The 60948-nt window shown below is 33.6% G+C and overlaps 4 protein-coding genes and 1 long non-coding RNA gene across 12 annotated transcripts; 2 read left to right on the plus strand and 3 right to left on the minus strand.

Annotated features, from left to right (window-relative positions):
* Positions 1 to 1224: 1224 nt before the first annotated feature.
* Positions 1225 to 6976, minus strand: LOC108993930. 2 transcript variants are annotated; one of them, XM_018968985.2, is made up of 6 exons: positions 6886 to 6976; positions 6127 to 6637; positions 3993 to 4043; positions 2337 to 2470; positions 1899 to 1999; positions 1225 to 1773 (listed from the first exon to the last, which is right to left on the minus strand). In XM_018968985.2, exons 2-6 carry the CDS (start codon positions 6496 to 6498, stop codon positions 1592 to 1594), a joined length of 840 nt encoding a protein of 279 aa, XP_018824530.1. In that variant the 5' UTR covers positions 6499 to 6637; positions 6886 to 6976; the 3' UTR covers positions 1225 to 1591. The 2 variants fall into 2 exon arrangements, with proteins under 2 accessions (XP_018824530.1, XP_018824529.1); XM_018968984.2 differs by having other exon boundaries at positions 6840 to 6971.
* An 11770-nt stretch (positions 6977 to 18746) lies between these two features.
* LOC108993912 (transcription factor MYB46-like) lies at positions 18747 to 19949 on the plus strand. Its single transcript, XM_018968965.2, has 2 exons — positions 18747 to 18902; positions 19002 to 19949. The coding sequence occupies exons 1-2, from the start codon at positions 18773 to 18775 to the stop codon at positions 19895 to 19897; spliced, it is 1026 nt and encodes a 341-aa protein (XP_018824510.2). The 5' UTR covers positions 18747 to 18772; the 3' UTR covers positions 19898 to 19949.
* Positions 19950 to 24980: 5031 nt separating this feature from the next.
* LOC118347914 lies at positions 24981 to 29308 on the plus strand. Of its 3 annotated transcripts, XR_004801100.1 has the most exons (6): positions 24981 to 25065; positions 25193 to 25233; positions 25759 to 25941; positions 28731 to 28812; positions 28912 to 29003; positions 29091 to 29308. It is a non-coding gene; the product is annotated as an uncharacterized LOC118347914 (long non-coding RNA). The 3 variants fall into 3 exon arrangements; XR_004801099.1 differs by lacking the exon at positions 25759 to 25941; XR_004801101.1 differs by lacking the exons at positions 25193 to 25233; positions 25759 to 25941.
* A 531-nt stretch (positions 29309 to 29839) lies between these two features.
* LOC108993924 (signal recognition particle subunit SRP68) lies at positions 29840 to 41181 on the minus strand. Its single transcript, XM_018968977.1, has 14 exons — positions 41081 to 41181; positions 40885 to 40980; positions 40644 to 40710; positions 40398 to 40508; positions 39768 to 39963; positions 39366 to 39451; positions 38893 to 39088; positions 34308 to 34419; positions 32760 to 32887; positions 32368 to 32574; positions 32128 to 32237; positions 31105 to 31234; positions 30753 to 30899; positions 29840 to 30241 (listed from the first exon to the last, which is right to left on the minus strand). Exons 2-14 carry the CDS (start codon positions 40955 to 40957, stop codon positions 30020 to 30022), a joined length of 1785 nt encoding a protein of 594 aa, XP_018824522.1. The 5' UTR covers positions 40958 to 40980; positions 41081 to 41181; the 3' UTR covers positions 29840 to 30019.
* An 11247-nt stretch (positions 41182 to 52428) lies between these two features.
* Positions 52429 to 59968, minus strand: LOC108993934 (protein FAR1-RELATED SEQUENCE 5-like). 5 transcript variants are annotated; one of them, XM_035688135.1, is made up of 7 exons: positions 59364 to 59442; positions 56541 to 56625; positions 55615 to 55678; positions 52987 to 55311; positions 52808 to 52897; positions 52685 to 52735; positions 52429 to 52607 (listed from the first exon to the last, which is right to left on the minus strand). In XM_035688135.1, exons 3-4 carry the CDS (start codon positions 55675 to 55677, stop codon positions 53083 to 53085), a joined length of 2292 nt encoding a protein of 763 aa, XP_035544028.1. In that variant the 5' UTR covers position 55678; positions 56541 to 56625; positions 59364 to 59442; the 3' UTR covers positions 52429 to 52607; positions 52685 to 52735; positions 52808 to 52897; positions 52987 to 53082. The 5 variants fall into 5 exon arrangements, with proteins under 5 accessions (XP_035544028.1, XP_018824538.2, XP_018824540.2 ...); XM_018968993.2 differs by lacking the exon at positions 56541 to 56625 and having other exon boundaries at positions 59364 to 59968; XM_018968995.2 differs by lacking the exon at positions 56541 to 56625 and having other exon boundaries at positions 52987 to 55308; positions 59364 to 59967.
* Between the last annotated feature and the right edge of the window lie 980 nt (positions 59969 to 60948).

A 60948-nucleotide genomic window follows, 5' to 3' on the forward strand; every position in this document is an offset into this window, starting at 1 on the left:
TCCTAAACCGGTACTTCTGGTTTTACCGGTTTCCGGTCCGGTCCTGTCCGATTTTCTTTTTTCTTTTTTAAATGTAAATTTCACAATTTGTTATTAAAAATTTGTTTATAAAAAAAAAAATATATTGATTTAAAAAAAACTGTTTTATACTTTTATTAATATATTAGACTATATAATAGTATTAATATTAGACTATTGGTATAGTTATAAGTTATATATTAGTATTACTTATAAAATTTTAATAATTTAGTATTAACATTTTATGTAATAATTTATAAATTATAATAAGAAATTATTTCATATATGAATATATATATATTATATGTAAAATTTCACATAAAAATTTATAATTATACATTATATATAAAACTCATATATATTACTATTTAATATATATAAAATATTTTGTATAAAACTTATATATAAAAATATTATTTTTTATTTTTTTTAATCAACCGGTTCGGTCTGGGCCAAAAAATCCCGGAACCAGAACCGGCTGGTTTTTATATTTTAAAAACCGGTTCCGGACCGGACCGGTTCAAAACCGGTAAAACCGGTCCGGACCGGTTTTCCGGTTTGAGTTTACACCCTTAAGTATTACTACCAAACATAATCAAATATAGAGATAAGTTAGACACTAGTATTGAAATAAGTCTAGTATAATAAGTTAATAACTCATAATACTAATTTACTAAAGTATAATAATATATAATTAGATACTAGAAGGTCTAGTATATAATTAAGTAGAAATAAGTTATACACTAATATAATGACATGTAATATTAATGTATAATAATATGTAATCGGACACTATAGTATAAGTCTAGCATATAAATAAATTAGACACTAGTATATAAATAACTAATAAGTTTAGGATAATAAGTTAATAACAAATAATACTAATTTATTAATTAATTATAATTTATAAATAAATTAGAAATAAGTTATAAATAAGTATAGAAAATTGAAAATCCACAAAAATACCTTATTTGAAAATGGGCTAAATATAAAGTTAAAACAAATCCTAATCCGACTCAACAAATAGGAAAATCGAGTCAAAGCCGACACAAGTCAAAATTCGAGTTTGGATTTGAACTCCGACAAAGTCGGAGTCAGATTTAGGGAATTCCAACTTCAACAAAGTCAATGCTCACCCCTAATTTACAAGTTCTAACAAACAAATTTTGATTTTTTGTTATTATCTTTATAAATTTTACATATGCATATATCAATTATTATATTTATACGGCTTCAAATAAAATGTTTAATTTTAGGAATATGACATCCTCTAATCTCTTTAAATATTAAAAATATTCTCAATATAAATATAGAGGTAATACTGGTATAAAATAATACATGTGCCATGCTCTTCGCTACTGAGTTATGCTTTCTATATGGTTTCAAAGAAAATAATAATTGAGACACTTTTCTATTGATGGGCATTTTAAATATGTTCCCAATGTTTTGTATTTTTTTTTTTTTTTTTTTGGGGTGGTGTTCATCTTCCTCAATAAACAATCATTGTGGGCTGTGTCTATGTTCACTGCAATATATACACAAGGTATTACTCAATTGGGAAGCAGCAAACCTCTTAAATTTCCACTCTATCAATTGCACTGTCATCTTCGTTTTCTGAAATGTGCTCCCCTCGAGAGAGGATATTCATAAAGGTCTTTGTGGCTTGGCCAACAGCACGAGAAGTCTTCTTTGCAGCTCCTGCAACGACAGGTTGCAAAGAGATGATGGGCAGGCTTGCTCTCTCTTGAATCATTGCTGTATCGTACAAACAAGCGCCAATATAAAATTAATAACCAGAAACAAAATTAGAAAAAAAAAAAAAAAAAGTCTCTCTTCCACTTCTTTCTTTTGAGTTAGTACAGTATAAGCTTTTAACATACAGATAGTTTGCTGTCGAGCAAGTGTTCCAATCTGTCGAATTCCAGCTTCTGCAGCTTGAACCGCTTGAGCTGATTTGCTGACCCCATCAGCTATCTCTTGGCTGAGTACCAATTCCAATAAACAAATACCATAATTGAAGCATACTAGATACTAGACAACATCAATGAAACAGCAGGAGGTGGTGTAGGTGGTGGTGGTCATAACATTCAACAAAATGACTTTTGTTTTCCTCTTTATATACGTAATCTCAATACAAAGCGCAGAGGGGCGAAACCTTAGTACACGAAGTATACAAGAGGACCCCTATTTAGAACAAAGAAAAAAACACAGCATTGAACAACATAACAAAAAATTTAATTTATGGTATCTTTTATAAGTAAAAGAAAACTGAATAATGTTTTTGTTCTCAAGGAGGAGCAAAAGCATCTTATGGTCACCTCAAATCACTTAGTTCCAGCGTAAGGTCGCTGATTTCCATGCCAGAGAGCCGAATAGCAGCCATTGTACTGGGGAGCTCCTCACGGGCTGTATCTGCTAGCTTTGAGAGAGATTTTGCAGCTCTCCCCATTGCCTTAAGAACATAGAGGAAAAATAGAAACATATAAATCAGTGTCTAGAAAACTATTTATCCCTATCACATCAAGCTTTTAGAAAATATGTATAAACCTGCAATCAGAACCATCCACAAATAAGAATAACAACTTACAACTTGCAAGAGAGGACTCTAAACATTAGAATGCACCAGCAAAAAAGGCATAAATCATGACTTGCCGCCCGATAAACCTCATTATAAGGTCCAATTTAGAACAAAGAATGAATAGCATGAGGAATCATCTATATGAAAACCTCTTTAAATCATGAATGCAAGATACTTTGCACATTTTTTAATCTAAAAAAACTAGTGAGCTTCAAAGTTATTGGAACATCATCAACAGATTATCATACGATAATCCAGGCACTTCAAATGGTCACTGCAATTGTAACTGCATGGCCCAAAAATATAAGATTAAACAGAAAGTGTAAAATGAGGATCTTATCAAATTATTAATTTTTTGAAACAATATGCTTACAAACTTAAGGTATTGGCTGTGGAGAAAATTTTGAGACAAGCTAGGGTTCACATATCTGATATATGAAAGAAAACCCTCATTCTTATACCAGACCAGAAAAAATTATATGAGAGCACAAGTCAAGCACGCATAGCAGCAGATACTCTAAAATCTAGGCTTTAAATGACACCACCCAAACCAACTTCTCCATTACCATCCTCGGGCAGTAATGCTCTCTGGTGTTCCCGTACAATTGATGGAATCACACAGTAACATCACTGACTAATATAAATAATCAGATCATTAGTCTAAAGAGAGGAAAATTTCAAAGCATAAACTCTGTGCCGAAAAAATTACTCTAATATCACCCAAAAGAGCATTAAACTACATTAACCTCAGGAATATAACCAATTCCTCATCAAGTACACCAATCTAGCAACTGAAAAGCAGTTTTCACAAGATGGCTTGTCCCTAGCATTGCTCTTTATGTAAAGTCTCATCCATCAGTTCAACAAAACCAACAAGCAGAATGTTAATCATACTTCCATAAACAATTAAAAATAACCATTCCAAGGTATGCCCCAGGAAGCTTTGCCTACTTTTTAATTTTGGATTTAGGCACTACCAAGATAGAAGAATGTGCATAACTACACATATCAGGGAATCATTGGGAAATTACATCTGATAGTTCAGATTTGACCTTTAGCGATTAGCTGAAGAGCAAGAGAATGGAAACAATTGTTTGTGAAAGAAGTAAAGCACTTTGTCACCTATTTTAGGTCCAACAAGGCAAAAAAACAAAACACTTTGTCCCATTACAGGCCCATAAAGGAAACATTAAGAAAAAAAAAGGCTGGAAGATTGAAGCATAAATGGGTAGTGACCATAATGTCCAAGTCACTTAATTCTCATGCTAAAATTTTAAGCACAAAAGAAAGGGCAGTCACAATAGTCATAAGTGAGATGAATAATGTTATCATATATAATGTTGGGGCATGCAATACAAAGATATTATGAGCTTAAACAAAACACCAGTCAACTTACAAATAGTGTTGGGACGGCTGCAATAACAAGGCTAGTAAATGCCACAGAAGTCTGCACATGTCAAAATTAACTTACGATCACAAATAATAACAAAATCAACATAAATCATGGACAATTGCAATCAAACTTAACCTTCCAGGCATGTCAGGAAAATATAGCACACTTAATGACTATCATAAGTTTGATTACAGCATATTCAAATGAATCAAACCATAACCGATTCTTCTAGTGCATCCCAAAGAATAAACTAATTTATCACCAATTTCTAATACAACTTCCTGTAAAGTACCACGGAACAAATAACACCCTTTTGACAAATCACATATTCTTCTAATTTCCACAACAAGAATTCTTTAATAGTACTGAAGAAGTTTCAAAGAACTATTAACCCCTAGGGGTTGGCTCAAGTGGTAAAGGCCTTAATATTGGTGGTATGCTCCTTCTAGGTCTAAGGTTTGAATCCTCTTAGGTACAAACAATTCCTATGGGTCATCGGACTGAGAGACTTTTCCCTTGAATTATCCGAGGTGCACTTGCGGGAAACTCTTTATCGATGATTTGTACACCCCCGGGATTAGTTGGGATGCTATTTTAGGGCACCAGGTGCCAATAAAAAAAAAAAGATTCAATGAACTATTTCAATGTCTCCTTTTTAATAGAAAATAAATGAGATGAGATGAAAAGTTTGTGAATAGTAGTGAAATGATTTGTGAATAGTAGTGAAATTGTTTGAGTTAAGATGTTTTATTGAATTTTAGAAAATGAAAGAGAAAAAGTTGAATAAAAATATTATAAAATTAAAATATTATTATAATATAATTTTTGTCTTGGAATTTGAAAAAGTTGAAATGTTTTTTGTGTTTTGTTTGGAAGTTTGGAAAAGTTGTAATAATTAGGTAATAGTTAGATGAAAAAGTTGAAAGTTGAAAATTTAAAATTGAAAAATGTTTATATTTGAATGATGTTTGGATGTCGAGATGAGACATCTCAAACAGCCCTAAGACAGAACAGTGGGATTTTTCTTATTGCAAAAATCATGAATTGAAAACAATTTCCACTCCCTTCAAAACGACCGATGCCATCAGCTGCAGCCTTTTCATTTTTAGGGAATATGCGACCTTACACCTAAAAAGGCTACTTTAAAACTTATTTGGATTGATGCATCACATCAAATTGTAAAGCCCTTTTAATTGCAAAATGGATTCAATATATCAAACCAGTAGGTTTTTAAGCTCTCCCTTTTTGTCATTTTTTTTGTAGGCCTGGAATTTCCCAAAACAAATTTGATCTATAAGAAGTACTGAAAACCTTTTGGATGTTTCACATGAATAGGAATTTGTATCTGCTTATGTGACACGTTTTTTCAAAGGAACTTCTGTTAATTGGAAAAGTCATTAGAATTTGCAACAATTGCGGCAATAGACATAAAAAAGTTAAAATGCAGTCATTTAGGGGATCTCTAAATGCAACTCCTTGGCTTCTTATTTTTAATAGCTCTATTCAAATAATGGATTTGTTGTGATACCTCATATGATAACAATAATGGTAGATGGTGTATGGGATCCCATATTGTTTGGGAAGAAAAAGTTTTTGCTCTTAATAATATTCCAATGGGATTCCAATTGTATCATTGACGGGTCTTTTTGGAGTATAGGTCATGTGGTTTGGGTCTTCCATTGGGGCGTTACAAATGGTATCAGAGCCTATCACAACCAGAAATGCGAGACTTGAGCCGTGTCACCTATGAGGGACTGGCCTGACAAGGACGCAAGAATTTAAAGGGGGTAGATTATGATACCCCATATAATAAGGATAAGTGTAGGTGGTGTATAAGATCTCACATTACTTGAGAATGAGAAGTTCTTGCTTTTATAAGGTTCCAATGGAGTTCCAATTATATCATTGACTAGTCATTTTGGAGTATAGGTCATGTGGTTTGGGTCTTCCATTGGGATGTTACATTTGCATTTCCAGTCTAATGGATAACATGCACTGAAAAACTTAAGTGTGCCACTAAATCCTAGTGGCACATCAGGCATGCCCAATATAAACAAAGAAATCCAATCAAAGGTATTCAAAGCTAGAAGCTCAAACAACAACGCCATTATATTCAAAAGCCTAAATTTCCTCATACCGTGCAAGCAATGAAAGCCAAGAGGAAGAACGCTTGGTCACTCAAGCTCAGTTTGGCCGCAGGTACAACGTTTGCCGGAACACTGGGGCTCCCCACTTCCACATTCCATCGAGTCTGTGAGTTTTCATCTTCAACCAGGTCTTCTCTCGAAACCTCCTCATTCTTTAATTGGTCGTTAGATGGTCCTGCGGTATGGGAACTGCAAAGAGAAACCAATCTAGACGGCTTGTACCGGGAATTTAAGGAGACTATGGAGGGGAAAGTAAAGCGTTTTACGCAGTACACATTTGGATTCTTTGGCTGATAGGATGTATAGGCACAAAACGGAGCAAATGGGTGTGAGCAATTAGTACTTATAAGAGCAGATTTCATTGTGAACTCTAGGGAATCGGGGAGATTACCAATAATAACAATACCAATTATGGAAATCTGAGATATTACACGTATTTCAAGGGATCTGAGATATTACAAGAAAATCAAGGAAGACTTGAGGTTACCCAAAATCCACCACCTGAAAACAGATTCAAGAAACGAAAATATTTTATATATATATATATATATATATATATATATATATATAAATACAGGATTTACAAGAGTAAAACATAGAAGATGCGGATAAAGAGTAGGGTTTCAAGATACGAGTTTAGTCTGTCGAACAAACAGGCAATTTAAGGGAAAAGAAAACGGATTCAAGAGCAATGGTATCCTACCTTGTATGTCACTATAACTCGATTAGTGGAAGGTTGTAACTTGTACCTGTGCCTTCACTGCAACTCTATACTTCATGTTCGGTGACCTGGCAGTCGTCTCTCTGTATATATCTATAGAGTAAAACCAGCCACGACCTTTTTCTCCGTCTCTATTTTTTTTTTCCTAAAATAAATGTGAACCCTAATTTTTGTATTTAATTTTTATTTTTAGTTTGATCAATTCGTTCCTTATTCATATTGACTTTTTAATATCGATATGTTTATGTTCTTTGTATAATTGTGTTATGATGCCGTGAAGGGAGAAGAAGCCTTAGGGTTACGTGGAAGACAACATCGGCAGAAGTAAAGTGAACTAAGTGGAAGCTACGAAGTAAGTGAAGTGAAGGGGATCCAATGGTACGACGTCGTGCAGCGGAATTCAAAGGCATGCGCAACGACTTCCTACTCAGACGCAGTGTTTTGGCTTACACATGCCAAAACGATGCGTTCAAATTATCAGAATAACACTTTCAGTTTTATGTCGTTTTATGTCATTTCAAATGTAAGTTTTACTTTCAGTTGTTAAACACACCGTTTTGGCATTCACAATCCAAAACGGTGCGTGGTCTGTCATACCCGGTAGGTTACTGTAGCCTTACCTGGGTGAGTTTGTTAGGGATTCGGCATAAAGGCAAGGGACGGACCTGAGAGGGTTACGAAAAATTCCTAAGTCTTGATAGCAGTACGTTGTAAGGGAGGAAGGAACTACCTCGAATAGTTCCCACGTGATTTCGTGAATGAAATTCGTCTTGGGCCACTGAGAATTCTCATTGCCATTTTATCAAACAGCTGCAGTCCCATTTATTCTTAGTGTATTCAACTTCATCCCTGTCCTACAGATTCCATAGATTCACAGTAATTAGCAAGAAGACTGCAAGGGTCTTAACAAATTGCCTGTGTAAGTTGCAACTGTGATGATGGTCAGATTATCTGTTGAATGATAAATAATAAAAATATATATATTATTTCTTCTTTCAAGTCTTTAATCTTAATTAGAGCTTGCATAAAATAATTTTCCAGGAGGAATCCTCTCTATTTGCTTTGGAAATTTGAGAAAATTCAAACAAACACACTTTAGAGTAGGTTTGGTAACTAAAATAAAACACAAAATTCTCATCTCATCATTACACATTTTTCAAATTTTCATACAAAATATAATAAATAATTCAACTTTTTCAAATTCCAATACACCTTTTTCAAATCCTAAAATAATAATAATATTAAAACATAATATTTTAAACTTCAAAACAAAATATAAAATTCTCATCTCATCTCCCAAACCTACCTAGATGTTTTTATCTAAATAAAGCAAACTAAAAATTACTTGAAACAAAGTGAAGGGAATAAGAATAAATTGACCTTATAAAAAGTTACATTGTCAAAAACATTCTCTCTTTTTCTTTTTTCTTTTTTTACTTGGCACCAGGTGTTTGAAATAACATCCCAACTAAATTTAGCATATACATATACTCGATAAGAAATTTTTTGCAAGTACATATCGAGTAATTTAAAAAAAAAATTTAATTCGATAAATCTTAAAAATTATTGTTATTCCCAAGGGCTAAACCTTAAATGTGGAAAGAGCATATCACCAAAATCAAGGTTGTTATCACTTGAGCCAATCCCAAGAATTATTGTCAACAAACCAAGTTAGGCCTCCTTTCTTTGTATTAGATGGAATCATCCTCATCTTGTTGTTTATAAGAGCACTTTCATTATATTAGCTAAAAATTAAATTTATTAAATATTTAGTTATTAGAGAGTAAAATATACTCACAATGAATTAGTTAAATTCTAAATATTTAAAATTTAGCTACAACGACTTTCAAAATTTTTTTTAAATTTGAAAGTTTTGTATATATATTAAATACATATTTTATTAATTATTTATCTCTCTCTTTCTTTCTATCACATATTTTATCACAATTGATATATTAATTTGAGTTAGTGATATATTAATTTAATAAAAATATGATTATTAATTAATATATAATAGGTATAATAGTAAAATATGATAAAATAAAATAAATTAATAATTAAAAAAATTAAATATTTTTAAAATTATTAGTTATTCATTATTATATGATGAATAAATGTATAATCTAATGTAGAGATTTGATGTGAATAATCAAAACTAAATTCATCTTATATCATTTTATTGTTATATAATAAAAAATAGTTATTCCAATATTGAGATTTATATGAATGGAATAGTCAAAAATTAAAATTTTTTTATATTCATAAAAAAATATCCTTTAATTTTGATCAATTCAACGAGATTGCTCTAATACCATATTTTTATAAGAGCCAAAATCAAGAAAAAGTCATTTGTAATTTGGGGGCCTTTATAAAATATGGAGCCTTAGGATATTTCCAAGTAACCTATCCCTTGGGCTGGCCCTGTCCACAACGCTGACCACGCGCAATGAGCAGAGCAGATATTTGGGCCCATATTAATTTAAAGACAAAATGTTAGTCGACCTGTGATTGGGAAATGGAATGCCAGTACTATGCATTGAGATCAAACCCAACACTACTAATCTTCCGGTCTTTCGTAGAGTTAGCGACCGATTGTTATAGGGTAATTCTATTATCAAGTTAGTTAGTGCGGATATTTTGTCCACATTATTAATATTACACGATTTAATTTATAAGACTAAATAATATAAAAAATTACACAACAAGTTAAAATAAGAGAAAAAGTCATTCACGACTCATTGAGATAGTCCAAGACTATATGAGACGGTCCAAAACAGTGGTACGGTGCCCGTTCATTTATTCATAACAATGAATAGAAAGTAAATATAATAAATGTAAATAAAGATGGAGACACAGATTTATGTGGTTCAGTGTCCACAGGTCATTTGGAGAGCAAATTTACTATAATATGAATATTTTATAATCTCTCATGATCTATCATTTTTCTTTATACAATAAAAATTGAAGACCTCTTTTCTAGAAAATATAATATCTTAAAACTCTTGTTATAAGGTTGGAGATGATACTCTATGTTCTCATATTCCTTTTATTATGGCTCTTGGAAGTGATGATGAAGTGCTACTTTTAAGGTTGTGTTTGGATGTTGAAGTGAGTTGGGTTGAGATGATAAAATATTGTTAGAATATTATTTTTTAATATTATTATTATTTTGAGATTTAAAAAAGTTGAATTGTTTATTATATTTTGTATTGAGATTTGAAAAAGTTGTAATGATAAGTTGAGATGAGTTGAGATTAGTTTAGGATCCAAACGAAGCCTAAGTCTCCTCTCATGTATTTGACTTGCTTTTCCCTCCTTTTTTTTTTTCTTTTACTTCATTTTTCTCTAACACCTTGCCTTCCCTTTTTTGTTTGTCCCCCATGGGTATCCGTCCTTCTACTCTATTTCTACTCTTTTTTTCTAACCTTATCCTTTTTCTCTTCTTCCCTTTAGCTTCCTGAGGGTGATTTGGGTTTAGTAGGTCTTGGCTGGGCCTAATGTATTTACCCCCAAACAAGACTCAAATCAGTAATTTTTCTTTATAAATTAAATTTTTTTCACATTAAAGATAAGCACACATCGGCTTATGAATAGAAATTTTAAGTATTAAAACATATATTGGTGAGAAAAATCTACTAATTATTTTTTTCCTTTTACTTTGATTCATTCCATTTCTTCATCAGTGACGATGCAAGTTTCCAATCTTGATATGACAAATTCCTGATCAGCTCAATCTGAGGATATATAGCATAATGAACTTTATGTTAATGGCATCTTGATGAAACTGGAGACCCTAACCTTCCTCACACTTTCTTGTTTTGGCCATTAACTATTTCCTCAGCCTTCCATTGAGGATATATTACATACTGAACTTTATGTTAATAGCTAAAGGAACCGTACAGTCATTTTGAAAAAAAGTAAAATTTATTATTAAAAAATTAATTTTTTTTTATAAATTTCATATTTATTTATTTTTTTAAAATAATTACACGACACTTACATATTCACAATTATAAATATTATTTATCTTAATTTTCAGCGCTAGCTGGCCTTCCTCCCTAGTTTAGTTGTATCCTTGGTCAACTTATAGCCATTTCTTACATTTAAAACCTTCATGATGTTGTTCCATCAACCCATCACCACTTTTCAGTTCATTTATTTATTATTAGTATTTGTCGTAGTACTGGGACTGATTCTTCCGATTTAATTCCCAACAAATGGTATAAAAGTTGTGATCAGGAGCCCTATTTTGTCCGTGATTTTTTAATTTTGCGCATATATATATATATATATATATATATATATATATCTAGTTAGCATGGTTCTTATTCTATTCGCACACGAAAAAAAAATATTTACAATAATTATTATGTAATTATTTTTAAAAAAATAAATACAATATAAAATTCATATAAAAAATTAATTTTTTAATAATAAATCTCACTCTTTCTCAAAACGATTAGATGGTGTTTACGTACTTTACAATTACATAGAGAATTACTTGTTTTTGCATTTTCAAAAGTACTCGATAGCCCAATTTGGATTGAGATATTATTTCAATTCATCTCATCATTATAACTTTTCTAAATTCCTATACAAAATATAGTTATTGTTAAAATATTATTTTTTAATATTATTATTTTTTTAAGATTTGAAAAGTTAAATTGTTTATTATATTTTGTATGAAAATTTAGAAAAGTTATAATGATGAGATGAGATGAGAAGAGTTGAGATGATTTTGTATCCAAATAAGACAGACTTCATTGAATCATTTTAGATATTGAGATGAGATAAAAAAAATTTGTAAATAGTAATGAAATAGTTTGAGTTAAGACGTTTTATAGAGTTTTGGAAAAGTAGAGAGAAATAATTGAATAAAAAAATTATAAAGTTAAAATATTACTAGAATATAATTATTTTTTAATTTGAAAAAGCTGAAAATTATTTTTTGTGTTTTATTTAAAAGTTTAAAAAAGTTATAATAATTAAGTAATGATTAGATAAAAAAATTAAAAATTATTTGTATTTAAATAATATTTAAATGTTAAGATGAAATCATATTGTAAGATCTCAACATTCAAACTAGTCCTAAATTACTGCATGGGTTGGACAAACTAAACATGAAGGAGATCATAGATCACTCCTTATCTAATTGGACCGTCATAAATTTAATTTACACACCACCAATATTCATATCCTCAAGTTTATTAGGTAAATTCTATCTTCATTTCACTGATTGAATTCTCAATTTTTCTACGCAGAGTCTTAACTAAAAAACTAATCGGCTCTAATAGCTATTAATATTATATATATATATATATATATATATATATATATATTGACTACACATCAGTCTATACTCTCCACACACTTTACGTAGTATCACTTTTTTCTTTTTTTTTTTTCTTTTTTTTTAACCTACAATATTAAGTGTGCTACGGCTGCAGTGCACAATAAGTCGCTGTGAATATTTTTTGATATATATATATATATATATATATGTGCATGTGCCAGTTTTGGTCTAATCTTTACTGATCTTTTACCTTAAAAAAAAAGAAAAAAGGAAAAAACAAAAGAAGTAATCATGGAAAGTGGAACATTAACGCGTTTTTGAACTTTGGTAAAGAAACCGACTAAAAACCCCAACGCCTCCTTCTAATTAGAGGGCCCAAGGGTACGAATATTTGGATATTGTAGTCAGCGTCGTCTGATCTTTGGAACATATATAAAAGGAAAAAAAATTGACATATCCTTTTATATCAAAATAGCTAGATGTAATATAATAGTACTAGCTACCTAGTGTGTGTGTGTGTGTTAATTAAATTGATGCGAGTCTTGATCTAAAATTCATGCAGACTTGAGTGTGTGTCGATCGTATATAGCATTAATTGATATAATTAAGTGAATTAATTATGAAAAATATTCCCATATTTATTATAGCTAAAGGCATAATTAATTCAAGTTGCCAGAACTTCATCGTATAAATGAAAAGAGAATTATTATAAATATAAAGAGATTACACAAAATAAATTTATAAATTGATGTGACTCTATAAAATCCGTTAAATTCATTTTATAATAAAAATAACTTTACAATTTGATGTATGATATCAAGACATATCAATTCATAAGTTTATTTTCGTGTAATTTTTTTATGATTAAAGTATTTTTCAAATTAAAGGTATTGATGGGATATTCCGACAATCCTAATCACTGCGATCACTCTAAAAAGAATTATATATATATAAAATATTACAAAGCTAAAAGATCAAACAAAGGCAACAGAAACAAAAGTAATATATTAACATCCTCGATCAGTGACTTTAGTGATTGAAGTAAGGACGTTATTTGGACCATCCATGGAAAGAATAATTACTACAAAGAAATTAAAAGGAGGCGATATTATATATATATATTTATATATATATAAGCCTAATTACAACCCACCCTAAAAAAGAAGACATTAGCAGGTCTAATCAAGCTACTAATTAATCGCCTAGAGACCGAGAGGGTGCCAAGAAAATGAATATCTATATACATATGATATTAATATATTATAGATTGTTGGATTATGAAAATAAAAATGAATATTATTGGTAGAGATTATTGAAGATTATGAAAATAAAATATAAATTAATTAAAAAAATATAAATAAAAAATAATAACATTTTATTATTATAGATAATGTGATGACTAATCTAATATAGACTTCAAGTTTTGAATGATTAGTTAAAAGTAAAAAAATTATATATTAATCAAAATTTTAAAAATAAGATAGTCAATCTAATGCTAATGCTAGTCATATATATCGAAAATGTTGGCGCAACCTCTCAAACTGATCACTCAATTTTACTATTTATATATTTTAATTTTTACTTAATAGATAAAGAAGTGTTTATTAATAAAATTATATATATTTTTTATTTTTTAATGATTAAAAATATTAAAAAATATGTAAAAAAATTAAAAAAAACAACAACAAATTAATAATTAGAGAGACGCCAACGTGATGGCCCACTAGCACCATCCTCTATGTGTGTGTATATATATATATATATGGGGAAATGCTATGCATCTGCCCTACACCGGCACACACTTCACATCATTTTTTTTTTTTTTACACTCAATAGGTTGAGTGTGTGCCGGTGTGGGGCAGATGTAAATATTTTTCGATATATATGTGTATATAATTTAATTAGTCATTGAGAAGCATGCATGCAGCATGCAATCTTCCACCACTAGCTAGGTTCTCCATCATTTTAATTCAGCTTCGTTCATTCGTACGACTTTCTTTTCCTTTTGACTTTGTAGTTCCATCAGTAAAATTGCTTTTCTTTTTTGAGCGCTGTTAGGGAGCAGCTCAGTAGTGATTGTTGGGCGAAGTATTAGGTAAAATTTATTTTTTAGTTTTTTTATTTATATTTTTTAAAAATATAAAAAAAATCAATACACTAATATTTATTTTTTAATTAACAAATAAAAAAATATATGAAAAAATTAAATATATAAACGATCAAAATAAAAAATAAAATAAAACGATATAGTAATATTTTTTTTTCTAAGGTGAATATATGCCACTAGCAAGCTGTCTCAACTGCTGATTTCATTATTTTCTTTAATTTTCAAGTCCTGGAAGCTATGTTTGCCGAAAAATGCTGCTCTCACCGATAGGTGGTTCCCGATTGAATCTCGATATATATATATTTTTTTTTGTTTAGAGATTAAAGAAATTTTTTTTAATGATATTGTAATTTTTTTTAAATGTTTAAGGGTATTAAAAAAAAAATTTCCCTTATCGAAACCTGTTTCGTGTTACACCCTCGGTGGGTGGGCTTGTACGTAGCACTGCTCATGTTTGTGAGGGAGCTGTACTGAAGTACCATATATTCCGATAGAGAAATAATATTTACAGTCGTAAGTGTGCAAGCGCCGTACAGTCGTTTTAAAAAAAGTAAATAAATATGAGACTCACATAAAAATAAATTAATTTTTTAATAGTGAATTCTACTCTTTTTTAAAATAATTGTACGTCATTTACACATTCCACGACTGTATGTAACCTTACTAATTCCGATAACTTTTGGATCGGCTGGCAATATCAGAAAGCGACACAAGGAATTCAAGAGCGCGCAGGTCACCTAGATCATGCGACTAATGCTGGAACAGATTTTCATTGACAGAGACATGATATATTATAAATGAAGACGTTAAAACTTAAATAAAAATAATGTAATAACGTTATTATATATTATAATAACCAAACAATAATATTAATTATAAGTCAAGCAAGTAATATATAGTTCTTATGATGATCGATCAAATATATGTTTAATCATAAATATAAGCTGCATTTGCGTATAAATTTAACTTCCATTTGATTACGTGTAAGCCATGATTACTTGAATACTTCATGCATGTACATATATATCCTATTATTTTCAGAGTTAATCTACATACATCTCTTACTTGAAAATTGTTCATTCAAACTTATACAATTATATATGTTTAAAAAAAAATTTAAAATTACAATTATATCTTTTTTAATATGATTTTTTTTCCGTATATCCTGATCATTCATCAATAGGACTGTACATGCAATCCTCTACTCAGGACTACAAATAAAATTTCTCTTATTTTCAACTACATGTTTTCTATATTTTGTTATTTCTTTTACTTCTTATATCTACTAGTACTAGTCTTAGACTTGCAAGCCAAAAGCAAATCGGCGTGTCTTAATTATTATCCATACATGATATTAAATGATATTATATATATGCATGGGTGTATTAATTATTGAAGCTGCTTAATTAATCAGAGATGATCTCTTCGATCTGTGCATCATGCATTGTTAAGTACTAGTACTTAATTAAATCTTTCATATATGTGCTTTATTTATTTGCTAGCTAGTGATTATATATATATATATAGTCAAGACATGATGATTGGGAATTAGCTTAAGATCAAATCCATTGTGCGTGTGGAAGAGCATGCATGATAAAACGTACGTATAATTAGCTGGTAGTCATGCATGCTCATGATGTATAAACATGAAAATTACCCAGCTGACCAAAAGCATGTTTAAAAATTCAAACCTACCTAGCTAATCACTTGGAAAATGATCTCTTTGTTAGAATACTTTTTTAAACAATCCAAATCCAAAGTTTTAGAATTTCAAGATCACCCAAATTACGCACTAATAATTAATGGTTTTGAGATTATAATGGGTAATCGATCGAAACAATTTCGTCATAGTCGTGATATTCTTGGATATTTGAACATGACGACTTTCAAGGCGCAGCTAGCCTGCATGGCGCATGTTCATGAACATATATTAAGATACAAGGCCGGCTGAACCACACGAATACTTTAACCCAATTACATGAAGCAAAATAAACCCTTAATTTGGTTATGATTGAATAATAGATTTATAATCTAATTATATATATATATATATATATAAAAGATTAGATTAGGTACGTTGAGTGGTGCAATGAGTTAAGGAACAAGCTGAAAGCAAATTAATGTCTTAGACTCTTATAGACAAAAAGAAACCCTATGAGAAGAAAATGAGTAGTGAAGGTAAAAAAGAGTCAATTGACACATTGATAACTTGACAATTAGTGGTTATAATCAAACTTGTTCAGCTTTTGCACATAGAAAAACTTTAAAAGATCATCATGGAGTTGTCGGTATGAGTACTATATTTCAAATATATATATAATTTATAACGGAAATCATGTGGTCCATATATATATAATATATATATATATATAATAGTCTTTAATAAGAGTAGATAGTTACCCCATCTAACACTCATAAGGCCCACCCCTAAAACATGGGGGGAAAAGCCTAATTTTGCTAAGCTCCCCACAAAAAAAATAAGATCTTTCTGTCAACTCTTGAATATCTTCAGCCCCAAAAAGTTAGACAGGATAGAGCACTTGGCTCACAATAACGAAGTGCTGCTTCCATTAATGTTGATTTACGTAAAATTAATTTAAATTGATCATTATATGAACATAGATTGATATTTTACGGCCTGGACCCTCTGATGATCAACTAATCTGGCCATTCGATCAGCTAGCTGCTAGCTAGCAGCTAGCCAAGGTAGCTAGAATATTGATCTCCATTAATATTGTTTACAAAAAAAAAAAATCACCAAGCTGAATGCTCGATCATAAGCATGTTTATGCTGGTTTGTGATATATATGAGCTAAGATTTGCATGTCTCTTAAAGAAAGAACAGTAGCTAGCTAGGTACAAATTTAGAAACGTCCACAGATCTGGTTTCGATATATCATGATAATGCATATTCTTTCTCTAGTAGATGTGACAGGTCGCAATCATGTTCATCATGGAAAAGGAATAACTTACAACAAAGAGAATTTCACCTATTCTGGTAATTAATGATCGTGTGAGAGGGGAATTAGACGAATTTGATATATATATTTGTAGAAGCACGTTGAAGGACGGGTTTTTTTTTTTATTCAAGTGTCTGTGCTTTTTCACCCCTTTTCCTGCTTTGCTTTTCCTCGTGATTTTCTCCTATACATACAAAAAATAAATAAATAAACCTATGAAAGGTATGCAACAGGAAATTGACGGACGAAAATCATGAAAGCAGACATCCATTCATCATGATCATCTTCGTTGACACCAAGGAATTTGACAACCTTAAGCAACGGTTGAGTGGAGGGAATTAGGATATTAGGCCGCCTATATATTCTCGACTCAGATACAAATGTTTAATTATAATAAGATATATTAATTTTGCACACATGTTTGTTAGAGAGAGAGAGATCATGAGATCAGGGCTATTTGGTGAAGGGTGTTTACATATTAAATTTGGATGGAAGAAATGATGTGTGTTTTCTTTACATCATTAGGTCTTGCCTTAACTTGCCATATTATTATTAACCCTCTACCCCTAATCATCTCTCTTTTTCTTGCTATGGTTTCGTTGTTAATTAATTTATTATATCTTTGCCAGAATTATGCCACCATCAAGTACGTACTGATCTATATATGTGCAAATTGCTTTCCTTGTACATTTTTCTTAGAAAAATTATTTACATCAACCTATTATTGACTGCATCCTCAACACACTGAGGTGTGTTGAGTTAAAAAAAAAAAAAAGAAGAACAACCACGTACGGTGTGTGGAGAGTGCCAGCTGATGTATAGTCGGGCTTTTTTTTTTAACCTAATATTTGATCTAGCTATTTATATTGTTAGATATTGATCTTAGGTGATCCTTTAATTTCATGCTGTTTATATGATCAACTAGTCGACTGGGTGTATTATTACGAATACCATACAATTAATGCATGGGACAGTCCAAAAGCATGCATGCATACACCCAATGAAGAGAAAAATTGTTGTTGTGATTGCTTATACGTACTAATAAAGAGTTTTATAATTATTATATGCTTAATGGTTATCGATTTCTTCAGGGTCAGTATTGTATCTGAATACTTAATCAGTAAGATTTTATTATAATCTAAAGAAAAGTGATTGAGCTGAGAGTAGTGGTTTAATAAAGGTTTTGGAAGCTACCAAAGCATACTCATGAGATCAGTGGTCCTCTTTATATAAGTAAACCCCACGTTTTGTTTCCAGCACATGTACCCTCTCAAAAGAAATCTTTTTCACTATAAAAAAATTATTTATTTGTGACTAAATATTTCTTGTGAACATAATTATTTCTTGTTAAAATTAATTTATTTTCATTACAAATAATCATTATCATCTCAAATAATCTATCACAATCTCTCTCTACATTGCCGCATCATACACGTATATTAGCCAAATGGAGCGAAATAAGTCTACTTTTCTAAATGGAGAAGCAATATAAGGAAGCTAGCACTCAAACTCAATGCTGAGGTCCGCATTTGAGGGGGCTGAGGAGCCGTACAAGATGGGCCATCACTGCTGCAGCAAACAGAAAGTCAAGAGAGGGTTATGGTCTCCTGAAGAAGATGAGAAGCTCATCAAACACATAACCACCTTTGGCCATGGTTCATGGAGTTCAGTTCCAAAGCTTGCCGGTATATATGCATCGTTTCTTCCAATTTATTTTCTAATTTGAAGCTCATAATTCTTTTTTTATGAATCCTTTTCAAATGGGTTTGCTTCTTGAACTTCAGGCTTGGAGAGGTGTGGAAAGAGTTGCAGGTTAAGATGGATAAACTATCTGAGACCAGATCTGAAAAGGGGTTCATTTTCTGCACAAGAGGAGAGGGTCATCGTTGATATTCATAGGATTCTTGGCAACAGATGGGCTCAGATAGCAAAGCATTTGCCCGGAAGAACAGACAATGAGGTCAAGAACTTTTGGAACTCTTGCGTTAAGAAGAAGCTCATTGCCCAAGGGTTAGATCCCAACACTCACAATCTCCTTCCTTCTCATAAAGCTAACAACAATGGATGCAACTTGTCTCATCCCAAACCCACTTCAGTTTTCTTTGTAAATTCACCTGTGAAGGATGCAGCTTCCTGCATGGACATGAACATACCGTTCTCGACATTACTTTCTCTTCTTCCAAATGATCCTAATATCTCCAGCTCTCATTTCTCCCATGATGGTCCAAACATACCAATATATGAACAGAAAAACCCTAATATCTTCTGGACGACCGAAGAACAAAATCCAAACACCAGCTTCATGGATTTCTCAATGGTCAGGTTCCCAATTTCCTCTCCTCCCTCACATCCATCTGGGTTCGGAATTGTTGAAGAGGACTGCCTCTGGAGTAGTAGCCAGCTTCAACCTATTGAGCTCGACAGACAGGATGATCATCATGATGAAATGTTGCAGCCAGAGCAGCAAGTCAAGAAGCCACAGCAAGAGATCATCAAGGCTATTGAAGTGGAAATTGATCGAAAGGCTGATATAATATTGACTAGGGAGCAGAACAATATGGATTCTTCATTTGAGAGCTCTAACTTTGGTTTTGATTTTGTGGAGTCCGCAGTAACGCCCAGTGATATGTATTGTAACTCATATGATCATGGGGATGAATTTGCATGGGAATATTGCTAGGTGACTTAGCAGCTCCTAGCTCTAATTCCCTCCTATTACCTATATATGTATATGTATATATATATATGGAGCTCTAACTTTGGTTTTGATCATCATGAAATCAATTTGCATGGGATTGTTCCTCCCTTCCCTATCTCCATGTCTCCCCACACGATCTCCTTCCATTTAGAGGATTGTATTTTTTCTCTTTTTTTGTGGAGTTTATTAATTTGTTTTGTTTGATCCGACAGCTCAAAAAAGCATTTTTTTTTTCTTTTTTCTTTTGTTTCAAAAAGGTACACTTCTTGGTAATCATGAGTGGCTTGCTCCCTAAGCTCTGATCTCTCTTCCTGATATAGATTCGACCGAGCTAGACAATTTAAATTATTGAATGAAAAATTAAAAACGAGAGCAGCTTGGCATGGGGAAAAGTGAAAACTATATGGAAAATAATTTATCCTGTTCTTTTGTCTTATAAGAATATATATAATATAAATATATGTATGATAAAATCCCAATATATCTTGCTAAAGGAAGCTTGTGAAAAAAGGGTAACATTTTCAAATCAAATCACAGTACAAAGCTTATCACACCCTAATATCGATTTGGGATCTTGGAATTCACTTGAAGTCCATCATTAAAAATTAATTTATTTCCCGTGAATTTTAATTTTTTTTAAACATGATCTTAAGATTATAAATAATATTATCTCTCATATAATATTAGGCCAGCCTGATGGATGTAAAATCATGAACCAATAAGCAGCTCATGTCTTGTACGTACGTACAAACTTTGGAATTCTCGATCCAAGGGGTATATATAAATTACATATCATCATTAATTGATTGACAATATAATATATAGTAGTATTACTAGTATCTTCATCCTAGGGTCAACTTAATTAAATCTCCTCACTCTGATCTGTGTTTTTTGTTTTTGGGAAGGCTGGAGTTGAGGGAATTCAAGTTGTTAACCTTTCACCTCAATATAATTGATTGATACTTTTTATCTAAGTGACACTCATTTTTTTTTAAAAAAAAAAAAATGATCCAGCTATATATATATATTAGTTAGTGCCTCACTTTCCTTGTCTCTTCTGTTTATAGTATATATTACGCAATTGACTTATAATGTAACATCACTCTTCAGATCAATTCATACTAAGTACGTACGGCTTTCCTCTTGTTTCACGTGGAAAGGGGAGAAATGCTTGGAGTCCCCATTTTGGCTCTAGCGCGCATTTCTCTCGATATCGTTTATTTATTTATTTTTAATAATTAAAAAAATATTTTTTAATAAAATTATAAATTTTTTTATTTTTTTAAATATTTAAAAACATTAAAAAAATATTAAAAAAATTCTTGTTATATACAAACAGTTTAGTGCCTCAAATCCTGTATCGACGTTGATATAATTTTTTATTATTAAAAAATAAAATAAAATGAAAAAAATTTTGAAAATAAAATAAAATATTTTATCTCACAAAAATTATTTTTATATTAATTTATATTATTTCATTAAACGAAAACTTTACATATTAAAATCAGTACGTGATTTGATGTCCGAACTCACTTATAAAAAAGATTTTTCCTAAAACCAAAAAAAGCAATATTTAGCATTGGCGATAGGCAGCGTCGGGAGCCACTATCATGGCTCTAGGCACTGCCCGTTGAAAGGGAAATGGTTGTGGTAGCTAAACTCATCATAGTTTCACGTACACCACATGACACAGGCACTATATATGGATTGGTGCACGGAATGATGTTACATGGTTGGCTTAACTATTAACCAGTCAAGATTGACGTGACATGACACATCAATACCTATCTAAAAATAAATTTAGGATGCTGCTAAACTCACCCAGAAGTATCAAACAGTCAAAATGTTTTTAAATATTTAAAAAATTATAAATTTATTAAAAAATACTTTCTTAGCTATCAAGTTAAAAAAAAAAAACAATCAATCAATAGTTTTTGCCATGTTAGCACTAAATTACATCAATTACCTATTATAGTCAGTAGCATAAAAGACACTCTGCAATTATCTATGATATAAGATTTGATTTGTAAAAAAAGTTTAATATTAAATTTTTATATAATTAAATTTTGACATGTCATTAGTGAATAGTATATCATCCATACTTCAAATTACCGACAGCTTGTATCTGTGATTTTTCATTGTAATAATAAGGCACATCAACAATTAAACCCCTAATTAAAGAAAATGTTAACCGATCGATGAGCATATAAAAGTAATTTACCAATTTTAAATCGATATAATAAACACTTTTAGTTTTATACATTTATATAAATTCAAATTTTGTTTTGTGTTAATTAAAAACTAGCGAAATAAACTAGATGCACACAAAAGATTGCTTGCATAAAAAGATGGACAAAACAATATTCTATCTTTTTTCTTTTTTAATCTTCCAACTTTCCTTTAGATGGTTTTATAAGAATTCATGATAAATGCACCTTTTAAAAAAAAATGTTCAGAAAAAAAACATAACGGCAAACCTTTTAGTATGGTTTATAATATTTAATTTTAGAGAAATTCTATTTATAAATTGGCGTGGATAACATAGTAAAATTTAAATTTTACATATTAAACTTTATTATTTAACTAATATGAATAGTATATTTATAAAATATCTCTTAATTTTATTCAATTTATTTCTTATAAGTTAAATTGAAAACTAAGTTATTTTATAAATAGAATTGTCCGGTTTGGATTCAGAATTAATCTCAACTCATCTCATCTAATTATTACAATTTTATTAAATTTTCATACAAAATATAATAAATAATTATACTTTCATCTCAATTTATCTCATTTCAACTCACTATCTAAATCTCACCTTAGGTGCAGTTCGGATTGTGAGATGAGATGAGATGTTTTAGATGAAAGTTAAAAGATGAATAAAATATTATTAGAATATTATTTTTTAATATTATTATTATTTTGAGATTTAAAAAAGTTGAATTGTTTATTATAAGTCCTCGTTTGGAAAAATTGTAATGATGAGATAAAATATTTTCACAATTCAAACGGGGCCATATAATAAACAAAAGTAGTGTTATATAACATCCACTATAGTGGTGCACACAATGCACACACTATAATCTACTAATTTCTTCTCTCTAAATAGATGGTTAGGATGATGCCACATAGGATGTACAAAGTGACTGCTCTCAAACAGTGGGTTCTCCTAAGATTATTTCAATAAACAATTCAACTTTTTTAAATCTATAAAATAATAATAATAATATTAAAAATAATATTTTATTTAATTTTTAATTTTCATCTCAATTCATTTAATCTCAACCAAATATACAAACGGTACCTAAATATCACACGGACACGGACACGGGCACGGGCACGTTCTGCTTCAAATCCTTATAGAAATTAGAATAGGATCTTAATTTGTGCGAACCCGCTGAAAAAAGCAGAGCCTTTCCGGAAAAAAGAACAACTCAAGTCTTCGAGCTTGGATCATTCCGTCGCCTCTGTAAAGTCAGGTTACGATTATTGCCTTCTCCTCGGTTTCGACGCCGACCACTAATTCATTCTTAATGGATTATATAAAATTTAATTTTTTATGAAATTTAAAAAAAATAATTAAATATAACCTATCTAAGAGCACTTTTATTAGATTAGCTAAAAATTAAATTTAATGAAAATTTAACTATTAAACCATAAAATATATCACATTAGAATAGCTATATTCCAAATATAACTATAGTAACTTCTCAAATTATTTCCAAATTTAAAAGAAACTGTTTATTCATTAAATCTATTTTATATCATTTATTTCTCTCTTCCGAGGTCTTCATCAATGTATTTCTAATTTTTATTTTTAATCCATAATTTAATTAGAATATAATTACTAATTAATATATAATATTATGAATAGTAAAATATGATAAAATAAAATAATTTCATAATTAAAAAAATTAAAATATTTTTAAAATTGATATATTAATTTGAGTTAGTGATATATTAATTTAATAAGAATATGATTATTAATTAATATATAATAGGTAGAATAGTAAAATATGATAAAATAAAATAAATTAATAATTAAAAAATTAAATATTTTTGAAATTATTAGTTATTCATTACTATATAATAAATAAATGTATAATCTAATGTAGAGATTTGATGTGAATAATTAAAATCAAATTTATCTTATATTATTTTATTATTATATAATGAAAAAATAGTTATTCCCATGTGGAGATTTATGTAAATGGAATAGTTAAAAGTCAAATTTCTCTTATATTCATAAAAATGTTATTTAACTTTAGCTAATCCAATAAGAGCACTCTCATTGGATTAGCTAAAAGCTAAATCCAATGAAAATTTAACTATTAAGCCATAAAATGTATCACTTTAGAATAGTCATATTCCAAATATTTGGAATATAGATACAGTAACTTTTAAAGTAATTTCTAAATTTGGAAGATACAGTAACTTTGTCCATTGGCCATCTGATTTCGTGTGATTGTGTTATCCATTGAATATTTTTCTAAAATATGATAAAATAAAATAAATTAATAATTAAAAAATTAAATATTTTTTAATTATTAATTAATTATTACTATATAATGAATAAATGGATAATCCAATATGGAAATTTGATATGAATAGCTAAAGTTAAATTCATCTTATATTATTTTATTGTTATATAATGAAAAATAACTATTCTAATGTGGAGATTTATGTGAATGAAATAGCCAAAAGTCAAATTCATCTTATATTCATAAAAAATGTACTTTAACTTTGACTAATCCAATGAGAATGTTTTATATCTAATATTCAATTTTTTATAATACTATCTCTACATTTAAAAAATACTATTTATATTTGTATAAATATTTAATTTATTTCTCTCTAGTTTTTACTCTTTATTAATTTTTTTTTATCTATTTTTTACTTTTTATTTTATTTGAAATGAATAAAATATATTAAAAATATAATATTTAAATGATGTAAAGAAAAATTAGATAAGGTTACGTATGATATATTATAAAAATTTGTAAAATAAAAAAATTAGTGATTTATATTAAACGGATGAAGAATCAATTGACTGCTCTTACTTTATTCGGCTCTATGTCGACACACCCAGCAGCTTTCTCCTGTTTCCTCTCTAGCACTAGATCACTACCAGGCAAAATCTATGCCACAAGGTACTCTCCTCTTCATTTACCTTGATGGGTTTAGCAATATAATTTTGAAATCCAGGTTTGTTTTGGTTAATGTTATTAATTTTGGGTTCATGTACCTCTTCTTCGTCGGCTTCTGCTAAAAAATCAGCCCAAACGTCCACACGGCCGGGTATGACCTAAGAGTTTTGGGTATGTCTCTTAGAAGAGCTCTATGTCTGCACTTGTTTAATTGGTTATGCTACGAAAGTCTTGCATATCAACGAATGTGTTTAATTTTCCAAATTTTGTTCAATTTGCACTTGTTAAAATCTTGAATAGCATTGATGCTGTGAGCTCGGTTGGGGTGGATTAGCTACAGTTTGATAAATTAATGTAATGGCATTCATGCATTGAGGGAGTGCTCTTCATTGCAGTGATAAAGAGAGCTTGTAGGCTGTATTTTGAATCGTTTTGCTCGTTGAGAAAATTAGACTTATTAAATTGTTTGTTATAATATTGAGTCATATAATTATGAAAAAATAATATTGAACCTGTTGATGTCGTATTTCGTGGGCCTGGGTGACTCGGCACTGGTAGTGCTGTAACCTGCACAATAAAGAAGGGGAACCTCGGGGTCCGTTGCACTTCCGATGCTTAAGTTAGTTTTGATATAGGAGATGAAGAGAAAATAATAATGAAGATGAGTGTAGAAGTTAACCTCCTTGTTGGTTGCAGGTGGTATCTACTTATACTTGCCGACTTGGTCTCCATGGTAGTGGGGTATTGTGTTGTAGGAGATCGTATATTCATGCCGCCTAGTACTCGCCTATGCCGTTTGCTCGCCGAGCTATAAAGTATTTAGGTTCGCTGTGTGTAGCCTGAGCTTTGGGTTGCATTTATCGTCTATACTTGAATGTGGTGAACCTTCTTTCCTAACTTTCTACTAGTTCATTAATGCTTGATGTGAACTGCCCTGAATATTCCTGTGTTGCATTGAATGCAACATTCATTTTTCCTTAAATTTTCATGTATCTTCTGACTGGGTTTCTGATGTGAATATGGCCCGACCCGGATCTCATACCCAGGTTCCGACCCAAGTCTTCCCAGTATATTCGGCCTTGCCCAGATCCCATATTTGGGCTCTAACTTGGGCCTTACTTCTAGCCCGTCCCAAGGAATTTACTCCCTTCACAGAGCCATATCTACATCTTTTGTCTATCTTTCGAATAGTGAAAAATGAAAATTTGTGAGAAATTGATGGCGTAATTTGGATTGGTATTGATGCTGTATGGAAAGATCCTAGACTTTATTATTTAGAATCTAGAGTAGGGATTTCACTCCAGGTTGAGAAGCTTTTAACTTGCCAGGGTATATAGTTTATGTTGAGTTGATTGGTCCCATCTAATACAAACTTATAAAACTCTCAGTGGAACTTAACGGAAACTCGTTGAAGCTTCAAGAGACATAAACTCAACAAAGGGTTCATTATTACTTGATTGTGGGTTAGGCATGTACGGTAATAGTTACTGTTGAAATTGTTTGACAAGTTCTAGGAATAAAAATATTCTAACTACGTAACTTTATTTTTTGTTAAGTAAGAAGATATTTTATTGATATAAAGATAGACATAGTCTAAGTACACAGGAGGTATACATGTGATTACACCTATTTAGAAAGTAAAAATAGTTACAAGGAAATCATAGAAACTGATACCATTTAAATCTATAGCAATGGTCCACATAAATAAAATCTTTCAGAAAAAACTCTTAAAATCTTCCAAGGAGCGCTTCAATCCTCGAAATTTGTTAAGGGATTGCTACTAATAAAACTTAAGCATAATGTAGTGCATAAGAAGATTAGATTACCTCATGTTAGAAGTAGAAATCATCTAGAATATGACTTTTGTTGTGAACATAAATAATGGTCTCTACTGGTTTATATTAACTAGGATAATCATTTGATGGCATCCCTGGAGGGTAAATCTGGAGGCTTCTGAAGGGATATTATAGAATGGAAAACACTACTATGTCCACTCTATTTGACACCTCTATTTGACTGTTGGTTTTTTTTATTTTTTTATTTTTTTTTACTTAGTGATTAAGGAAGTGATTTTAAATGTATTGATGTATTTTTTTATTTTTTAAATGTATTTAAATATATTAAAAAATGTGAAAAGAAAAAAAAAATAAAAACAGAAAACTATTTTACAACCCAGCGGTCAAAATGGGGGCGGCAGAGTAGCCGCACCCTTATAGAATATGTATTGACATAAGGAGCTCTATGATGGAGTTCTTCATTCTAACTAATGTGGGGGGGAACGTGGTAGAGAAACAAGTGAATTTAAGGAGGAAATTGTTTGGTATTTAGTGCTTCTCTTTTCATAGATCCAAGTTTTAGTTTCTATTTATCTGATATATTTTATTTTGATATTTACTAGCTCAATTTTAGAAATTCTATAATGTATAATTTTATGAGAAGTTAGGTAAATAAATCTTAAGCTGATCATGTTTGGGGTCCGACAATGGTCTAGAGAGAGATATATCCAAGTCTGATAATCAGAGATAAGTTTAAAATTAAATAAGTGCAAATTGAACAAAATTTGGAAATTTTGGATAAGTTTGAGCTTTAAAGTGGGATTTATAGACAGCCAATATCATATATATATAAGTATAAGATCAAAGGGAAAAGTTGTAATTTCTTCCCCAGAAGCTAGAGAGGATATTGAAGGATAGGGTTCCTTCCCCAGAAGAGATATTGTAACGTCCCAATGGAAGGCTCAAACCACATGATCTATATTCCAAAAAAACTAGTCAATGATACAATTGGAGCTCCATTGGAACTTTATAAAGAGCAAGAACTTCTCTTTTCCAAGCAATGTGAGATTTTATACACCACCCACCCTTACTCATATCATATGGGGTATCACAATCTACCGTGATTATGGATACTTTCGATACTTATTAGAGGCATAGTTAGAGATACTTTCGATAGATTGTTTGATGAGTTTATCGTGATTATGGGTGATAGCGCATCTACACCTACACCTACACCAAGGCCTCCTCTAGAAGTCGGGGCTGGGGAAAAAGCGTAGGTTGGTGTGGGCCCAAAGCCTCTCACAAAACATCCAACTAGTCTGTCAATCTACAAAGGCAAAGTCAGAGGTAGACCAATATTTGGCAGGGAATCTTCTCCCATATACAGAAGGGTTTGATATATTAACTTGGTTGAAAATCAATGTCGTGGGCCCAAAGCCTCTCACAAAACATCCAACTAGTCTGTCAATCTACAAAGGCAAAGTCAGAGGTAGACCAATATTTGGCAGGGAATCTTCTCCCATATACGGAAGGGTTTGATATATTAACTTGGTTGAAAATCAATGTCGTGAAGTATCCTGTTCTTGGAGAGATAGCCCACAGTATTTTAGTCATCCATATTAGCACTGTAGCCTCAAAGTCGGCCTTTAGTACCTGAGTGCGCATATTGGATCCATTCCGGAATTCTTTGTCCCCTACCACTATGGATGCATTGATTTGAATGTAGAATTAGATCAAAGACACTCAAATTCATATTTTGGATGTTATTGACTTTAATGAGACCAACGAGGAGAATGGTGGTAATCAACCTGGATCTGGTAATCGTTGATTTCATTTTATTATTTTGATTTATATTCATTTCATCGATATTAATTTCAAATTTAATTATTGTAGTCATTCATGATACGACGTCTACCTCCGTTGCAGTATGACTTCATCATATTGGACCCCGACCCACCATTGCCATTTGCCATAGGTTTGTATATACTACAATTTGTATTGTCCCTTAATTTTTTTTTTTGTATTTATATAATTTTTTGTATCTAATTGTTTTTATAATCTTACTATAATATAGTCATATGCGCACTTCAAGCCTCAATCCTAATTCCAAGCCGAAATTCAAATGATATATTATCAATGTCGCATCTTGATCCTCATCTCATCTTGGTTAGTCAGATTTTAATTTGTAATTTTTTAATTTGTTTTTTGTTTATAATTCTAATTTATATTCCTATTCAATTGTTAATGTTTCAGATTTTATAATCTCACGACTCACAGCAGGCAGTACTAAATTCTATTTCCACCCTTGGCCACCCGCCCCAAATGTCAAATTTAAAGTTTAAAGCTTCTCATTGTCACTTTTATTATTTATGTTCAATTGTATTTATATTTTACATATTCAATTCTTTGTAATGCTGATACAATCACAATGTCCCTTTTATGTTTGTAATTCTATAATTATTCTCTCTTAATTTGTATTGTTGTAATAGTTTAGTTATTATAGTTTTATTATAAATTCTATTATTGTAAATTGTAATAGCTTAGGAGTTAGGAGTATTATACTATTAGTAATACTTCTTTAATCTTTTTTCTCTTAATTTGTATTTTTTTATTGTAAATTCAATTTACTGTTATTTAAAAAATTATACATTTTTTTTATTGTTGGGTCCAAAATGGCCCATAAACACTTTTGGCCCATTTCAATGCTTTGGGCCCATAAACTATATTCTATGCCCACGGCCCCCTTACCCCATTGTGGGGCGGGAGGTGAGAAGGGAGTGCCCCCATATCGTATGGTGCGGGTAGCACTTTTATAAAAAAATGAACATTTTCGACATCTTTTAAAAAGTGCCACAAAATGTTATTTCGAGAACTTTAACACTATTTTGAACGATAAAATGTAAAAGGGTTATGTTTATATCATTGCACCTTTTCATAATAGATTTTGTTATTTTTTTATATAAAAAAGTTCAAGCCCAAAAAAAAATTAAGAATTTGATTAAAGAAAAAAGCTCAAAAAATTTTCATTGCCGGTGATCCTGAATTTGAGTAACAAAATCTCCAACACAAGCCAAGGCTTTTAAATGCAGTTACAAAAATTATTCGGAATTAACTCGAAAAATATCTGAATCTAAATGATATAACCAGAGTAGTTACCAGACAAATCCACAAGAAAATTCATCTCATCGCCATAGCCTACTTATGAAGCCCTTCTTGTCTTTCTTCATCCTATTTTCAAGAGATGGGAACTCGATAAAATTGTAGGCAAGGTCAAGAACAATGGGATTGCGAGGGATTGCTTGGTAGGCAGGAGGGAAGACTTCAATGCGCGGAACTCCTTTCGCATTCGCATCACCAACTGCAGACTCATAGGTATCGAGTTTCTCCACAAGGAATTTCTCCGTCTGAAAATAATATAAGCCAAATCATATTTGTCACGACAATCTTAGAATATATATCGATGTACACAGATTTTGTAAAAATACCAAAGTACATCCTGTTACATGGAGATGCATGCATGCACACGGGCGTGCAAACAAGCAAATATAAAATGAAGCAAATCATATCAATTTCTTTTTTTCTGACGAGATATTTTAGGTGTGTGTATATATATGTAGCATGTATACATATGTATATATATCATATACATATATATATATACATACATATCTATATTTCTGATTAGTAACGTGATTCATATATTTTTTTTTTTTACAAGGATCGTAATTCATATTACTTACTAGAGCAAAATGCTTATATCCATCTCAAAATGAATGCAAATGAGCTTGAATCAAGATTTCTTCTGTACAAACCCCTAAGTTATAAAAGGATAAATCTCCTCCCGAGGCAGCATTTTGGTTCTAAGGCTCCTTTATTTAAATGTTGAGAAAGAGAAAAATAGAAGGCATAAAATACCTTCTTATCAGCTCCTGTTAATGAAATATTAGAAATTCTTTTTGAGAGATTCTCTGGAGCCTTCATCTCCTCCATCATCCCCTTTGCATGCTCTATACAACTGTTGGATCTGCACTCCTCGCACAATATCTTCAACTGTTGGATTCTCTGTAATACAAAAGATGGATGTGCATTACAGATAAAAAAAAAAAAAATTCCTTTGTACGCAAGCCATCAGTAAACAAATCTGAATCCTAACTCAAAAGTCATCGATGTTCTAATTTATTATAAAACAGCACATCATAAAGAGGACTATGATGTGCACACACAAATACAGAAGTAGATAGATAGCCAGAGATGTTTATACAAAAACCTGATCGCTCCCATTTGCAATTTGGAAGTTCTGAAGGGCTTCCTCGGCAAGAGACCGAGCACGGCAGTATAATGCATATGCTTCTGCCCTCTTTCCAGACAAGCTGTAAGATTTTGCCAAGTAGAAGCACCTACAATTACCAAAATCAAATACAAGTCTAATCTCTGGTATTTGTTGGCGAACTAAAGACAGCCTTATCATTTTGAGGAAACCCTCAACAAGATAATAGCACAGAATGCAATATCTTCCAATTGGTCCAAGAAGATAAGGACGTTAAGATATATTTGATTCCATCATTAGCTGAATAGGTCAAAGTGTCATCTGCAACAAAATAGTACAAAGAACTGGTTCCCTGTCTAATCCGTGAATATATTACCCTCTGATTTAGGCAAAGGTAGAACGGCACATGTTTTTAATATGGCATTTTTTTCAAAGCAACTGCTTGCAACTAAATCCAAAAAATGTTGCATTTTCAAAAGGTCCTACAAAAGCATGACAAAAGATGGCGGGAATTTTTTTAAGACAATAAACAATTATGGAAGATCAATCTAACATCCAGACCCAAATTTTATAGGCTTTATAAGTTTGGGCCACGGGCCCAATTTTGTTGAGGCTGGAAGGAGGATTAATTTATTGGGCCCATTGGCTCATACAAATTATTTGAGGATCTAGTATCAAGGAGATACGATTGGATATGAAATTATGGACCTAGATTCAAAATGGAGTATGTTTTGCCCATTAGGCCCATATATGGATGGATAAGCCCAAGTATTTTCTTACTGAGACTATAATTTTTGTTGTTTGTTTTTTTGGGAATTCATTTTCGATAAATTAGGTATTTTTATTATGTTGGGTCTCTTTACCGGGCACAGCTACAAAAGTATGTAACACTCCTAACCTACTGGATGGGGGTGTTACAATCAATTTAAATATAGATGCACCCTTTAAATAATTGCATGGGAAGAAATTGAACGCAACAAAGCATGTTCAAGCTCAGTAAAATAGAAGGCTCAGAATTCAAACCTTTCTGCTCGGAAGGACAAACTTTTAAGCGCGCACTCTTCAGAAAATGACAGTTCTTCTGGTTTTCTATCTCTTCCAGAATTAACCAAGTCTGAAAGATCAGTCGTATTCTGCAAAACATAACAAACAGTTTCAAGGTTTTTCTATTAAATCAGAGGCTGGCATCTATCAACTTTAGTATTACGTCAAAATATTGTTATATGAAGAAAACCTAGTAAAAACCAGACGGAGATAGCTAACCTGCAGTAAAAGATCATACAGGCGTACAAGTTCTTCAGGTTTGGTAACTTTCTCACTTTTGTCATCACGTCGCCTAGTAAGTTTACTCTTTGCAATGCTAACCAACAACTGGTTGCGCTCAATGGTTCTTTGTCCTAAGACAGCACTAACAGCCTTATCAAGACCATTTAAGTCGTCTTTCACATTTTCAGCATTACCTGAACTGGCCTAAAACATGCACTGCCTCAGGAAAGGAGTCTAAAAGATGTAAAGTAGAACATAAAGAAATCCTACAGATTAAAGAGGAAAAAAATGGATAAAAGATACCAATACATTGAGGGAAAAATGCAACATAAATAAATGGACCTCACTTTTTGGTAAAACAATGATAAAATTAAGTCAACTTTCCCTACCAAGTCACTACGAATGCAGCTCCTGGCCTCATGATATGCAGTAAAAATTTTGTCAAAGATGGCTAGTCTTCTCTCTGCCGAGAGTGAATCTGCAGAAGGACCATGCAAATCTTTCTCCAATTCTTGAGCTGAACAAGTTTGTCCCAAAAAAATTTAAAAAAAATGAGAATGTTGTGGACTTAAAAGCAAACAAAAATAATGGGAAAAGGAACAGACAACCTTATTTTGCATGTCTATATCGTATATACTATATATAAATTTTCATAGTACAGAGCTCTACTTTAATGGAGCCACATAATCAACTATCTCAGTATATTACTATTAAATGACAAGTGTAATAAAGCAACATTATCCACTCTCCATTTGTGTTGTTATTAAATAAGAATTAAATAATACATAACATTAAGTTGGACTTATAAATCAATATATAACATATCCAATTAGATTTTACTAATTTTTGTTTAAATTAAAATGATTAAACATAATATATTTATTAAACGAGAAAATACAGACCCCACCCAAAGAAACACTACCATACAATTTGCAATGTCCCCCTTCCAAACTTCCAATTTCAGCTACGTCCACTCCCCCTAAAGTACCAAGAACTTGCAAGGCATCTCCTTTCTCTATTAAAGACAAAAGTGCCCTAAGAATTTCTAATAATACAAAATACCCCTATTAAATTTAAATAAACTAAATGAAAAAAAAAAGTTAGAACAAAAATTGTGAATTTACCGCATAATACCTCAAGGTATGATAACTTAGTTATATGGAGTAAATTTTATTATTCTTGTGCATTGCACAAGTCTACGAGTAGTTTTAGAAAAGTTGCAAGACACCATCTGCCACCTTCTTATAATCAATTCGAGCTATTACATGAAGAATATCAAAGACCCCTATTAAAGCTTATCCTAATACAGTAAAAAGCGAAAGATGCAACATTAAATTCCTCTTTGAAAAACTATCAGCATGTTCCATGTAAAACATTCATCAGCCTTACAAACTAAACCTCATCAAAATCTACTACAAGGCTTAGTCTTATACCAAAATTTAATCTTCAATAAACTCCTTTCCAAACATGATCGTTTCCAACAGTTCCAAAGATCAAAAAATAAGATTTGGCAAGGTTGAATAGGAATTTTTGCCTTCAATGGTATGTTACGTTAGGATGACCTGAAAGCATATGGTTGTGAAGATATTGTCATGATGGTGCTCTAACAAAATGAGTCATGGGCCAAATAGCAACATTGTAGGCATTACTACTTGGCAATGCAGCAATGTTAATGGAAACTTCTGATTAGGACCATTCATTTGAGCACTGAATTCGGCCATCCGGTTCAGAAACATTATCAACTAGACTTATCGGTAGTCAGTCAGTGAAGATGGGCTAAAGAAGCAAGCATAAAAAACTAGTCATAAATATATTTTACCACATCATGAAAAACCCAATTCATGCCGGAAGTTTGATGAGGCTAAAAGATTCGTCATAAGTATATACCAATTCCTTCACTCCAAAATTATGGTGCCATTCCAAATTTCTACACCAACCTTTTAAAATGGCGACCCTAGTTTTCCCATTGGATATTGGAAACCTATGACCAAGCCAATGAAACTCTGTCATGGACGCAGCTTGTTGAGATCTTGCCTCTGCCATAACAGCCTGAAACCAAGACAACCAAAGAAATCATCAAGAAACCAAGACAGCCTAAATCATAAATACTCTCTCATTTAGTTGAGTTGCTGATTTTCATCACAAAAGTTATCTCCCATTTATCTCAAGGATTTCAGAGCAAATTACAGCTCTCTGCTCATCTCGGCAGAAATTGAAGGTAACCATCACTAAACTTTATTTTTTCAGGTAGATTCTTGCATCTTTGATGAAAAAATTGAAAGAAAATAAGTTGGGATGTATTTATTTTAGAATATAAAACGGTTAGTGTTCTGAATTTTGAAAAGAAAAATTTAGATGATCCCTTGATTGGTTGGCTGATGGTCAATGGTGTATATCCTTAACAAGTTAACATATTGTGGTTACGTAATGATTGCCAATGATAACGTAAATAAGATCTGAATCTACCGGATTTGGTTCTATTAAATTGAGGGGTGAAGGGGCCTGGATGTAGAAGGATTTATTTGTACGTAAAATAGAACCAATTTCAGATGGGATAAACGGAAAACACCATGTCCAGCAGTGTATGTTATAAATTTAGCATATTGTGGTCCCATTGTTAATCTCATTAAATATGTATGAGTATTCCCAAATTTAGTTAGAGGTTGTCCAACTGGCCTTAAGGCAAAATTTATAACACCCCACTGGACATGGCTGGCTTTGGTTTAGGTAGGAGTATTCCCCAACTTATTCCCATTGTAACTAATATCCATATGTTGGCTTTGGTTTAAGTTCCGAGTAATTACATCGTAAATTGAAGGAGCATTTGGTTGATGGTATTGTGAATGCAGTAACTTCTTAATGAGATTTTATAAAATCTAGTTACTCTTGCTAATTTAAGTCCGTGCACGTTGGGTTCAAAATTTCTGCATGCTATTAAATTCTGTTTGCATGTATCTTTTTATGCTACTTTGGATATGCTATAGGAAAATGCACAAATTGTTTTTTCTATTGGCACCGGGTGTCCCCGAACAATGTCCCAACTAATCCCGAGGGTGCACAGGCCCTCGGTAAGGAGTTATTAGCAAGTGTACCTTAGGTAATTCAAGGGAAAAATGCCCCAATCCAATGGCCCCTGGAAGCACAAATTTTTGTGAACCATATACGCTGGTCATACTTCAAATGTTCTTGTATAATCTCTTGGGATTCTATTTTGGCAGCCAAGTGATATATTTATCCATCTACTTGTGACCTTGATGTCTGTGTGGTATATTGATGCCTTTGTGCATCCATGATGTCTATATGAAATATAGATATATGTGTGATATAAACCCTCGCCATGGTATCGTGATATCTGTGTGGTATTTTAGATGTCCTCGTACATCTATTGATGATTTCCAATGTAAGGTGGTATGGATAGTGTATGATTTTGGATCTCTCTTATATAGCCACTTCCCAAACAACGCCTTATTGAAACTACAAAGACTATGAATACCCAGACCTCCATCAGCAATCAGACGGCAGATTTTTTTCCAGCTTACTAAGGGAATTTTGATCTCCTCTCCCAAGCCTCCCCAAAGGAAATCTCTATATAATTTTTCAATACGATTGGCCACACCAACAGGTAAAGGGAATAAAGAAAGGAAGTAGGTAGGAATATTAGAGAGAGTACTCTTAATAAGAGTAATCCTACCCCCTTTAGATAAGTAAATCCTTTTCCAAGTTGCCAACTTCCTCTCTATCTTCTCGATCACTCCATCCCAAATGTGTTTGGCCTTAAAAGATGCCCCTAACGGTAATCCCAAGTATTTTATGGGCAGCAAAGTAACTTTACACCCCAGAAATTCAGCCAAGTGATGAATATTATGAACCTCTCCCACCGGTACCAATTCCGATTTACTTAAGTTCACTTTTAATCCCGAGATGGCTTGAAAACATAGCAGGACAGCCCTCAAAATTTGAATTTGTTCCCCAACAGCCTCACAAAAAATGAGAGTATCATCAGCGAAGAGCAAGTGTGATATGATAGAGGGGCCACGAGGGGGGTGATTGATCGCAAGTATGGTAGTGATTGGGGAGGATGGTGTACCATGGAGAGTATGGATTCGTATGGAGTGAGTCTATGGAAGTTTATTAGGAAAGGTTGGGGTCGCTTCCTAAAACAAGTTAACTTCTCGGTTGGTGATGGCTCAAAAATCAGATTTTGGTCTGATGTTTGGTGTGGGGATATTGAATTGTTTCGAGCATTTCCGGCTGTTTTCAGGTTGGCAACTAATAAGCAAGCTTCAGTTTCCGACGTGATGGTATCTTCCAATGGAGTGGTGCTTTGGGATGTAGGCTTCTCCAGATCTGTCCAGGATTGGGAAGTAGAGGAGGTTACTGAATTTTTTAGACAGTTGCATTCAGTGGTGTTAAGAAGACAGGGCAGGGACCAACTTTGTTGGAATCAAACAGCCTCCAAGAAGTTTTCAGTTCGGTCTTATTATAAAGTGATACTTAATCAACACCATATTGGCTTTCCTTGGAAGAGGATTTGGAAGGCTCATGTTCCGTCAAGGGTGGCTTTTTTTGTATGGACAGCAGCAATAGGGAATATTCAGACTATTGACAACCTGAGGAAGCGTAGAATGATTGTTGTGGATTGGTGCTTTATGTGCAAGAAAGAAGCGGAATCAGCAAACCACCTACTACTTCATTGTGAAATGGCTAAAGTGCTATGGGATGGTGTGTTTGGAAAGGTTGGGCTGTGCTGGGTTATGCCAGAAGCAGTGGTCGATTTCCTAACATGCTGGACTAACTTTCAAATGCATACTTGTCCCCAAGTGGCAGCTGCTTGGAAAATGCTGCCTTTGTATATTATGTGGTGTATTTGGTGGGAGAGAAATGAGCGGTGCTTTAATGATCGGGAACGCAATAGAGATGCATTTTGGAAGTTTTTTTTAAGCACTCTTATTAGCTGGTTCTCTGCTATTGTACTGACGGGAGGGGATGTAAACGCGTTCTTGTCTTCGTTTTTTCTAAGTTCTAGAATGTATTAGGTGTTTCTTGTATATACTCCCTGTGTACTCGGGCTATGCCTATTACATTGTTATTAATAAAGTTATTACTTATAAAAAAAAAAGAATATAGATATCATTAAAATTATCATTTTCCCAACCCCATTAATTATGTTACTAAGCGCATGGTAGTTCACTTTTTGTATTTCTTACTCTTTCAGAGAATTCATCTACTTGAGGTTTTTGAATAGGGTGTTATCAAATTGTTCAGCAAGGTGGAGCTGCTATGTGACGACTCGAGGGTTTAGATAACTAATGATTTTATTTTTTATCACCTAAATATCGTTATGTTATTATTGAAGTCACTAAATTGTAACACTCAAATGAAAGGCCCAAACGACATAGCCTATACTCCCAAAATGACTAGTCAATAATACAATTGGAGCCTCATTGAAACCTTATAAAGAGCAAGAACTTCTCATTCCCAAGCAATTTGGGATCTCATTCACCACCTACCCTTATCCTCATCATATGAGGTATCACAATCTTCCACCCTTAAATTCCCGACGTCCTCATCGAGCCTGTCCGTTGTAGGTAACACGAATCAAGTCCCATATTTTTGGTTAGGATAGGCTCTGATACCATTTGTAACGCCCCAATGGAAGACCCAAACCATATGGCCTATACTCCAAAAGAACTAATCAATAATACAATTGGAGCCTCATTGAAACCTTATAAAGAGCAAGAACTTCTCATTCCTAAGCAATGTGTGATCTCATTCACCACCTACCCTTATCCTTATCATATGAGGTATCACACGAATTGTGCTTTGGATTTATGTTATGTTATTGGATTATAGTTGCTCTAACAAATTCTTTGGGAAGTATCATATTGGAGTATTTAACTTTATTTGAGTGTTGTTGAGAATATTTGCATTGAAATTATCGCTTGAGAAATTTGTAAACAAAGCAAAGGTCAATATTTCGAACGAGACTCCATCCGTTGTAAAGTTGAGGCGTTACAGTTTATCCCACAAAATCAAAACCAAGTAGCCCTTGCTATCGTTGCAAACAGGTTGGGAGTGGTTGGGTTAGGTCTTACTTCCATTCTTGAAGCATGAAAAAAATGGAAGTTTTCATACTAATAGTTAGAATCATAAGTTCTAAGTCAAACCAGATCATGCTAATCTCCCTCCCAATTAGTTAACAGGATTTTGATGTCATGTTACTGTAAATTATTTCTTACAACTCCTAAGAATGAGAAACTGGAAGTGACTAAGTTCAATTTTCTGAAACATCAACAAAATAGAACCATGTACATCAAGTCCTTTAGTTGAATTTAACTAAAACAGGATCACTGCCCACTAGAAAACTCAAGTTGGGAGTACTCTACAAAAGCCCAGGGAAGATGCTTAGAAACACATTATTCGAAGCAGTTTCACAAAGACAGACATGTTGGATCAACTTATTGACCAAAAGAAAGATATATGCATCATGCAGGAATTACCTTTGAAGAGAATAAAACTCACCTCCAATTTAGCTTTGAAAAGGTCCAGGGCAGGACCTTCCATCTCATCAATTTGCAGAAGTTCGGATGCCTGTAGATTTGATTCGCCTATTTTGTGTAGGCAGTAACGAATACTAGGCTCTAGCTCCTCAACACGCTCTCGACACAAAACTTGATTCTCTAGGTCTCCATATTTGCCTAGTTGCTCGTAAACAGCCCTATAATAAGATTATTATTTAGGATAACTAGCCACATGTCCATCATTGCAACCAGAATATGAATGGTATAAAACTTGTGATCGACTTAAGGTATCCCCAAGGTAAAGTTTAGCTCGGCATCAATTTATTCCACGTTAAAACCATAATTTATTGAATGAATTTTGAGGAATAAACTAGTTTTTGACAACAAAGTAGCAATAGTAAATGTTAGCTATACATTTCTGACAACAAAATAGCAATAGTAGATGTTTGTATATTTATATAGACAAGGATGCACCTGGCACTTTTGAAATTCATCAATGCCATGTCCCAGTTCTGATCTCGTTCAAACAGCAAGTTCCCTTTCATATAGGAGGCATAAGCCTACATCCCACAAAATTAAACTTAGCAAATGAAAATGGAATAATTCATGAAGCACTTGGTTAGAACAAGATAGTTCTCAAACATAGTCCATAAACCGGGCAACAATTAGAAGATGGAGAGAACATGGCAACCAATTATACACAAATGGGCAGGCAAAGCATATAGTTTTGAATTCCTACATGCCCCAACACATAATACTCACATCAGCATGACATTTTCAAATCTTTTTTTTCTCTTTCTAAAATTTGTCAGCTTTTAATTGCTCACAAGAAACCTATTGTGGAAGCTCGACAATGAAAATATACTATGGACAGACCTCGGATTCTAATGAAGTTCTGGAATCTCCCTTGATTGCACACAAATGAGAAAACAACGTAGCCCATTTAACTGCCTTCCTCAGCCTACCAATCAAATAGATGCGCTGACGAGCAGTTGGACCATCTGGAAGCTGTCTCTTCTCCATGGCATGGCTCCATGCTCTCTCCGCCGTATAAAGAACGAGATGAAGAAACCTATTTGAATCCAAATACTGTAAACAGTTAAACTTAGAAGGTCAATAAAACAATGACAGTCCCTAATGTTTAGAGCAGCCCAATCCCCAAAAAAAAGTTGTTTTTGAGTCAACAAAGTAAGCAAATACCAATTTCATCTACGTTGTTTGATATTAGCTTAGCAAGCAACCACCATCAGCCGACTACATTGATTTATGTACAGAACAATTCCATAAGCATAGTCTCAAACAACTTAATTTATCCAAATAGTCATATTAAAGTCGCTTAAATGTTAATGATTCGGTTTTAAAAATTAAATTCCTTCTTGTTGCATACTTCTACTCATCTCAACAAACAATAGAAAAGATTTAAAAAAAATAACAAATTTAGAAAAGAAATCATTTAAAGCATGTGAAGTCATATAAACTTGGTTTGACGGGACAACCGATGCACACCTGACTTCAGTCACGTTTGATTCAGTTACGGCTCTCCGCGTGTATTTACCACGACCATGGGTGAATTTGAGTGATTTATACAACCTCCTCAAACGTGCGGTGCAATACCTTCTGAAAATCAAAAGTATCACTTTCGTTACCAACTATACGGGATCAATTAGTGAGAAAACTAATTAAACAAATTAAAAAAAAATATTGGCATAAACAACCAAAATGCATAATTAAATAAGTTTAAAATGAATGTACCGATAGCGAGTATAATCGCCGTGCCGCAATCCATGCTGCATCTGAGCTGATTTCAACAACTGCAACACTGAACAATACAATTCATATAGGTTCAGAAATTTGATAATACGCTATTATGCGAATGGTTGTAGAGAAAATCATGGAAAATGAAAGAAAAAAATAAAATTTCGGACGTGATAATAATAAATTTGTTGATTAATAATGAAATAAAAGTACCTAAAACGCAAAGAGAAGAACATACCGTTGATTGAGAATTTGGGGCTGACTTGATCGGGAGCATTGGGCTTTGGATGGTCTATTTCCATAGTCAACATTTCGATCTGCTTCCCAACAAGCTCTAGAAAAAAATGAGAGAGTGAAGGGGGACGGAGAGAGAGGAGAGAAGAGAGAGAGTGCGACAGGGTGACGAAGAGAGAGAGGCGGACGAGCAGATTTACCGGTAGCTCTGCAAGGCTTGGGCTGCGGCGGTCAGCAACAGAGAGATGGCTGAGAGAGATGAGGGGCGTGCGGCGCAGGAGGGGAAGAAGCCTTGATTTTAACGCACTCAGCACACCCTCCTCCGTGTCAGCATATTTGAAATGCCGATTTTGCCCTCACATGCGTCCGTTTGATTTATGAGATGAATCGAAATGATTTATAAATAATAGTGAGATTGTTAAATTGAATTGAATTGAGTTGAATTGAGATCAGATAAGATGATTTTTCAAAATTTTATGTGTTTGGATTGAAAGTGAGATAAGATGGTTTTAACTTTTTAGAGATGAGATAGATGTGGATGTTATAAATTATTGTATAGTATTTATAATGATTTTGTTTTATTTATAAATATATTTATAAATAATTAATAATAATTTATAAATTACCTATCCAAATTTTATTTTTTATAATATATTTCATAATAATATTATAAAATGACAATATTTTTTTCCAATCAAATTATTTAGTAAAATATCAAATGAAAATATTAATTATTTCCAAAATTGTTAAATAATTATTATATATATATAATATTTTTTTATAAATAAATTGTACTTAAAATTATTTTCCATTTTCAAATACTAATGGTCATTTTGCCCAGCTTTTGACCGTTTCGATTATGGTCAATGATAATAAATTAGATAAAAATTATATCATTAACTTAAAAAATCACATTATTTTATAATTTTATTATTATAAAAATTACATATGGACCAATCATTTATTAAAATAAATCTACATATGGACCTTGTAAAATCAGCGACGCTAATTTGTAAAGAAATTTGCTACAAACTTTTCCATGTACGTAAATAAGTAATCTATCGCGACACCCATACTAAAATCAAATTGTTTGTATGATATATCATCAAAATTTTAAAACAAATTTTACATAAATCACAGATAAATTCAAAATGTACTTACAAAATTGTAATAAGTTTGAATAAGCAAACTACATCCTTACAATCCAAATATTTATTATATACATGTCATCATGAGTAACTTACCATTGAATCACCACCCCCGTCTGCCCACATAGAAATGACAATGTCATCCATAATTGCAGCCATAGCTCGGGCTGATTTCACGGTCATGTCAGGATGACGTGCTGAAGCTTCAGCTTCACCAACTGCACGACCTCTTGGACTAAGCTGTGTGGTTCTCCAATAGCCGAACAAGAAGTCGTTCAACGTCTTCATTCTAATAAAATTGTGTAACGTACAACATGCAGTGATTAGAAGCCCTTGTGTCCCAACTGAATACGCGGGTATGAGTATTTAAATTCTAAATCATGACTTCAAGACCCAAATGTACATTTTATTACGTTACGAATGGTTGAATGACGATGATTAAAATAATCCTTATATCTAGGCCTGCACACCGACCCGTTCAAGCCAAATTTTGGTCCGAACCGACTTGACCCGCGCTAAAAGACGCGCGAACTCGAACCTATCCGACCCGTGAAAATCGGGTCGGGTCGAAACCGTGCTGCTTCTCTTCGTTCGTTCCAATGGAGGGCAAAAAGCGTGGACGATGACATTTTTCTCTTTTCCCTAACGCAGGAGACAACCCAGGTATCCGTAGCGGAAATCAAACGTAGAGAATCAAGATCTCGGGTCTAGGCATAAATGAGATTTCTCTAGGGGCTTTATTAAACTTTATGGGATGATCAGTACAAAACAAAGTAAAAGAAAAAAAAGCCTTTTTGCTAGAAAACATCCACTGACCCATTTAGTGAAGTAGGAAGGAAGATGATTCCAATTAAATAATGCGAATACAGAACATGGAAGGCAAAGCATGGCCTAAATGATTGAACAAACTGGGCAAGAACACCAGAAAGAGCAGCACCCAAAGCCCAGCCAGTGCTCCTCCTCTATGAGGCCGGTACTGAAGCCTCACCATCTCCAATCGGTTTCTAAGATCAGATCAGAAACTGAGTTTTCTTTGCTTCACTGTAAAAATCATAAAGCCCGCTCCACAAAAATGAATGGAGGAAGTGAACGGATAAGAGTTGTACGGGCATTAATAGCTACTTATGTAACCTTCAGTATCTTCTGTCTACAACGTGTGAAGTAGGGGAGAGAGAGAGAGAGAGAGAGTAAAGCTTCAAAGACACGTTGCCTATTCCACCAAATGCATTATGGGATATTGAACAAAAGCATTAAAAACCACTGCAGCGAAAGCATTAATGGAGGTAAAAAAGAGTGCAAGTTGCTTGTCGTTTATAGAATAAAGAAAGTGATTGATGGAGGGAGGATTTATGCTGATTTTGTAAAAAAGATAAAAAAAAATATTAGTGAATGAGAATCTTGCGGTTTCTTCGGTTTCGACCGACATAATACATTGTCAACCCGTTGTTATATTTAACCCGATGAATCCGACTTTTGTCGAACGGGCCAATAACGGGTCTTGCGGACGGATCGGTTTAAGGCTTTTTATGCACAGGCCTACTTATATCCCATAAATTCTCGCTGACCCTAATGGTCACTTCTATGATATCTTTCTCTTGGATAAGGGGCATAAATCTTCGAGTACATGGGAACGCTGAATCGACTAGATAATAATAATATGTTAACACATAAACAACAAAAAAATAGTTACTTACCAACCATTCCCAGAGATGTAACAAAATACATATTAAGACAAATAATTTTTTAACAAAAACAATTAAATAATATTATATGTTCACCATCTAGAGGCCATGGAAATTGATTGCGAGCTTGACTCAATGCATCAATGAATATGCGTACATCATGCGTGATTCCCTTCCAACCAGTATATAGAAATATGAATTTCATATCTAAGTCACATACACACAAGACGTTTTGGGCAACTCGCCCATGCCGATTGCGAAATGCCTCACGTACCTCCTTAGGTACAATGGCGTCGATAATGGTCTCATCAATCGCACCAATGCATCGCTACAAACAAATTATCCATCTTATTATGCTTGCATACGTTCAAATAATTAATTTAAGCAAAACTACTGCATAATCAAAATTATAATTTATTATGTATGATAAAGTACTTACCTCAAACCAAGGATAATTTCTCGAGTTGGCTACGATTGTTGGGTGCACTCCGGATGTGTGTGTTGGGTGAATAAGATGTGTCTCAAGCCTACACAAGAGGGCCCATGTGACTTCCCTTACGTGCCAGTTAATAGTTTTCTGTTGAATGTTGAAACCATTGAGCCATAATGCGTTGTTCTTCTTCAAGCACCACTACCGAACTGAACATGCCTACTTGTTCCTCGAATGATCACCCCTTTTCTAGTATCCCTCAAAACTCTTTGTTATGTAACAAGCCGCATAATGCGCGGCAGGCACCAACCTTCATTCTGAATAACTAGTGACAATTCGTCGGATTTCCATTTAAAACTTTCAAAATATATTGATGTCCTCGAGGCCAATATTATGTTGTTGCTATCTAAGAATCTGTTGCTCTCAAATATCGAGATTCCCAAAGATGTCCATGATCTCAATCGTGTCTTTTGCAAATTCATCACTAATATCAGTCGCACCCCCATCAGGGAAGATGTCGTACACATTGAGGTTCGCGTCCATCGAGGAGGTTCCAATTGACTAATTCGCATCATCCATGTTATGGTAGGGGTGCTAACCGCATGGTGCGGGACCATCAGGGAAGATGTCGTACGCATCGTGGTTTGCGTCCATCAAGGAGGTTCCCGCTGACCAATTCGCATCATCCATGTTATGGTAGGGGTGCTATCCGCATGGTGCGGGGTGGGGTCACCTTAGTTTTCAACCTCGCCCCCGGCCCCAAGGAGGCGAGGGCGAGACCCCTAGCCCCGTTACGGGGGGTGGGGTTGAATAGCACCCCTACCATAACCCGCCCTGCCCCCCTTTCAACCCAGTGATTCATTGGGTCTATAATTTTTTTTTTGTCTATAATTTTTTTAGACCCAAATTATAATATAATATAATTATAAATTTTATTTAAAATAAATATAAACCTCATTAGAGTTGTATTTTGGATTGTTTTGACCTCCTAGTCTAACTTTTATATAGGAGGCCAAGACAACAATAGTAATTTTTAGGCAATGTGGGACTTTTTGCCATTAACTTAAATTCAAGTTTTTAACAAATTGTATAGATTTATATACAATATATTTATATAAATTATTTATCTAGGATGATAAAAAAATTATATTTTTTATTATAAATATGGAAGGGTGCAGAGCGGGGTGCAAGGCGAGGCCCTACTAGGGTCAACCTGCCCCTTTCCCCCGCTAGGGGTCCTTTATGCAAGGCGAGGGCCCCTGCCCCCGCATGGGCGGTGCGAGGTAACTTGCCCGCCCATGCTGGGGTAGGGCGGACGGGGGCAGGGGCGGGCCCCCGCTGCCCACCCCTATATTATGGTCACGTTCTAATATGTTCTACCATGGTCATTGTCCACAAAAAAGGTTACAAATTATAATCTATATAATTCCAACATTATACTTTAATACATAAAGCATAACTATATTTCTATTCTTGTTCTCATCAACCATCTAATATATACTTGTCTGCAAAACATATTTTTAATAAAGATTGCATTAATACTAAATGCATATCATGGAAAAAGTTGAACACATCACAACTACCAATAACAAACCGATCAAACTCATACAGTAGCAATCACATAAACTGATCAAACTCATACAGTAGCAATAACATAAACTCATCATGTACCAATAACATACATATGGCCACATAAAAAAATAAAGTAACAGTCACGAAAATAAATAGATGATAAAGCAATTATCCTAAATACTCTGCAACAATTTCAGACCTAAAGTTCCCTCCCGTTTTCGTCCATCGACAAGAAGGCTCGCTACATAATAAGATCAAGTAACGCTTTCACTGCACGATACCATATTGGCCCTTCAGTCTCAGGGAAATCTCACTGAGCAATTTTGTATAATGACTCAACGGATCATAAGCCCCATCGCTGCCCTCAGTAGGCTCTGATCCTCTGTTGCGCTTCACTGAAGACATAGCGCCAACCTCCTTATATCGCTTACATTGCGTGATCAGCATGCGTTTCACCTCCTCGAGGGCCGTAAAGATTTATTGATCGAGCTGGCTCATTTTCTTCTTATGCCTACGTGATGAATGTGTCGATATACTGCCTGAAGATGACCCCATTCCCATAAACTCATTCATGTCATCAATCTCAATGCGCAATCCCTGTCGATTGCCCAATGCTGGAGGGCGCCAAGCTTGCATCTCTGAATCAGTCCGCCGCTTGTCGTCACTATCTGGGGGCAATTGTGTTGACATGTGTTGCAAAGTCCCGTATGCAATAGAAGCGCCGAATATGGTGCACAACTCCTCGTACTTTGGATAGTCGAAGGTACGAAACCTCCCCCATTTCGATTTAACCTAATATTTTCATAATATACACACATGTCAATAATAAATTCTGTAGTGAAAAAACTTGTTTAGTGAAATAAAGATGCTTAGTAAGTTTATTTTTACCTTTATGGCATTTTCCCAGCACTCGTTGCTCGCCACTACCGTTTTCGTGTTGGGATCCCAACCCATCCCGGTTTGGCTCAGTAGATCGGTAAACAAATGTTATAGGCCCTTCAACCTCTGGAGTTTGCCGCGAATCTGGTTCGTGTCAAACACCTTTACACTAATAGCGGTGAGCCGCTCAGCATAAACTATATGCTTTCTATTCGTGATATTTACAGCCCTTAATCTACCTTGAAGAGTGTCCTGGTAGAGCATGTCAATGAATATCTTCTCCATGCCATCGCCCCAAATTTCACGATCCCAGATTGTGTTTTCTAGATCATCCATTTTGAATAGCTAAGAAATTGGTAATATAACATAAACAAGTATTTGTTTGTTAAATATGCAATGTTACAGGCAAAGTCAAGTAGAAACAGTCTAATGGTAGTGTAAACATGAAAAACACAAATCCTCAAATAGGAATGAAAGAATTTATTAAACATAATAAATACTTTGCTACGAAAGCAACTTTATTACAAATATGCCTTAATAAGAGTAATGAACCGGAATTAAAATAGTCCATACATGTTGAGATGGACGATGTTTGCATAGGAGCGTAAGTAGTACCACTAGAAGAACAGAAAAGACAGAAGTATATTAACAAAATTAAACTTTAATTAAACTGACCCCCCAACAAAACAATTATTAATTCTAATAAACTATGCTTTAATCAAATTTTACTTTAACTATACTTTTGTTTCTTTCCTATTAAAATAGCTTCTACCTAGGCTGTAAGACCTTTTTTGTTTTTGTTTTTGTTTTTTGCTTAATTAGGAAAGAAGTTTTATTAATAGCTTTTTTGAATGCAAAAGGAATGATTGTCATGTCACCATATAACCATTTTGGATTCCAGAACCATCTCTATGTTATTATATATGTTTGTGTTGCCTGAAACTTTTACTTGGTTATTGCCAGTTTGGCATAAATCACATTTGACAATATTTTGTTGGTGGGATGATTATGTATTTTTCTTATAAAGTGCAAGTTTGGTTACATTTTTAAAACTAAGTTGAATTTCTTACAATGAAATAAGTGATTAAGCAATTCTGATTTTACTGAGTTAAAAAATAATTGGTTAAAACAATTATGGAATTTGCAGGTGAGGGATATTCCTTGTGGTACTATGAGATAGAGCTAGAGCTAGAGCTATGAGATAGTGCTTGTTGTTCCGTTTGTAAGCTGTCTAATGTCTGGCATTCTAAGTTTATATAGGCATGGGCTATGATCCACATCTCAGTAATGTATATAGTTTTTCTCAACTATAGGGCACTATATATAGTCCTGTATTGTGGCCGGATTAAACTACCTAAAGGGCACTATATATATATAGTGGTTGAAACTTGAGATTGATACTTTTATCTGTGCATGATCTTCTTTAGATATGAATTTAGATCCCTATTATCTTTCTTCCTCACAAACATCAGGGTTTGTGTAGAAAATTATGATCATATATATATATATGTATGTGCAAACATTAGTGTCTGTTCATTCTCACCTTGACATGAGTGTATGCATATATGCATATATGATCAGTTGTGTTCATTATAGTGCCATTTAGCAATGCATATCATTCGTCGTGAGTCTTTTCATTATTCACCCATTGTCCAGCAATAATAACACAACACATGTTTCAGAGATTGTGTTTATACATCATTTTCTGTTTTTATTTTTTGAAAACAAAAAACAAAAACAGAGAAGCAGTGTTTGATAAATGTAAGCAGTGTTTCCTATATTCTTTAGTTCCATGTACTTGATTTATTTGTGCTCTTGATAGCTGTTTTCAATACTTTTTTCATTGCTGTTCTTTGATAGTTATTTTACAAATTGAAGATTTTTATTTTATTTTATTTTATCTCTTTGACTTGGAATGGATAGATTACAGGGTGATGGGTTGGGAGCTATGCTGCTTCTAGGGACATTTTGATGTTGTAATATCTTGGACAATATTTTGTGAACTTTGGTAATGTTGCTCTTTTTCCTCCATTTTGGATAAACTATGTTGGGTTGGTTGTGAATGACATTGAAAGAGAATGATCACTCCCAATTCATATCATAACCACATCACAAATTTCATCACAATCCAGAACATCACATCACAACCCAACCCAGAACATCATAACCACATCACAACACAGAACATCATAATCACATTTCCACTAGAATATTATAACCACATCATATATCAACATACAGGATCATCAAAACACAACATAGAAATTCAGTAATCGTAGCCTAATTAAATCGCCAAAAAATCATCTTTACATACTTGGAAGGAGCGCATCCTTGGAGCCGTCGTGGTGACAGAATGAGACGGAGGGAGTCCTCGTCTAGATCTGGGGATTAGGGTGCGGTGTTTGTAGGGAACTGGAGGGCTAGGTTTCATTGTCTTCGGCATCCTCTATTTGTAATGGGAAATGACACCCAAATGTGCCAAATTGTAAACAGTAGTTTTAATAGATTAATCAAATTTATTTGAATTCACTTTAGGGTAGGGGCAGGGGAATCTCTGCTACATTTAGGTTCAAGCCACGGTAACGTACAGAAGGCCTTCGATGGACAGAGTTAAGAAGGGACTTACCAAGCAAGCAATGGCAGATTGACGGGTTTCTCAGGGTCCTTGGCTTGCCTTTTCCATGCTCTATACGACAATCGACAGTTGGCTAGAGGGGCCAAATTGAAGGAGTAGAACCGTTTGAAAAAATGGGGGCAACTTCGTGTGACTTTCCTTGTTGAGCCTTGGATCTCTCTCGGGAAGGCCTTCAATGGACTGTGAGGAGCGAGGGAAAAAAATTCAAGGAGATGAGTTTCTGTGAAGATGACAATGATTTAAGGCCAACTACAAGAAGAAAAAATTCTTCACTGAGAGGTTGTTTTTCACAGAGGAGATCGGTGCATCAATGAGTCTTACGATCCTTCATGCTTTTTCACTGGAAAAGTACTCTACAGACACTGTTTCTTCTGAAAAAATACAGAAGCATAGTTATTTGTCGTCTTGTAGAATAAATTGAAACAGTCTTCAAACCCATTGTTTAGCTGTTTGGATAAGAAAGCATTCCTCTGTACAGAGTGAAAAACCATCTCATCTCCGAATCCAAACAAGGGCATAATAATCCTTTCTTTTTTGAAAGGCACTTTATGCAACCTGGAGGGGAAACCGTTGCTCCCGTGGAAAATGAAACGAGACGTTTTGTATTTTTTTTCCCTCTTAGATTTCAACACTCGTCTCCCTCCATTTGATTTCAACCCCCGAACCCCTTCAGCGTCTCCCTCCATTCGTCTTCAACCCCCAAACGCTCTCAAAGCACTCAAGTCTCCCTTCATTCGTCTACAAGTGATCCGCCTGGCTACCATCATTTCAGCATTCCAGCCTCCCTACGAAATCAACGTCGAAATCTCCCCTTCGTCTTTCCCAAGCAATGAAGACCTTCTCCTTTGTCTTCCCCACGAAATCGAAGCCCGAAGCCGAAATCTCTTCATCTTTCCCATGAAATCGAAGCTCGAAGCCAAAATCCCTTATTCTTCCCCAAGTAATGAATCTTTTAGGACCCACAAAAAGACGACGAATCTCTACCTCTCCCTCTTCTTCCCCACATCTTCCAAACCACAAAGCACTCTTCTAAAACCCTAACCCTAAATCTCGAAACCCTAACCCTAATCCAGAAACTAGGGTTTATGATACAGATATTTTATTTGCTTTCTATAAGTTTATGATATAGATATTTGTTTTTGATGCTGAGACTGATTTTGATGTGCCATTTATTATTTGAAGATCTCTTCATTTTCACCACTTAATTGACCACTCTGTTTTGCTTGTTATTGTAAGAGAGAGAGGCATTAAGTCACTGAAGGAAGTATCTCCAACGAGCCTTAAGGTTTCTCTAGACTTCATTGGTTGCATTTAAGATATTTCTTGTGCAATACCCCACACTACTGTGTTCTTATCTAAGAACCCTACCTGTTTATCTTCATAATGTTGTTAGCATTAGGGAAAAGTGTTTAATAATGTGAAATGAACCTTGGATTTGTGATTTGTAACTTATAACTTGGATTTGTAACTTGTAACTTGTGATGTAACTTGAATTTGTAACTTGTACTTTGTATTTGAACTTGTAACTTGGATTTGAACCTTGGATTAGAACCTTGGATTTGTACCTTGGATTTGAATCTTGGATTTGTGATTTGTAACTTATAACTTGGATTTGTAACTTGTAACTTGGATTTGAACATTGGATTTAAACCTTGGATTTGAAAACCTAAATCACCTTGTGATTATGGTTCTTGTTAGAATGTCATCATCATCCTTTGTTAAATGTACTTTCGATCAACCATTATGCTTCTGTGAGGTTAAAGCCACATTAAGATATTCAAATATTACAAGAAATCCAGGATGACCCTTCTTAAGGTGTCCAAAATACAACATATAGTTAACTACTTTATTTGAAACGTAAAAAGGTTTAATGAAATGATAATATTATTTGTATCTAACATTTATTATATATATAAAATGTTCAGAGATTACCATATTGCAAGTATTTCAAGTGGGCATATAGTAAATAAACTGTTAAAGAAAAAAATGAATTGTTAAAGAATGAGAATGAGCTCGAGAAGATACTCAACGAAGTCGAAAAGATGGAGATTGAGCTCCATAAGAGAGCGGATGAGATCGAGAAGAGAGAGATGATTCTATCCAATAGAAATGATGAGGTTTTGAAGGAGTTGGTGCTTCTTGAGCAACAACCTGAAATAAAGCGTTCACGCACACTGCTCTAGGTGTACTGGGCTTTTGTAGTTTTTGTTTCATGTTACTTGGTAGTATCTCGGTGATTTTTGACTAGTAGTTAAATGCTCTACTGTTTGGACAGTATAATTACAAAACTGAACAATATTTATTTACCTTTTTCCTCATCCATCATCTATTTATTTGCCTTTTTTTTCATCTTTCTCTATTTATGCATGATTAATTTATCTATAAAAGTAGGTATTCGTGTTATTAAAGTGATAGCTTTTGTCAATGAAAATGAAGATTAGCCTTTGAAAGTTTATCAGGTTTTTTTTGTATGGTAAAGCAAGTAATGATGGAAATTATTATAAAAGCTTTCAAAAACTCCATAAATGGATACGAGTATGGTATCAATCATCATTTTAATATTTATTTAAGTTTTTTTTTTTGGGATTCACCATGTGCTTGAATAATAATATTAAGGTTTACTAGAAAGGTGAATGAGGCTATAGATATGACATAAAAAACCGAGTATTTATTTTGATTTGAATGATTTACTTGCAAGCTAGAGCCTCATTGAAGGTTTCGGGTCCTTGGGACCGATAGAGTTCACCAAGCAAATCTGTCAAGTATAATTTCCAGATTGCATCTGCGTGTTAGAATTGAATTTGCGAAGGACCATATTTTGCTTCTTTTGGGATTAAAGGAAATAGAATTCTAGAGGTGACCTTAAACCCGGATTTGGTGATGGGATGATAACTTTTCTTTGTCTGTAATACATTCAATACACAAAAAAGTCTCTAAGAAAATTCAATACACAAAAAATATTCATTACACAAAAGTCCCTAAAAAACATTCAATACAAAAAAAATTCCCTAGAATACATTCAATACACACAAAAATATTCAATACACAAAAAAGTCCATAAAAAACATTCAATACAAAAAATCCCCTGGAATACATTCAACAACAAAATATTCAATACACCAAAAAGTCCCTAAAAAATATTTTAAAAAAAATCCCCTGGAATACATTTAATACATAACAAAATATTCAATACACCAAAAAGTCCGTAAAAAACATTCAATAAACAAAAATCCCCTGGAATACATTCAATACACAAATATTCAATATGGCCAAAATGTCCCTAAAAAACATCAATACACAAATTGAATCATATCATTACAGCGGTTGTGATCCATCCAACCCAAAGTGCACCGATTGTAATCCATCCAACCCAAATTGTATCTGTAAAGAATAAAATGCAAATATTAATATCATATTGATATTACTATTAAAATATCAAAAAGTTGGGTTCCACTTACACTTTCTTGACTCTCAATCAAAATGTCAAAAGCTATGCTTTCTGGAACAGCCTGATGATAAATACTCGTTAAAAAACAGTCAAATATTATAATTCAAATATCAATATGTAACTATTAATATACCTGCACTTGTCCAACATTGGACATATTCATCTCTGAAGGGCCAAATAAATTCCTACAAGTGGCAACCACTGGTGTATCTCCTCCATCTCGCTAATAATCAAGTAACAAATAACAACACAAATTTATCATATTTGCATTAATAAAATATAATAAACATGTAATACGGCCAAAATGTGCACCTGTTTGCATTTCCCCTTTACTGGTGCTTTCTTCGTCTTTGCTTTAACTTTCTGCATGTCTTTTTCTATCCTGAATGCTCACCTCAGAGATGGGGGTCAGTCTTTCCCTCTCACAACAAGTGGATTGAGTACTTGTTTTGAACTACCAACTGTAGTTGTGTCCTTTGTCGTACAACCAACATTAAAACCTATTAGAGTCCTCGATGGGGGTCCTTGGTTGTCACGATATAAGTCAATCATTGCATATAACTTATTAGTTGCATCCTCAGTATGCTCTTTCGAACCTGCTGCATGAGTAATCATCTGATAACAGACATTCAATAGACTTGAATATCTGTTAGCATCTGCCCGGTGATCCTCTGTGTCATAGCTACTGTGGATTAACGTGTATCTCCTTTTGATGTCCTTCCTCCATCGATCTAAAATGTACATATCTGGCAAAGATTTTATCCCGTTACATTTGAATATAGCCAAAATGTGGCTACACAATATTCCACTCATCTGAAATAACCCACATGAACACTTTGCAGTTGTATCTTCCTCACTAAAATCTACATAATGTGTAACTAGTTTAGTGAACTCTTCCACACAAATTTCATCATCTACCAGATAGGTCTTTACTGCACCATCCCTCTTAAGTAAAGCTGGATCCATATCGATAATGCCGGTAAGTTGCTGCTGAACTTCTCTAAATTTAGCATTCGTGTACAAATCTTGAAATCTCTTTTCAAGTGGAGATTTAGATATGCAAGGAATTGTATCGTTAAATGAGTGAAAGTCCGCGCTATTTTCATTCTCAATTTTTTTTTTCAACACGTTGTCAAACTGGTCGATAAACTCTTTCAAGTTTGCCTTGGCATGAACATAACCATATAAAAAGGCATCCATGCTCTTGCTCTGCTGCATTGTACTTATTCCAGCCCAAAAAAATGATTTTAAGAATGCTGGTACCCAATGCTCACGCTCAACGTATAAGCTTTGCAACCACGCATTCTCATGCAAGTTATATGTGGTGATTAACTGATCCCAACATTTTTCAAACTCTTCAACACTTTGGGTGTCATACACACATTTCATCAATGCATTTTTCAGCCCATTTTTGTAGGAACCATGAGAGTTAAGTTTTTCGAAAACTTTGTTCAGTATATGCCACAAGCAAAATCTATGTCGGCTTTCTGGAAAGACAATAGAAATTGCATTTTTCATCGCTCTGTTGTAATCAGTGATAATAGCTTTCGGAGCTATACCATCCATACACTGCAACCAGGTCTGGAATAACCACACAAAGGTCTCTGTATCCTCATTGGAAATCAATCCTGCTCCCAACAGAATTGATTGCCCATGGTGGTTTACACCTACAAATAGTGCAAAGGGCATCTCATATCTATTTGTCAGATAAGTGGTGTCGAATGTGACCACATCACCGAAATATTGATAGGCTGCCCTACTACGAGGGTCTGCCCAAAAGACATTCTTTAACCTCCCGTCATCATTAAAATCCATCAATACAAAAAATCCAAAATTTTTGTACTGCATCTTACAAAAATACTCTCGAAGTGCTCCAGCACCACCTTTCCCAAGTCGTAGATGTCTTGCATTGTCGATATAATTAAGACAATCATTTTTCAAAAACGGAAGGTTCTCAGTTCCACCCACGTCAACGACAAGAGATCCGAAGCTCCTATTCATTCGGATGCCAGCCAAATCGTTTGTATCTAGGACTCTTTTTACGGAGTCACTCACTTCTCTATTACATCGAAAGAAGCGAGATTTCTTTAGACTGAGGTCGTGGTTATGGATATTATAAACTGTAGTCAATCGAAACTTTCCCTCAACTTTTAAGGCATTAATTTTTGCCTTACAATCCGTCTTTCTTGTAGGACGTGGTTTGACAACATTCAAAGTCCTATTCCGAGCCTTCCCACCACGAGCGCAACCAAGAGTGACATATCTAACAGTCTCATCTTCTCCCCTCTCACTCCTTCTTGTCATCACCCCAAACCCGCATTTCTTAGCATATTGCTTATAATAACTCATTAAATTTTCAAGAGAATTAAACTCCATCCCCGACTTTGGCTCCTCAATCATATCACCACCATCCATTTGCACAAACTGAGATGTCCCGGCACTGCCATTCTTGGTTTCCCGTGAATTTGGTCTATCCTCATTACTTTCTTCAACATTAGAGGATGTACATGGCGCTTCAGCTTCCTTATAATTGGGTGTATTATCCTCTGTACCAACTATTCCGCTCGTAGTGGAGCTTGTATTGATCGGATGACTCGAAGGTTCCATGCCATGTTTAAATGGGTAATCAGCATTCTGCTAAAAGCACAAAAATAAAAACATGTGCAATTAAACTCCCTAAAAAAGCCAACTTTTAATAAATAAATAAAAACACGTAATCACCACATGTATGTTGATTGGATATTGGTTGCCATTTGGATATGGCAAAAAAGCCGGTGACCACACAGGCACTGGTCTAGAGTAACCATGCATGTAATTTGCAATGTTTGGACAAGTTGATAGCATGCCTAACATATTATTGGATAAGTTATTGATGTAGTTTGAAAATCAATACCAACCAACTCAACACATTCCAACAATTTTTTAAATAATATAACATACCGCAGTTGGGAGATTTGAGCTAGATGATATTCGTGTTGATGGGTGTTCTTTCCCGTTTCCCATGCTGAGAGGGAGACACATGCATTGTCAATATAAATATCTTAAATAATATTAAATATTTAATAAATATTGTATAACTCACACATTAAATATATGACATTAAAATCCAAGTAAGAAATATAACCAATCTCGATCAATCTACATTTGCACCATAAAAAAAGTATGAGTGATACTATATGTGATCAAAATTTGGTTACAAAATAGTGCATTTCAGTACCAATTAGTGCATTTATATATTTATTATTTGTTCTGTGAGGTAGAGAGAGACAGAGAAAATATAACATGGAACTTTAAAAAGCTGGTCAAAAATTAACCAAAGGAAAAAAGAATGACAATTCTTCCTAAAGAGAGATTTGTTTTTTTTTAGTCAAAACTTAATCATGTTAGCATAGTTTAATCATAAAGCCATTGATTCGATACAAAGAAGAGAACATGACAGTACTTTTAACGCAGAAAGAATAAAAGGAGATTCAATAATCAATGTTATCATGCTTCTGATTCAAATGGTACCATCTACCATTCTCAAATAGCTCCATTCCAACTTACTTCAGCTATCTCCTTGACCCCAATTGCGCTTTCAAACCTCCATGAGCTTTGTTTTATTCTTGTATTCTATTGAAATTTGCCCAGGATAATAAAATAAATAAATAAATACATGCTTAATCTGCACAGCCAGCGGCAACCACCACAACTTCTAGACATCATATGAATGTTCTTAAATCAATATAGCATAGACTCGCAGAGAAGGTAAAGACATAAAGATAGTTCTTCCAGCTCAACATGCTCATTAAATTCATCACATTTAACTTCTAATTTCAGGTTAACGGAAAAGAGATGAATAATCAATTTATGGAAGGGCAACTTACCCTAAAACAAGATCAAAATTCGCAACCCCAGAAGCCAAATTCCTAAAACAAGATCTTTCACGTGAACCAACAAACCTAGCCTGAGCTGGAAGGAAAACAAAATTCTCAAAAGCCAGAAGCCAAAGCCCCACGAAATGGGGCGTTCGACACGAACAACTTCAGAGTCTAGACCCAACTCTTAAATTAGACAAAAGCCAGTTCCGAGAGACAAACCCAAACCAAAACCTTGGCTGAGTCGGAATTCAACACTGTAATCTCAAAGTCTACAAAACAAAGAACCCCCAGAAGCAAACATTTTACATCAACTACTCGAAAACTAAAACCTACAAGACAAAAGCTAAGCTTAAACTTAAACAAGCCAACTTACCATAACCCCTCAAAAGACTTTCCAGTGAGTTGCTCCAAAGAAAAACTTTGGATGCAGCCGAGGAGATCTGGAATATATGACGACGGCGACCGCAACAAGCAGTTCGGTCCTACCCACGACGACGACCACAGATGGAATGTTGGGATCAGACGAAGACGCCACTATCTGGTTTCATTTCGAAAACACGACGACCACTCTGTTTCAACTGATTTCCCTCCATTTTTCTTATGTTTCAGTGGATTTCTTTTTCATTTTTTTTAATAGCCACATCAGCTGATTCCCCAGGGGTTCCCCACCCTCGGTTGCCTATAACAGAATTGTTCTTTTTCACCATCTCTCGAGCTACGCAAGAGGTTTGAATCTGAATCTGAGCTAGGACTCTTGCTCAAAGTGGGTCTGTGTAGGGGTGGGCTCGACTCCGATGGAGTCGGAAAGCCCACCTTCGACTCCAACCAGAGCTAGGAGTTCCGATCATAATGTAATTGGGCCAAGGCTCACTTCTAGAGGAATCAAAATTAATAAAATTCAAACAAATTAAACAATAATCGAAAAAATCCCAAATTTTAAAAGCCCTAAAAATTGAATTTGATGGAAATATAACAATGCATCAACAAATCAAAGTAGGAATCCAACTTAAGGCGTCGCGAAGGCTGAGGAGAAGTAGGCTACAATGGGGTTGAGCTTGTGACAGCATAACAGCAACAGGAAGATGGCAAACGGACGCAAAGATTGATAAAGCGAGAAAGAGATTGAGAAAGGAAAGAGTGCAAGGGAGCAGAGAAGAGGGGGGGGTCAGTTTTGGACCCTCTAGTAGAAAACGACTTCATTCCAAATGGAACAATGTAGTTTCACGTTAAGGTTGAAATTTAATCAGATGTAAAACGACACCGTTTTACATCTGATCTTTTTTTTTTTTTAAGTCGGAGTTCGGAGTCAGAGTTTAGAATCCATACCGGAGTTTGGAGTTCGTATGGGCTCCAACTCTGACTCCAAATTTCGACAGCTTTGACTCCGTCGGAGTCGGAACCGGTGGAGGATTTACCCTCCCCTAGGTTTGTGGGTGAAAGTAGCTAACTTAGGGCCAAAAATGCCCCTCCCACACAGCCTCACTACGCCCTCGAAGTCACCCTTTTGTCTTATATTTGGAGATGGAAAATTGAGGATTCTCACCAATTACTTATTTAATAATTTTGTGAATTTTGTTTAAATGTTTAAGGGGTTTAAAAAAATGTTTGAAAAAAAAAAACAAAAAAACAGAAGAAAATTTTGGTTTTTCGGTGAGAATTCTCGATGGTCATCACCCCATTTGGAGATTTACTTTAGAATCTTGAGACAAATACAAACCATTTATCTCTTCCAATGCAAACATTTTTAAGGGATTATTAGTTAAATTTTAGATTGCATAGGCATTTGGCTAAGCCAATGTCATTGCTCTTATTTGTTGTGAGTTTTGGTTTTTTTTTATTAATATAATAAATCCAACTCAGCAGGTGTGCGGTGTGCTGAATATAAAGTGGCTTCCTTGTAGTACCATTGGGAGGGGAAAACAGAGAGAGAAGGGGAAAAGTGAAGGGGGGAAAGGAATTAGAGTTTGGGGTTTCTTGGATCCAAAACCACGTTGTTTTGAGAGGGGTGTGCTGGATTTTTCCTAAGGCTTTAGGCCTTGCTGTGGGTTGGGCTTGGATTTCACATCCTCCCCCCTTATAAAAATTTCGTTTTCAAAATTTGCTTTTCATAACTATAATTAATCCCCAAGGACTTAAAAGTCAACAATTTCTAGCTCTACTTCCATAGGTTCTTCCATTATGACTATAACTGATTCCTCCAATGGCACATCTTGTCTAAAATCAAATCCTAAGGCAGGGCATACAATCCAAAATCTCCAATTCCATAACGACATATCCTACAATACCTATGGATCCAAATGATTATTACCTCATAATTTAGATTACGTTGTCCAATGTTGACGCTTAAGCTTCAACTTCATAGACTCTATTGTACTCAACACTTTGGTGACTTATCAGTCTCTTCTTAAGTTAACCATTAATGACCGTCTCTTCTTAAGTTAACCATTAATGACCATAAATTTGCACTGCAACATGATCAACCCACAATAAACTGTGTAGACTCAAATTTTAAATTTTTAAGTGATCTCAAGTCGCAACTAATTCCTCATGATCATCGTGAAAGTTCACTCCAACCCATCAAATCATAAGTACCACGGTGGTGTGATGCCTGGCTTTAAGAAGTTTGGTTTCTCGAAAATCTTTTACAAAAAGTGAAGGAAACCCCTGATTTCTAACTATTTTAATGTGTAACAACTCATTCCCTTAGGTTAGGAGTGTTACGTATTTTGCCAGTAAAGGAACTCAACAAAATAAAAATAACTAATTTATCGAAAATATTCCCATGGAGATAATTGAGAGAGAGAGAGAGAGAGAGAGAGAGATTTTTACTGTGAAGTTGAAGGCTGGTGCAACCACTGACTTAGGGTGGCACAAACAGTGAGGCGTTGCAATGCAAGGGGAGGCGGCGTGGTTCATAGCCAACCAGGCAACCGTGCGTGCTCTGGTGCAGCGGTGTCTCGGGTTGAGCCTTCCGTCATTAGTCCTGTCGGTTGCCTGGTCTTCAGAGTCTCACATGGGTGGCATCCAGAGACGACAACAATCTGTTTTGCAGTGTAAAAATACGGGCTGTTTGAAATGCAACGGTGACTTGGGGCATTGCAATGAAGGCAGCAGAGAAGCAACGGAGAGGAAGGCGGTTGTTGACTTCGTGCGATGCAAACCTTGGAGAACAGAAAAAGAGGGAGGGCGTGGACTTGCCGTATGTGGGACTTCAACGTGGCTGGGTTTCGGGGAGGTTTTGGGCGGTGCTAGGGTGGTTGCTTTTGGCAGTGGGTGGATGACCATGTGGCGCCTCCGATGGTGGCATCAGGTTGTAACGTGGAGGCCGTGAATAAGTAAATAGGTTGTGATGCTAAAGAACTGTGGAGGCTGCGACTGGAACCCTAGACCCACGAGAATGGGGCTTACCGGTTTTGGGTCTGACCGTAAATCGGATCATGGGTTTTTACCTTGCTTCCACGCAAACATAAACGTACATCATGATTCGTTTGTACTCTTTTGAATATTTCAGCATGAAAAATGTTATTTTATCTATTTAATTTATCTCCTCGTTTTATATTTTATGTATTTTTTTAATTTTGTTTATTTATTTGTTAAAAAAATGACTATTAATATATTGATATTTTTTATATTTTTTAAAAATATTTTAAAATGATAAAAATATATGAATAAAAAAATTTAAAAAAAATAAAAAAAATAAAAAAACCAATTTAGCCTAACGATTACTTGAAACAAGCTACTCTCTTACATCATTTGGTCTAGCACCGCTCTTTCAAAATATTTGGAAATAGTATCAAATGGTTTGTAATAATATTGAAATAGTTTATAAATAGTGATAAAATTGTTTGAATTATGATATTTTATTAGATTTTAAAAAATAGAGAAAAAGTTAAATAAAAATATTATAAAATTAAAAAAACTTATTTGAATATAATTTTTGTTTTGAAACTTAAAATAGTTGTATTGCTTTTATATTTTATTTGAAAATTTGAGAAAATTATATTGATTAGGTAATGATTAATGAAAAAATTAAAAAATTGAGATTAAAAAATATTTTATATTTAACTATGTTTAAAAAAAATATATCTAAAAATATCTAAAAATATATAAAAGCACCTTGTTACACAAATAATGCCCTTTTCTAAAGATCCTTGGGACTCTAATAAATGGGTTGGCTCATTTACCTTTGGGTGTTAAGAGTATCTCAAGTATATATCAAATATTTTCATAATACTTTATTATTATTTATTATTTTATTATTATTTTTCATATATTTTTTATTACAATTTACTACTTTTTAATATTCTATTATTATTTTTTCAATACTATTCATAACTATCACTATCCAAACAAGGTATAACTGTCACTATCCAAACTACCTTGTTTGGATTCATAAGTGATATAATACTCACTG

This window comes from Juglans regia, chromosome 3 (genome assembly GCF_001411555.2).
Source record: "Juglans regia cultivar Chandler chromosome 3, Walnut 2.0, whole genome shotgun sequence".
Classification (NCBI taxonomy): domain Eukaryota; kingdom Viridiplantae; phylum Streptophyta; class Magnoliopsida; order Fagales; family Juglandaceae; genus Juglans; species Juglans regia.

Bases quoted from the DNA above. Each gene is read 5' to 3' on its own strand.
- LOC108993930 (XM_018968985.2), bottom strand. From the start codon at position 6,498: ATGAAATCTGCTCTTATAAGTACTAATTGCTCACACCCATTTGCTCCG. The intron at 2,000-2,336 runs GTGACCATAAGA...ATTGGTACTCAG, and splicing joins CTGGAACTAAGTGATTTGAG to CCAAGAGATAGCTGATGGGG. The intron at 1,774-1,898 runs GTATGTTAAAAG...TGTACGATACAG, and splicing joins TGCTCGACAGCAAACTATCT to CAATGATTCAAGAGAGAGCA.
- LOC108993912 (XM_018968965.2), top strand. From the start codon at position 18,773: ATGGGCCATCACTGCTGCAGCAAACAGAAAGTCAAGAGAGGGTTATGG. The intron at 18,903-19,001 runs GTATATATGCAT...CTTGAACTTCAG, and splicing joins TTCAGTTCCAAAGCTTGCCG to GCTTGGAGAGGTGTGGAAAG.
- LOC108993924 (XM_018968977.1), bottom strand. From the start codon at position 40,957: ATGTTGACTATGGAAATAGACCATCCAAAGCCCAATGCTCCCGATCAA. The intron at 40,711-40,884 runs GTATGTTCTTCT...TGTATTGTTCAG, and splicing joins CCCCAAATTCTCAATCAACG to TGTTGCAGTTGTTGAAATCA. The intron at 31,235-32,127 runs GTTTGAATTCTG...TGGTAATTGTAG, and splicing joins TTGTCCTTCCGAGCAGAAAG to GTGCTTCTACTTGGCAAAAT.
- LOC108993934 (XM_018968991.2), bottom strand. From the start codon at position 59,450: ATGAACCACGCCGCCTCCCCTTGCATTGCAACGCCTCACTGTTTGTGC. The intron at 55,312-59,363 runs GTAAAAATCTCT...TTGTGCTTTTAG, and splicing joins CACCAGCCTTCAACTTCACA to CAGAATGCTGATTACCCATT.